Genomic DNA, 72,089 nt, shown 5'->3' on the forward strand with positions numbered 1-72,089 from the left:
CCAGGGATGAGGTTCACCCCAACTGGTACTCCAAATAAATGATTTGGGCTCAATTGGATGGGTTGAATTCGTGGGCTTCACTAGAGGAAAAAACATCATAAGTTGCCAATAATAAGGGCATCATATGGGGGGTTCACTTTTGTGAAATTATCAAAAGTTGCCCTTAACAAGGGCATACAAGGGAAACTTATAAGCTTCACATAAGTTGCTCTTGTTGCAAACAAGGGCAACTTTTGAGTTCTTTTTAAAAAAAAATAAAAAAAATATACAATATAATTCCTGATATTTTGCAATATAAAATTGTGCATTATGATTTATAGAATACTGTTTCACCAAACATCATCTTGACATTCCTCAAAAATGATATAAATCTCAAATTTCCAATAATTACCGAATGAATTCAAATGTAATTAATTAAATCGATAAATAACAAAATAATGTAAGAGTCACGGATAACTACAAGCCTGCTCTATTTATTACATTGAGGGTAGTTCACAATCGTTGAAGTAAGTAGCCCACTTGTCTCGAAATTCATTCAACTCCTCTTTGGTAAAGGGCCCCTCCCTTGGAGTTGTGAAAACCTTTAAAAGAACAACGTACATGAAAACCAATAAATTAAATTTTCATAGAAAACAGAAATTATATTGGTCGCGAAAACAACTTTCTGAGTGTACTCAGATTCATTTCAAGTTCTTTATGCACATCTAAGGCTCACTTAGCTCGATATAGATCATATTTGGCCAAAAATGGCATTTTCGATCCCAAATATCAACAAATGAATCTAAGTACACTTTCTAAATCTTTTTCATGATTCATATGATTAGTTATATGTTTATAAGACTCATTTCAAGTTCGTTATGCACGCTTATGGGTAATTTTGGTCGATATAGGTCATTTATGGCCAAAAATGGCATTTTCGATCCCAACTACCAACAAACGAACCTATTTCCACATTCTAACCCTTTTTCATGATTCATATGATCAGTTATATGTTTATGAAACTCATTTCAAGTTCGTTATGCAAGCCTAAGGGTCATTTGGGTCGATATAGGCCATTTATGGCCAAAAATGTCATTTTCGATACCAACTACCAACAAACAAACCTATTTTCACATTCTAACCCTTTGTCATGATTCATATGATTAGTTATATGTTTATGAAACTCATTTCAAGTTCGTTATGCAAGCCTAAGGGTCATTTGGGTCGATATAGGTCATATATGGCCAAAAATGGCATTTTCGATCCCAATTACCAACAAACGAACCTATTTCCATATTCTAAACGTTTTCATGATTCATATGATTAGTTATATGATTATAAGACTCATTTCTTGTTCGTTATGCACGCCTATGGGTCATTTGGGTAGATATAGGTCATTTATGGCCAAAAATGGCATTTTCGATCCCAACTACCAACAAACGAACTTATATCCACATTCTAAACCTTTTTCATGATTTATATGATTAGTTATATGATTATATGACTCATAAGCTACACATAAGATACACATACTTCAATTTATATGAAACTCAATGCGCGGAAAAAAATGAAGAAAAACTCAAAACCAGTTGGAGGGAAAAAACTATAGGATTAACAGCGGGATAGCAATAAATCACTTATGAATATAATACCTGTGCGCTAATTTCATCCTGGCCATTTCTTATATTACGAACAGGGTGATTTCCTCCATGATGATCAAACTTCATTTTATAAGTTTTACCACCCAATGCTTGACCCGGCAGTTGGTACAGCTGACGGATCTCCAATCTCGGGCCTGTCCAATTAAGGAGTTTAATATACTTATTTTTATGTTTGTAAGACTCTATCACACCTATTGTGGTATAGTTATCTACATTTAGGGGTCATTCAATCATTATAGGTCATATTTTGTCTAAAATAGGTTATTGCGTTCCTAACTTTGAAAAAATGAACCTAAAAGATGAACTTTTAAACCTATTCACGTTATATTCTTATTTTTATGATTGTAAGACGCAATCTCAACTACTTTTGTCTAGTTATGCATATTTAGGGCTCATTCGATCTATATAGGTCATATCTTGTCTAAAATACTTCCTCTGTCCCAGATTAGTTGTTACACTTTCCTTTTTCGTCTGTCACAGATTAGTTGTTACACTTCTAAATTAGGAATGACCCCACAATTATTATATTGTCTCTTTCTTCTCACTATATTCTTTTTTGTCCCCACACCCTCTCTCATTCAATTAAAAAAATATCCCGCTAACTCCTATCACATCTACTTTTTCAATAAAATAACAATTGATAACCAAACAACCACTTATCACCTAAAACTTTGTGCAAAGGTAAGTGTAACAACTAATTTGGGACGGAGGGAGTATGTTATTTCGCTCATAACTTTGGAAAAATGAATCTAAATAATGAACTTAAAACCTATTCATGTTTTATATTCTTATTTTTATGATATTACGACTCCATCTCACCTAGTTTGGTCTAGTTTTGGACATTAAGGGTTCGTTCATCATTATAGCTCATATCTTGTATAACATGGGTTAACACCTACAATCCTTCAAACCAAACAAAATCCAGCATACAAGCTAAACAAAAAAAAATAAAAACCAGAAAGTCAATTGTGGTCAACTCTGACCATAAATTACCACCTGGTTGCACGAAGAAGCAAAACATAAGCATATCAGAACAAAAACACAGGATCATAATAGAAGAAGTAGAACAAAAGAAGATCAGAAACAGAAGATCAAGTCAAAAGTATGCAGATCAGGTCAAACAAAAGAAGCATATCATAATCAAAGCAGGTATAGCAGAATAGCAGTAGGCAGAATCACATCGCAGCAGGCAAAGCAACAAACACAAACGAGCTCAGCTAAGGACATAATGAATAGATATTGATTATAGCTATATATACACCAACATAGAACTTCTTTATTGATTAGACTTTAGCTACTGCATTAACTGATAAAAGAATAAGCAGCATACACGTTTCCCTTAATGTGTGAATGAAAGTAAAAGAGAGGAAGCAGAAGAGCTCACTGGGTGAACTAATTTGTTTGAATACTTTGAACCGGCAGTGTGTATGTTCTTCCTGTCCAATAATAAAGTGTGCCAGAGATGTTATAAGAAACCAGAACACAAGGATCCTGTAATTACTACTAGTATAAAAAAAATTACTAAAACAATGAAAGTGAAAAAATAATTACCTAGAATCTGATTACTACTAGTATATACAAAAATGTATTTAAAATAAAAGAAAATGAAAAAATAATCACCTTGGATCTGATGAATCTACAACAACTACAATCATGTCTAATTTCTGGATAGGCTGGTCTCCCACATTAGATGCACCAGAACTACTACTCTAATACTCTCCATGGATCCAGTGATATCACCCCCTTCTTGGAGACCAAAAATTGTAAGATTTTAGAGAACCTGAATCCCATCAGCAAGGTGAACCTAAGAACCATCACAAAGAAGGTAACACAAGTTATAGCAAATAGTAGGAGGAAATCAGCAAATGGGACACAAATAGACTCAAGAAAACCATCATATGGGAAATCATGGGAAATTGGAATAAACAAATTTTTTAAACACTGCAGCCTTAGGACAATAATACTCTATCTTAAACTTCATAAGGCAAACCTGAATGTAAAAGTAATTCTTAACCGCTATAAATTACCTTCTTTACAAAAGAAACTCTATACTAGAGTAAGAAGTAAGAAGACGCTAGACAAGTATATGGTAATTAAGCCACCTCGGCATAACAAAAAACAAATAAAGATGTAGTAGAATGACATTGCCGAAGGAGTTGAGTAACTAGGTTCAACAACTTAACTAATGCAATTTATAATACACATGAGCATGCACAAGAAAATAAACTATTAAAAAAAATGTTATAGGGGCCTGATCTGAAATCCGACATATTTATATTGGATAAACACGATCCTCGTTTTCCTGCCCCGACCCTCCAGATTAACCTAAAGGCCTCATCTAACACAACAGCAACAAAGAAGAGCAAGTCATCCAGCCCAGCAAAGTGCAGCCAAAAGCAAACTTCTCACAACAACAGCTGCTACCAGAGAAGAAAACAACATCTTCACTCCAGTAACTGCACTAGCAACATCTAGGCTACAGTAGCCAGCAGCAACAAAACAGAAAGCCCATAATAAACTAAAGAGTGTAGCAACGATGACCTGCAAATCATGGACTAGAACCCTTGAAGATAAGAATACAAATCTACGCTTGAAGAAGAAATAAGACGAAGTCTTAAAGTACTAATAAAGAATGATCTTCCAAAGGCAAGACTTGCAATAGTCTGATAGACAACGACACTTAGCTTTTTACTATATCTGATCTCTACAATTTCTATTTCCGCTATCATGATCACTTATTCCGTTTATATTATGAACTCGTTCAAAGAAGATTTACAGTTTCTGGTTATAGTTTCTAGAGTGCAACTTAGAACACTAACACCAAGCTTTAAATCTTGGTAAGAAGAACCACGCTAAACTAAATCGTAATCATAACTCCTATAGTCCACGGAGCATCGTCAATCACATATCCAATCTCATCACTTATCATATAGGTAAACTAAGAATAATGAAATAGAGCAGGGCATAACATCCAGCAAATCAAAATATTCGAAGTCCCCAAGTTCAACAAAAAACAACACTTATAATTTGTAATCAAACAATTATAACACCACATTGCAACATCCAAAGAACAATCCACACCAAACAAAGATTAAGAACAAGAGAATTATACCAGAATTCGGTAGAAATTTAATTCTGGAAATCTCAAGAACAATGTCCAGTTGCTTGGAAAAACCTCCATTGACTCCAAGAGTATGAACCAAAACCACCAAACTCATCTGCGATATTCTACCATTACCAGGTGCAAGAAATCGAAGAACAATCTTCAAGAACCCTAAAATTTAGGGAAAAAACTCAAGAATAGAAAACCGTTTGATTCAAGGTTTTAAAGAAAGTGGGCGTGCTCGCCGGTGGAGAAGGAGGAGGGAGATGAGAGCTCGCCGGTACGAGAAAGAGGAGGGAGATGAGAGCTCGCCGGTGGAGAAGGAGGAGGGAGATGACAATGGGGCGCCTGATTGAGCTGAACACGGATAAAATGAGAGTTTGTGTTTAATTACCTTAAAGGATGCGCTTTTGAAACTTTAGGAAAATTTTCGTTTAATAAAATAGAAGAAATTAATTTTTTCTCAAAAGTTGCTCTTGTTGTATAAGGGCAACCTTTGATGAGCCACCTATAAGGTTTTTTCCTCTAGTGCTTGATGGGGGTAGAAGGGGGTCAAACTCTTCCAAGTTTGGAAAGACAATTCTATCCAAAGGGGTAATGTTGATGTTTGGGCTTGGCTCATCCATGTCAGATGGGTAACTTGAGTGGAGGAGATCAAGTTAATGTTGGGTAATTTGCCATTTTTGGGTTGGGTGTGGGGTTGGAAGGGGATTTGTGTGGTAAAATGGTAGAAATGGGTTGTTTAAATAAAATGGGAAGTGAGAAAGTGGTTGGGGGTAGTAAACTGGGAAGTGAGAAAGTGGTTAGGGGTTGTCCTATGGATATCGACGGGCGAAGCACCCAAAAGTTTGAGTTCCTGTTTGAGAAGATATCCGTAAAGATCTCCTCTTGGAAATTCCTTTGCTTATCTCAGGTTGGGAAGTTAATCCTTATTAATAGTATAATCGTCGCTTTGGCCTCACATGTTATGGCTCTTTACCTAATCCCAAAAACAGTGCTGAAAGAAATCTCGAGTTTGTTCACCAAGTTCTGGTGGGCGACATCTTTGGAAAGGAAACCTATTTACTGGAGGGCACGGTCTCTCCTAGAGAAACATACTACGGAAGGGGGTTTATACATGAAAAATATCGAGAAACTCAACATCGCACTTATGGGGAAACAAGCATGGCGTATCCACTACAACCCTCAGATTTTGGTAAGCAAGGTAGTTACAGGAAAGTACGGTGCCTCACCTATTGCGAAAAGCCGTGCTCAAAGTCAGCTGGGCCGTGTTTCTTGGAGCTTCAGGAGCATGGTTAGAGCTTCGTCGAATTTGGGGGAAGGGGTAGGAATGCGAGTAGGGGATGGGAAATTTATTGATATAGAAAGAGATGCATGGGTGCAAGGAGCTAAGGTAAAGAAGAAGGAAGGAGCAGATCCTCACCTACGGTGGGTGGCTGATCTCCTCACAAGTGAGGGTCAATGGAACCCCCCGAAGGTTTGGGATAGTTTTGATGGCCATACCGCGAGAAGGATTCTAGCTATTCATGTCACCAAGGAGTGTAAGGAGGATGAGTTAGAGTGGATAGGCTCAACAAATGGTATCTACTCGGTGAAGTCGGGGTATGCTTTCCTTCTAGGAAAAAACCTTGAAAGAAGGGTAAATCCCTCTTTTTGGAAGACTTTCTGGAAAATGAAGATTATGCCCACTTGGAAATAATTCTTGTGGAAATTGATAAATAGGGTTGTTCCCTCTTGTACCAACCTCCGTTCGAGAGGAGTGGTGTTAGATGTTTGCTGTAAAAATTGTAAAAGTGAAGAGGAGTCACTTGAACACCTTTTTAGGATTGCGAGATGATTAAAAGGGTTTGGAGCATAGCCCATTGAGGCTACGGGTGGAGGGTTGTGAAATTCCAATCTCGCAATGGGTGAGAAATTACCTGAATTACTTCCCAAAATGTGAGGAAAGTAGGGAGGAAAAACTCATTCGCTTCGTGGCTTCCTTGTTGAGTATTTGGGTCAATAGGAATAAGATAGTCTTTAGAGGGTCTTCCCCTAACCCGAACTGGATTCTTTCGAGCATAGAGGAAAATTATGGTAGATGTTGGAAGTTCGAAGAGAGGAAGGAGGGAGGCATAACTTTAGCGAGGCTTAATGCTAATGGTTTAGGGAAATCAGGGTTTTGGTCGACGAGCATCAGTGGAGGTTCTTCACCAACATGTATTCAGATTGACGGCGCATGGAAAAAACAAATAAAAAAGGGAGACGTAGAGTGGACAACAGGTACGGGATGGTGGAGTAATCATGAAGGCATAGTCGTTTTGGGAAATCAACATGTTTTGGCTGCTTCTCCTTTACAAGCCAAAGCTCTGGCTTTGTGGTATGACATTCTAGCACTGCTACCTACGACAAAGAGGATTGAAGTTTATACAGATTGCGTGGAGCTGGTTCGATCTTTTGAAATCCCGAAAAACACAAAGTCTGAAATTAGGAGTATTTTAATTGATATTATGTTACTTGTAACTGGTTTTGAGTATTTTTTGTATTTTTAAGGTTCCTAGAACCCAAGTAGCTAAAGCCCATGATCTAGCCATCAAAGCTAGAAAAGGGGAATAGCTGTTTTACCTTGTTTGTCCTTCTGCCAAAAAAACAAAAAAATCAATCAAGAAATTGAAATGAGTAGAAAGTTTCCCCATGACGGGATGCCCAAATGTTTCACAAGTCTGTGAAAATTGCTCTTATAATCTCGTTGATTTGTTGTTTCATTCCGCTCTTACTTGCTCTACTTTGGTAATAAATTCTAAATATTACTCGTACGTGAGTGAAGTCTTCATTATAAAATATCTGGTCATCTCTAATGACATACCCCTTGTAACACCTTAATAATTTCTAACTTTTACAAAATCATTTTCTCAAATAAATAAAATAAAAATACTGGAGTATTACTGGCTTACCGCTACTATGATAAATGTTTGATACAAGTATCAAAATAATGTAGCGAAACTAACAAACTAACAAACTAACTAGGTTTCAAATAATTATACTCCCCATAAATCACGGCCCCCTCTAGTGAGAGAAAATGAAGAGAGAGAGTCTCTCTCAGAAACACAAGCCCCCAGATCGGTCCGTTAACTCAACTCTGTTCACTCCATTTTTCAGTAAAAATCCATGGATTTTTCCAAATCAAAGACAACACCTCATGAAATTGTACAAGAAATACCACCTGTTAGGTTATGATACATATGAATAAACATAAATCATGCGGAAAAACCATAAAGCCAGGAAACATATTATTAACACATAATCATTTAGCATAATTCAGATGCATACACTTTGTATCGTGCCCTCCCTAGCTGCGCCCGAACCGAACAAGAACAAGTCTTTAGGATTCCAATTGTCGTCCCTCCGTAGATAGTCCACAGCACGTCCGTATCCGCCTTAAGCTTGACCAACTAGAATCGCCCTTAAGGTAGTATGAAATTCGGCTATTATGGGGCAAGAGAGTGACTGATTTTTCTTGAAAATCTTACCTTTGAATATTTCAATTCTCAATGTAAATATGTGACCCTAGACACCTATTTATAGAGTTATGGAAAAGGTCTTGTAATCCTACTAGGATACGAATTAATTAACTTAGAATCCTAGTAGAACTCTAAATCAATTAATTTATCCTTTTAGGTTTAGGATTTAATCATATGTAGAATCCCGATAGCTTTAGGATTCACAAACACTCACGCACGCACGAGCCGCACGCCCATGCGCAAGCCTCGCGGCCCACGCACGGCGCACAGCCCCGCAGCCCATTATGCGCGCGCGCCAAGGCTTGGCTGGGCCTGGCCTTGCGCTGGGCCTGGTCGAGCTTGGCGTGTGTTTGTTGCGTGTTTGCTTGCTGGGCGATGGCCCGGCTTCGTGCTGGGCCTTCGTCTGGCAGGCCTCGTCCGATGCTAATCCGTACGATACGCTTCCGATTAAATTCTCGATTCCGGAATTTATTTCCGATACGAACAATATTTAATATTTCCGATTTCGGAATTAATTTCCGTTTCGAACAAATATTTAACATTTCCGTTTCTGGAATTATTTTCCGATTTCGATAATATTTCCGATTCTGACAATATTTCCGTTTCCGGCAATATTTCCGATTCCGGCAATATTTCCATTTCCAATAATATTTTCCGATACGTACCATGTTTCCGTTTCCGGCAACATCTACGACTTGGATAATATTTATATTTCCGATACGATCCATATTTCTGTTTCCGGAGTATTCATTTCTTGTTTATGACGATCTCAGCTCCCACTGAAACCAAGACCCGTCGATTCCGAATATCCATAGATGGAGTATTTAATGCCATTAAATACTTGATCCGTTTACGTACTATTTGTGTGACCCTACGGGTTCAGTCAAGAGTAAGCTGTGGATTAATGTCATTAATTCCACTTGAACTGAAGCGGCCTCTAGCTAGGCATTCAGCTCACTTGATCTCACTGAATTATTAACTTGTTAATTAATACTGAACCGCATTTATTAGACTTAACATTATATGCATACTTGGACCAAGGGCATTATTTCCTTCAGTCTCCCACTTGTCCTTAGGGACAAGTGTGAATTTCCTAATTCCTTTGTCGCTCGATGCTTGCTCTTGAACATAAGGTAAGAGTTGTCATCCTTATTACGTCCAGAGGTGTTTCTCGGTTTCAGAGTTCAACTGATCAAATAAACAGATAATGATAGCCTATAATTCATCCGAGCACGGCCATGCATTTTACAGTTTCTAGCTCTCCGCGTGGCCTTGTACAACTTTTAAGCATCTCATCCCGATTTATGGGAGGACAATCCCAATCTTGCGATCTTGAGATCAGACTTCGTTTGATAGGTGATTACCTGAGCGTTGCCTTTATAGCCTCCTTTTACGGTGCGACGGTTGGTCAACGTCAAAGTAACCAGTTCTCAAACAAGTAATCTCAAATCACTCAGGTATTGAGGATTTAGTGTCTAATAATTTTAATGAAATTTACTTATGACAGATTTTCATCTCTTACAGTAAAATTTCATAGGTCTTTCCGATACTAGTCTTCCCAAAGTAAGTATCTATGCAAATGATTATGACATTGCCATGTCCACATAGTTCAAGAAACAGAACTACTAGTCATCTTGCATTCTAGTCGTCTAACGTTTTCTATGCGTCCATCTTTATTAGAAAACTCCGACCAGGGACCATTTTCAACTTTTGACATTCAAGTTCACTTGATAGACATTTCTTAGTCACAGGATTGGTCCTGACAGTCTATCTTGAATATATCGTCAAATTTAAGGGACTCATCATTTAATACTAAACCAAGATTAAATGAAATATGAAAATACATTTCATATATGATAAATGTTCAACCCCATTGTTTTACAACCATGGGCCTCAAACCCATCTTTAAAACAGTTTATGAAATTCAAAGCTATGCTTGATTTCCAGTGCTACAACGTGAGTGTTGCTTCTCACTTGTTGCATAGGTTTAGTTATCATGCTTTGCCAATCTTAATATGCTTTTCATCGAATGTTCTTCGAGATATGATGATAAGATCTTTTGAGTTTGTTTATTATGTGATTTAGTCTTTCTTGCTACAATAGTGGTTCTACGCATTTTGCAATGAAGAACCATCAAGCCAACAGACATGTGATCTACCCAAGTTCAGTGAAGAACACTTTAACATAAACAACCCTGTTTTATTGCTTCTTAGGCAATAAGTACTTTTACTTCAACTGTATAGGTTGCTAGTGATGGTTTGTTTGGATTTGCTTATCCAAGCAGTTCACGGATATGTGGAAGAATTTCTAGCTGTATCTTAGAACATAGAAATTAATTTTTAATTTCCCACGCAACAACTCATGGTCTCCAATCCATGTTGCCATTTCAAACCACGATGCATATAGCTCGTTCTTTGCCAATGGTTAACTCCAAAGGAATCTTGCTTGATCCTTTGCCAGTGTTTATGCGTGTAGCATCAACTATTTAGTATATCTTTATTTCCTTGAATCAAGAACTATTCCTATGTACCTTTTCAAATACCATAAGTTTTTCTTGATCTCAATCTAGTTGATCTTCACTTAGATCAATAGAGATTGGTATATGTTCGTCATGCCTAAAGTCATACGATACGTTTTTGGCGATCCTCATATTATATCATACATGATAAATTCTTTTGCAGAATAATTCCCAATTGAATTCTATTCATGTAACTTTAGCTCATTCTAGTAGATACTAAATCCAGCTAAATTCTTTGACATATAATATAGGTTAAGAATCTCACTTAGATCCTTTGATGTTTAACTTAGTAAATGCTTATACATAGTTCAAACATCCTTTACTTAGATTTATTCACATGGGTCGAATATCTCCAATGGAGTCTTTCGTGTTTGATTTAGTAAATGCCATTACTTAATCTAAAACAAGATCTTTGTAAATAGATCTTAATACCCACTATGTACTAAGTTTCGCCATGGTCCATCATGGATGAATAATTTCAAATCTAAGTCATTAGCATTTGAATGTTATTTCACAATAGAGAGATATGTGTGTGATACACATAGGACCAATTAATTTTATGTACTCCCACTAAACTTCTTATATATCTATAAGAATTATGTACATTTTATGAAACTAAAATACTTATTAGCTTCACTAAAATACAATTCCAATTCCCAATTGCTTGCTTAAATCTATACTTAGATTTCATAAGCTAGCATTCATTATTTCAAGCATTATTTGGATCCACAAATCCTATGACATGCCATGTACATAGTTTTCTTCCAACATTTGATCGAGGAATGCGTTTTGTCATCCAATTGCCATATGTACCAATATGCAATCATTGCTTGAATTATAGACTTGAGCATTACGATTATGCATGAGATTTCAACACAATCCATGCCATGAATTTGCTTGTATCCTTTAGCAACTAATCTAGCTTTGTGTTGTGAACACAATTCCATGTTTTATGGTTTTTATCCTTAAAACCAACTTGCAACCAATAGGTGTGAAACTATTCTTGCAAATCAACAAAATGTCAATTTTGTCATCAAAACATTGATTATGTTTTATGGCCTTGAACCATCTAAAACATTTGAGTCTATATATGGCCTCTAACCATTTTGGGGAATCTAGGTTTCGTCATAGCTTTCTTATAAGTCACAAACTCATTAGTCTACATGATAATAGTTTGACGGCAAGTTGTAGGTTTCTTCACTATCTAGTAGAAGAATTGCATAGTGACCTGAACTCCATGTTTCTTCACTATCTAATAGAAGAATCTCATAGTTTCAGTGACTTGAACTCTATGCCTACTTGGGTATAGAACATCAAACAATAGAATATCAATAGCCACTTGGAAGTCCTTTGAATATTCCGTTCTCCTTGAAGCACTTGTAAAGTCTTCTAAGAGATGTCTATTCTTTAAAGCCACTTCTAAAGTCCTTAATTAATAAGTGTTCGGATTTTCTGAAGAACTTCGAAAAGCCTCCGGAATGTCCATTTATGTTTGTTGTTCGCCTAGAAGACTTTCGAGGTCTATTTTCTCCCACTTGTCATTTTGGAAACGAATCTCCAAAAGGACATTATTTCGAGCAAACAAACATTATGTTCTCAAAAATTCGTGGTAGAAACAATACCCTTGTGTCTCATTTGAATAAATCACAATGAAACATATATCTATACTTGGGCCTTAGTTTGTCGAATAACAAACACTAAGCTCCCACTGAGTTTAACAACTCTTTAGATATATATTATGAAAAGATATTCTGAAATTACTTTTCAATAGCTTTGACGAATTTGGTTTAGTTTGGTGGTAGTTGAGCATTTTGCTTTAGAAATTATAGGAAAAGTCTTTATGATCCATCATTGATCGAATCAAGTACTAATCGACTTCGATCATTCCAACTTAGATATGTCATATCTTATGGAGCTAGATTGTGAATTTTACTACACACAATCATTGATGATCATTCTTGACTTAAGTAATCATGAACATGATCTAACCTAGATCTTTATGATTTCTTGCCAAGTGGGATTTATACTTCTGAATCTTTAAACTAGCCAAAAAGATTCAAAGTTATATCACATTGAGTAAATAAACCTATATTCACTCAAATCTGTGTGAAATAATAAAGTCATAAAACATTTCTTTAGCTTTGAACTCTATCGTCTAGGCGTTCTAACAATAGTTCATATCTTTTGTTACTTTCAACAAGTAAGACTAACTTACCTTGAATGATCTAGAAATCAATCAACTTTCAAAAGTCCATCAAAATAGAGCTTTAGAACGTTAACTTGTTGACATGGTCTAAGCAACAATGCCAAAGGTTAGTGGAACTCAAATCAAGGGGTTGATTTGAACCTAGTAAAGTTTTTATTGTTAAAGAGTTGTTTGTTTTAATCAAGCATATTGACTCAACCCGTAAATGACCATTTCATTCAAATAAACAAACAAACATTGTTTTTGTTTTTCTTGAATGTGAGTCTTTTTGTGTTCGAAGCAGAAATTCATGTATGCTGATTATGGAACGAAATAGCCATTAAGTTCCAGCCTTGAAAGGACTTAAAACAAACTAGATGACCCTAAAACTAATGTAGCATTGCCATGCTTCATTTCCCACTTGTAGGTCATTAGTGTATCCTAGATTCCATTGTTTGAGTTATTACCGAAGTAAAAACCTCAAGCGGTATATGATACCAAGGAAGTTTGATTGCTAGGTCACTTCTCTTTAAACATAAACTTATAGGTAGAAACGGAATCGTAAATTTCTTTCATTTATTCCTTGTTTTCCTATTTCTTGTACCCTCTCTAATAGCCTTAAGAATTGAATTCTCTAGTGTTGACTTTTATACTTTGTTTAGACATGTCCAATGTCACTTCAACAAAGTTCTTACCATTTATGTTGAATATTCTGTTTCAACTAGATGATCTTACCAGAAGCTTCTAAAGTTCTCTAAGCATCGATCTATTCGAATGTCTAGGGACTAGACTCATTCGAGAATTAAATGGAAAAAGATTTTAGGTTGTTAACCATTGGTAAAGCTGAGTGTTTATGATCTCAAAACTTAAATTGTATTTTGAGTTCACAAGCACCAATCGGTTCGCCATTCGAATTTGATACTCGAAAACAACCATAAAAGTCGCTAAAAGAAACGTACATTTTAAATTGCTCATTTTCTCTCATTTCCGTGAATCGTTCTTGGATTCACTACCAATCGAGGAAATTTACTGTTACCTTTCTAAAAGGATTTATTGCAGTGCAAGATATAATTATAAACAATAATTAAAACATACATTGAAGCATGCAAAGTTTAAACATTTATCATGAGTAGTAACTTGAAAATTAAAGCATTCATGCAATTTAAACAAGTTATTAGCATTTTATTCGAATTTATTGTTCCGGCAGGTGTTAATAAAATGATTCCAATCTTCCGATAAAATCATTGAAGAATTAAGCACATTATGTATTTTGACTCAATTCTAAAATATTTTAGGTAAGCAAAAGCCTTTTGCTAATAGTCTAGAAACTACTCTTGGTTGATAGGTACGTCTAAGAACTTATTAGAAAAACCTATCGAATTTGCCACGACATAAAAGGACTCCTTACTTATATCGTTAAGTTTCACCAAAACTAACATGTACTCACAATTATTTGTGTACCTTACCCCTTTAGGATCAATAAGTAACACCTTGCTGAGCGTAAAACTATTAATTGAAGCATACAAAGTCTAAACATTTATCATGATTAATAACTTGAAAATTAAAGGAATCATGCAATTTAAACAAGTTATTGGCATTTTATTCGATTTTATTGTTCCGACAGGTGTGAATAAAATGAATCCAAGATCCTTAAATCATTGAAGAATTAAGCACATTATGTATTTAGACTCAATTCTAAAATATTTTAGGTAAGCAAATCCTTTGCTAATAGTCAAGGAACTACTCTTGGTTGATAGGTACGTCTAAGAACTTATTAGGTAAACCTATCTCATTTTCCACGACATAAAAGGACTAGCTCCTTACTTATATCGTTGAGTTTCACCAAAACTAACATGTACTCACAACTATTTGTGTACCTTACCCCTTTAGGATCAATAAGTAACACCTCGCTATGGCAGAAAACTATTACTAAGATTGATGTAAAGGTTATCCAAGTAAGTGTTACTTTGGCATGGCACCTTTTAACTCTTTTTTTAAAAAAAAGTTTGGAACTTAAGGATTTTACTATGTTGGTTAGATTTTAAGTGAACTAAAATCCTTAATCATGCAACATAATCAAGCCACAATCTCATGCATAATTAAGACATATTTAAAACAATAAATAACTTAAAGCATGCATAAGATATAAATGTGATCTAGTATGGCCCGACTTCATCTTGAAGCTTCAACTTCAAACTCCGTCTTGAAAATGGATTGGAAACTCCGTCTTGAATTTCACCGTGGGAGGCGCCATTTTCTTCAAATAGGATCAGCTATAATTAAACTAATTACAACTATTTGATGGTACGCAGACCATATTTGAATTGAAAAACAAACTTTGGTGCATTAGACCAATTACATTCAAATTAATGGTACGCAGACCATATTTTCTATCCTATTTGGGCCATACAGTCACTTCATAACCTGCAAAACAGTACATATACAATATATACCATTCACCCATTCATTATCATGAATGGCCCACATAGATGGTTAGTAAAACACATTGTATGCATCACATAAATATTTGCAGCAATTAATCAAGGGCACCAATAATCTACCAATTATTCAGTCCTTATTAATTCTAATCAAGTTGTTTAACCTTAAAGGATTTGTAGACCTAATCAAGAGTTTATGACTAAAATTACTCCCACTTAAACCAATAAATTCATATGCTTTACTAATTTTAAACATAAAAATGTATTTCTAGTCTAACTGGAAACATACAAATTTAATTAAAATTTAAAGCTCATATAAATTTATAATTGAATCCATTAATTTAATTTATTTTTCAGTTGAATTAAATGAATTTACATTAATTCAAAGTTTAATTTTAGTAAAATAATTAGTATAATAAAATTTATAATAATTATAATATTCAAAATTAAAATCCGAGAAAAGAATTTAAATTATCAATTTTAAAATTAATTAAAATTATTTCCGAACTGAAAATCTCAAATTAAAATTCAAAACGATTCAATCGTAACACGACGAGCACTTGAGCTTGCGCCCAAGTCCCATCGTGTGCAGGACTGGTCGCTGCACAAGGCACACATAGCTCCACGCAACACGCAGCCACAGGCCACACGCACACGCAACCATCGCTGGCTACGCTGCGCGCAGCCTCTCTGCTGTGTTGCGCCGGCTGCTGCTTTCCCTCGCGAGGCATCGCTCACTGCACGCGAGCCATCTGGCGCGAGCCTTCGCTCGCTGGCGCGAGGCAGTGCACGCTGTGGCGCAGCTCGCTTGCTGCCCACACGCGACTGCTCGCTTTGCCCTGCCCCTCGCCCACGCCCATCGCATAGCAAACACGACCAGCACCTTTGCTTCGCGCGCGCGCCATGCTATGCTGCTCGCTGCATTCGTACCGCACGGGCGACGAGCTCCCTTGCTCGTCGTCGCGTGCCCGCACTATACAACACCCCTTAAGGGTAACACGTAGCTTCCTTTGCTTTGTGCGTGCAACATTTATGAGCGTTTTCAGAAAAATTTAAAATTTTTAATTTAAAATTAACGATAAATTAATAAATCATTTTAATTTCATAATTAGGGCGAAAGATCGAAAATTTATTAATCAATTAATTTCCGATTAACATGGATTCAAATCTAGGTCATATAAATTTAAAATTTAACATAAATTAACAATTTTTATGGTGGATTTTAATCATGGATACCTAATTAAATTATTAATTAATTATGAAAAACAAATCAATTCTAAATTATTCGAATTTCAACAAATTAATCATAATTACAAATTAGGTTGTATAATTAACAAGTCTAGGCATTCATAATTGTTAAACATATACTGTAGGTCAATCAAAAACTCAAGATTTATCAACAAGAATCGCAAATATTCAATTTAACATATTAAATTTACAAACTTTTGTGTTCGAAAAACTTAAACCTCCAAAAAGTCATAGTTAGGCTTCGAATTTGGGAATTCTGGGTTCGGCCGAAAAATAGAAATTTTGTCAAAATTTTAGAATGCCTTTTACATGCGAAATTGACACAAAAATCACTCGATTTGGTTGAGTAACGAATATTCTGCCGAAAAACTGCGTACATATAATTAAATAAACCCAATTTGCAATTAATTACGAAAACTAATCACCCCTTTAATTCCTTGCAAATTTGTAAAATTTAACCATGTTCATGCAATTTAGATTATGAAAATAATAAGAGGCTCGTGATACCACTGTTAGGTTATGATACATATGAGTAAACATAAATCATGCGGAAAAACCATAAAGCCGGGAAACATATAATCATTTAGCATAATTCAGATGCATACACTTTGTAGCGTGCCCTCCCTAGCTGCGCCCGAACCGAACAAGAACAAGTCTTTAGGACTCCAAGTGTCGTCCCTCCGTAGATAGTCCACAGCACGTCCGGATCCGCCTTAAGCTTGACCAACTAGAATCGCCCTTAAGGTAGTATGAAATTCGGTTATTATGGGGCAAGAGAGTGACTGATTTTTCTTGAAAATCTTACCTTTGAATACTTCATTTCTCAATGTAAATATGTGACCCTAGACACCTATTTATAGAGTTATGGAAAAGGTCTTGAATCCTACTAGGATACAAATTAATTAACTTAGAATCCTAGTAGAACTCTAAATCAATTAATTTATCCTTTTAGGTTTAGGATTTAATCATATGTAGAATCCCGATAGCTTTAGGATTCACAAACACTCACGCACGCACGAGCCGCACGCCCATGCGCAAGCCTCGCGGCCCACGCACGGCGCACAGCCCCGCAGCCTATTATGCGCGCGCGCCAAGGCTTGGCTGGGCCTGGTCGAGCTTGGCGTGTGTTTGTTGCGTGTTTGCTTGCTGGGCGATGGCCCGGCTTCGTGTTGGGCCTTCGTCTGGAAGGCCTCGTCCGATGCTAATTCGTACGATACGCTTCCGATTAAATTCTCGATTCCGGAATTTATTTCCGATACGAACAATATTTAATATTTCCGATTTCGGAATTAATTTCCGTTTCGAAAAAATATTTAATATTTCCGTTTCCGGAACTATTTTCCGATTTCGATAATATTTCCGATTCTGACAATATTTCCGATTCTGACAATATTTCCGTTTCCGGCAATATTTCCGATTCCGGCAATATTTCCATTTCCAATAATATTTTCCGATACGTACCATGTTTCCATTTCCGGCAACATCTACGACTTGGATAATATTTATATTTCCGATACGATCCATATTTCCGTTTCCGGAGTATTCATTTCTTGCTTATGACGATCTCATCTCCCACCGAAACCAAGATCCGTCGATTCCGAATATCCATAGATAGATGGAGTATTTAATGCCATTAAATACTTGATCCATTTACGTATTATTTGTGTGACCCTACGGGTTCAGTCAAGAGTAAGCTGTGGATTAATGTCATTAATTCCACTTGAACTGAAGCGACCTCTAGCTAGGCATTCAGCTCACTTGATCTCACTGAATTATTAACTTGTTAATTAATACTGAACCGCATTTATTAGACTTAACATTATATGCATACTTGGACCAAGGGCATTATTTCCTTTACCACCTACTGTTGATTATTACCCAATGAAAAAGCATGTAAGGAAGATATGCATGAGGAGTGTATTAGTGAGAATACTACATCTTCTGCTGATAGCTTATGCAAAAATCAAATTTACTCCAAATTCACTCATCCAGTCCCGTTTTTATGCTGATTGCATCTCAAAAATTGGGCAGCCGTTTTCGATCCAAACCCACTCATCTCCCCCATCTCTCAATTATTCTGCAAATCTGAAAAAATCTCCATTGAGTAATTTATATTATCGGATAAAACCATGCTCATCCTTTATGTCAAATACTAATTTATGGAATACCCCTCTTCCCCCAAATCTGGGTTTTAGAGATTTGAAGTTAATTACATCAAAAATGTGTGGCTCGCATGCACACATCCAAAATAGTCGGAGAATCCCTAAAAATGAACCGCTGACATCAATGGATGTATATCACCAGTTTTCAGATTGATCCTCCACCGTGGACAGCTGGATGCTCTATTATCAGGCAGATCAAGATTTGACTCCCCATTTGGAGGTACCCTCTTCTTTGCTATATTTTTTAATTGAATATTTTGCTTACATACCCCACGTGGCTCCCTCCCCTCATTGAAATATTATCTACATCATTTGGTGGATACTTCAAATGAAGTTCCAGTATAATTTTATTGGTGGTATAATTTATTATGTGTTTATAAATAATCTTATATCCCATGACTATTTCTTTTACTGGCTTATTGGGCCTAATTCCAATTACAATGCATTTCGTTGGGTTCTAAATTCTTATGTTCTGTATGCTTTGGACTTCCCTAGAAACAACATTTATGTCAACTTACACGCTCTTACTATATACTTATTAGTCCCCCCTAAAATGAATCCCTTAGTTATTACCAACTTAAATAACTTTTCTGACCCTTATAAAAATAGACCACACGTGGCCTCTTATTCTCATGGCTCACCCATTAACATATTTAGGTGTCAAAAGAGGAATTATTGCAATACTAATTCGTGTCAACAAAATGAAATTATCCTAGTGTTTATTTACATTGATATCAGTTATTTTTCTACCCTCAAAAGACATTCCCTATATTTTAATTTGGCGCCTAACTTTGTTACTAATATAAATAATACCAGTCCCCTCTACTCCAGGACCACTCACCCTCATTCAGTTCCTTACATAGAATATATATGCTTTACTCAGTCACAAATGACCAATATATCACCTCGCCCTAGCTATGCAGCTTTGGTCTCAGCCTTTCTAAATTTTCATTCCCTCTCTGGGACCCAACCTAGTTCTGAGGGAATTGACACTCACATTGGTAATGGAATTTCAGGCCCTCCCGCACCCCCATCAGTCCAACTGCTTAAATATCAGAATCAACCTATTTATGCCACTTCCCCTACTACAAGAGATGATCCACATGAAAAGTATATGCGTAACACTTCCTCTACCCCCTTGAACCCTAAAGTTAAGACCATTATCACTCCCGCCCCTAATGACGATGTTACTCGTGAAATGCTTACAACTTGTCTGGTAGGTAAAGTGTTTGGTGATCCTGTCCCCAAAAGAGTAATTGAAGGGAAAATGCGTAGAAACTGGATGTTAAAAGGGGATATTAATATGTTACCTATGGGGAATTAATGGTATCTAATTCAGTTTTTTAATGAAGAGAATAAGTATTTAGTTTGGGAGGGGAGGCCTTGGTTTGTTCAGGGTTTAAACTTTGTTCTTCTTAATTGGTTTCCCTCGTTTTGCCCTTACACAACTCCTGTTGATAGAATTGACCAATGGGTCAAGCTCCACCTTCTCCCTGTCCATTACTGGTCCGACTCTTGCTTAAAAGAACTTATATCCTCTGTTGGTAATTATGTAAAAATGGACGACTATACCAAATATCGGAGAAAGGTCAGGTTTGCTAAAGCTCTAGTTAATATCTCTGTGACCAATCCCATTCCTGGTTCCCTATGTATTAATCTGAAATCTGAAGTAAAAACATCCATTTGAATTATGAAGGTATGGTTGAAGTCTGTCCTCTGTGTGGTCTTGACACTCATAATTTAGATGCATGTCCAAATAAATTTCAATCTCATATGCATATGTTAGTGGAAAAACTTAACATAAACCCTGACCAGACTCAGGAAAACAACTCATCTCCCCTTGACCCTAATGTTCCTATTCCTGGAAAATGGATCAAAGTTACCCCCCATTAAGAAGTATGCTCCTAGAACAAGAAAACCAGTGCTTAAACCTGATCAAGGGGGTCTAATTCACCTTACACCACAAAATCAAGTATCCCAAATCCATGTCTCAACCCCTAAGCACCAAACTCCAGCTGTCAACCAAATTCAGCTACACTCAAATATGTATGATCCACTATTAGCTACTGAAAACTTCGAAGATATGCTGAGGGAAGCCTCTGATCACGAAGCTCTTCTCCTGGAGAATACCATGTCTGCAATGAGCTTGTCCAAGGCTTCAGATTTCTCTTCTCCACTTTTTGAGTATGTCTCCAATCTTCCTTTAGGCACCGGACTATCCCCTGAAGAAGAAAGAGAATTTTTTGATGCCATGGGAATAGACCAGCCTCTATCATCTGATTCAGGTAAAAGAAGAAGAACTGAGGATGCTGAAGACTCAGCAAACTCGAAGTCCTCAAAAAAATGAATACACACCTGATGGTTGCTGCCCTTATGCTATATAATGCTAATGATTCCTAATATCAATACACATTGTTTGTATTGATGCATATAAGGTTTTCAATATATAATGATGCATATATATGTAGAATATATGATAGAACTAGGTGATTGTGTTACCCTTGTAGAATATATAATGAAGCATATATATGATCAATATGTACTGCTATGGCCACAAATAATCTTGATTAATAAAAGTATAATTATTAGTAACTTACTTGCCCATATGTTTATTGATTTACATTGTCTTAGTGTATTTAAATCATACGTAATAGATAATACAAAGTCTCTTTCGTTGTGCACATTCCCATGGATGACACTCCATTTCTTTACTTATGTTGCTATCCCTTATCAATTTTTTCATCCGGTTACTCATACACCCAGCAAACAATTCCTTAGAATAATCTCTTCTTTTGTTCTTGGACATAAACCTTTCCCATATTGCATACTATTAGGCAGAAGCTCCTTTGATAATATACACCTTGATGCTTACAATTTGAAATACATCAATATATTGAAACTTCTAATTTGCCTATCTCTACTCATAAAAACGAAGTATATAGTATATTCTTGACTCGTCGTACGATACTAGTCTTGTCGCCTCTATGGCAAAAACTTGTACTGTATTTCTTTAATCTGAATAATATTCTCAATTGGTCATGTTATGTATCGTTTTCCTTGACCCTTTGCATTTTTCTAAATTGTTCTAATTATTTTTGTATACAAAATGAAGCAAAGAATACAATTGTAGAAAAAAACTAAAGGAAATAATGCCCTTGGTCCAAGTATGCATTTAATGGTAAGTCTAATAAATGCGGTTCAGTATTAATTATACAAGTTAATAATTCAGTGTGATCAAGTGAACTGTATGCCTAGCTAGAGGCCACTTCAGTTCAAGTGGATTAATGATATTAATCCACAGCTTACTCTTGACTGAACCCGTAGGGTCACACAAATAGTACATAAACGGATCAAGTATTTAATGGCATTAAATACTCCATCTATGGATATTCGGAATCGACGGATATTGGTTTCAGTGGGAGTTGAGATCATCAAAGGCAAAGAAATGAATTCCGGAATCGGAAAATTAATCGGAAGCGCGTCGTACGAATTAGCATTGGACGAGCTTGCTAGACGAAGGCCCAGCACGAAGCTAGGCCCACGTCCAGCAAGAAGCTAGGCCCACGTCCAGCAAGAAGCTAGGCCCACGTCCAGCAAGCAAGGCACGCCACACAAACAGCCCAAGGCTGCGCCAGGCCCACCGCATGGCAGGCCCAACGCGCGCCTAGGCTGCAGCGTGCTCGCGTGGGCTTCGTGGCTCCGTGGGCTTTGCGCGGGCATGGCATGCGCATGCGGGCCATGCTCGTGTGAGTGTTTGTGCTTCCGTACGAAACCTAAATCATGTAGGATTCGTTTAATGATCAAATTCCTATTCCTAATGGATAAATTAATTAATAGAGTTTTAATTAGATTCTAGTTAATTAATTCGTTTCCTAGTAGGATTCCAACACCTTTTCCATAGCCTATAAATATGTGGTTAATGCTCACAATGTATAACGAGTTTTATGTATTAAAAAAGAGAGAATATTTAAGCAAAAATCCAGTCACCTATTTTTCTTAAAATCAGCCGAAAATTATAGTACCTTAAGGGCGAGTCTAGTTAGTCAAGCTTAAGGCGGATCCGGACGTGCTGTGGACTTTCTACGGAGAGACGACACTTAGAGTCCTAAAGTCTTGTTCTTGTTCGGTTCGGGCGCAGCAAGGGAGGAAACGCTACAAAGAGTATGCATCCTAATTATGCTAATTGTTATGTGGAAATTAATTTGGATTCCTGGCTTTAATGGTTTTTCCGCATGATTTATATTCAGTTATATGTATCATAACCTAACAAAAACTGGTGCTGGAAGATTTATTGCTCAGATTGTTATGTACTGATATTTTTCAATCTCCAAAATCTATACAGTACAATCCTTCTTCGGCAGTGGTGGAAGTACTTCACATCTATTTCGGTTACATGGATAAACAATCTTGTAAGGCAATTTTTTTTTTTTTATATTTGGATAGTTGATATTATTGATCCTATACGACATTGTGGTGGAATGTGGGTTTGCTGGAACCAGGTTAATATTGATATTCAAATTGTTTCCCTTCATCATAGAACTGCCCACCTCATTGTTGTAGATAAGGCTAAATGTTTTACTTTCGCCCTCTTTGGTCTCTACGCTCCAGCTCAAGAAAGTGAGAAGATGTTGTTTTGGAACTCTTTTGCTGAATTGATCCAATCATGTACAATTCCTTGGTGTATTATCGGTGATTTTAACGAACTTTTAAGCTTAGCAGATAAAAAAGGTGGGATACCACTCACTTTACGACGATGTTTAAAACTACAACGCTTCGCTCAACTTACTAATGCCAATGACATTCCACCCATAGGTTCCTCTTTCTCTTGGAAGAAATTAATTCACAATCATCTTATATATGAACGATTAGATAGAAGCTTAACAAGCAATGCTTGGTTACAACTATATCCTCACGCAGCTTTGTCATACGAACATTTCTCATGCTCAGATCATAGTCTAATCTATCTTTACTTAGACAATTCAGGTCCTCAAAAATTATCGTCATTCAGGTTCCAAGACGCTTGGACTTTAGACACAGAAGCAAAAGCTCTTGTCACTAAAAATTGGAAACAAAAACAGCAAGGATCAAGGTTATTCAGGATCATGCAGAAGTTATATCGCTTAAAATTAGACCTTAAACAATGGAATTTTCGGAAATATGGAAATATTCAAAATAAACTAGCGCTTAATCAAGATAAATTACAAAATGTAGAACAACAAATGAAAATCCACCCAGATAATTACCACATTAAGCAGCACCTCAACAGACTCCAAAAACAACGTGAACGATTACTTTCTTTTTGGAAAAAAGTTGTGGGGTAAATATGCTCGAAAGAATTGGTTAACTCAAGGGGATCAAAACTCTCATTTTTTTCACGAGAAGATGAAAATTAGAAAAAGAAAATCCAGAATTTTCCGACTGCAAAATGATACAAATCAATGGGTGGATTCACCTACTGAAATTGCGCAACTGTTTTTTAAGAAATTCTCTACAAGATTTAAATCGGCATATTCACACAATCGTAATAAAAATATTCCTTGGATACAACCTATTGGTACTGCTAAAGATAACGTAGCTCTAACCAAGCCTTTTTTGATATGTCACCTTATAAAGCACCAGGATCTGATGGTTTTGGACCTAAATTTTTCAATACTAGTGGCCCACTATAGGCACTAAGATATGTAATGCAATTAGGGGTTTCTTTCATAGTGGAATTTTATTACGACAACTTAATCACACGATTATCACGTTAATTCCAAAAGTGGATCACCCAAATAAAGCACATCAATTCCGACCCATTAGTTTATGTAGTACCATTTACAAAGCTATTTCCAAAATATTGGTTAATCGACTTAAACCTTACCTAAAGAAAATGATTGGCCCTTATCAAAATGCCTTTGCTCCTGATCGAGCGATTCAGGACAATATCTTATTAGTACAAGAGATACTCAATATGTACAAATAAATCAAAGAACAAAACCGGGTGGATAGCTTTAAAATTAGATATGGAAAAGCTTATGATCGAGTTGAATGGGACTTTCTTTGGACTACCCTTCAAGCGTTTGGTTTTAACGATACTTAGATTAAGTGGATTAAAGCATGTGTCACAACGATTTCCTATTCCCCGACAATAAACAATAACTCTACGTCATTAATTATGCCCACTAGAAGGTTACGTCAAGGAGATCCCCTGTCCCTTGTCCCCGCATCTATTTGTTATATGCATGGAAGTTTTATCTCGAAAATTACTTATGCACTCTCAAATAAAAAAGAATGGAATTGGGATTAAAATTACCCCTTATGCCCCTACAATTCCAGAATTATTCTTTGCAGATGACAGTTTATTATTTTGCAAAGCTAAATCTTTAGCCTGATCTACTCTACGAGACATTCTCTCAGAATTTTCATCCATGTCAGGACAATTGATAAACTTTCAAAAGTCCTCGATTGTATTCTCTAAACATGTTAACAATCCCAGAAAATGACAGTTGGCAAGATTTTTTTAGTATGACACCTAAGTCATATTTGGGTCGTTACTTAGGTGTCCTCTTTACCTCTACGTCATTTGCCAAACAGAATTTCCAACATCTAGTAGTAAAAGTAGAACAAAAAATGAATAGTTGGTCTTCTAATTTGTTTTCTAAAGCTGGAAAAACAGTATTAATTCAAAGCCACTTGGAGGCTCTTCCATCTTATGCTATGACTACTGCTCGTCTTCCCAAAACAATTTGTAAACCTCTAGATCAAATTAACCAAACCTTCTTCTGGAAACAATCCCCAGAAAAGCAAGGTATTCCTATGATATCATGGGATAAAATATGTCAACCAAAGAACCAAGGAGGATTAGGCTTGCGTAAAACATTAGCAGTTAACTCGGCGTTCTTGGCTAAGTTAGGATGGAAAGTCATTACTAATCACAATAATCTCTGGGTACAGGCAATACATGCCAAGTACCTGCATCACCATACATTTTTTGCATGTAAGCCTCATAAGAAGGACTCCTGGATTTGGAAAAAAATCCTCCAAGTCCGACCACTATTTTTCGGCCGAACTCAGAATTCCCAAATTCGAAGCCTAACTATGACTTTTCGGAGGTTTTAGTTTTTCGAATGCAAAGTTTGTAATTTTAAGATGTTAAATTTAAATATTTGCGATTCTTGTTGTTAAATCTTGAATTTTTGATTGACCTACTGTATATGTTTAGCAAATTTGAATGCCTAAGCTTGTTAATTATACAACCTAATTTGTAATTGTAATTAATTTGTTGAATTTCGAATAATTTAGAATTGATTTGATTTTCATAATTAATTGACGATTTAATTAGGTATCCATGATTAAAAACCACCATAAAAATTGTTAATTTATGATAAATTTTAAATTTTTATGACCTAGATTTGAATCCATGATAATCGAAAATTAATTAATTAATAAATTTTCTATTTTTCGCCCTAAAATTATGAAATTAATATGATTTATTAATTTGTCATTAATTTTGAATTAAAAAGTTTTAATTTTTATGAAATACGCGCATGATTGTTGCACGCACAAAGCAAAGGATGCTACGTGTTACCCTTAAGGGGTGTTGTATAGTGCGGGCACGCGACGACGAGCAAGGGAGCTCGTCGCCCGTGCGGTACGAATGCAACGAGCAACAAGCAAAGGGCGCGCAAGCAAAGCAAGGGAGCTGGTCGTGTGTGGCTCGATGGGCGATGGGGCGAGGGGCAAGACAAGTGCAGCGAGCAAGGAAAGCACGCGTGGGCAGCGATGGATGCTGCGCCACAACGTGCGTTGCCTCGCCCAGCAAGCACGCCAAGGCAAGTAGCCAAGGCAACAACAAGCCCAGCAACGTGCCAATGCGATGGGCGAGTGGGCTGCGCGCAAGCGTGGCTCGCTGGGCCTGCTACATTGGTGCGTTGGTGCTTGGGCTTTGCGGTACGATCAGTCGAGTGACAAGGGGTTTGTTGCTTGTTGGACTTGACGAGGCATGGGCGCAAGCCCATGGCCTTGTCTTGACCCGATTGGTTCGTTTTAATTTTAATTTTGAATTTTCAGTTCGGAAACGATTTTAATTAATTTTAAAATTCGTAATTTAAATTGTTTTCTCGGAATTTAATTTTGAATAATCTAATTATTATAAATTCTAATTTATACTAATTATTTTACTAAAATTAAAACCTTGAATTAATTTAAATTCATTCATTTAATTCAACTGAAAATAAATTAAAAGGATTCAATTATAAATTTATATAATAGAACATGAAAAGCTATAATAGAAAGGGATTCACTGTGCGACGCATGGTATATAGCCGGCTTTCTTTGGATGAGTGGCGAAGCGCACTTTCTGGAATTGGATCTTGTATAAGGTGGGTAGTTCCTTGGTGGGGAATTGCTGCTATGAGACATGCCCCAGGTTCTACTGCTTTAAGGGTGCCAAGCCTCATGATGCTGGTCTTCTACACGCCTGCTAGAGTGATGAGACAGTATGGCTTGAAACAAGAAGTCCTGGATTGTGCTGAAGAGAACCCGAAACCTGTTGCGCTGAATGAAAATCGACTTGAAGTTTGGAGGCGGTATTGGGTCGCCAAACCATTCTTGAGTGTTCAATACCCGCCCGAGCTAAAACTCTGTCTGCAGGGTACATTGTATGGATGAATGGCCCAAGCCAGAGGGACATTTCTTTCTCCGGACCAGCTAGAGTCCGCGGTTCTAGAGCTAGATGCCCTGTATCAACTGATTATGAGGAAGGTGACGGGAGTGTAGCGCGTCCGGTGCTTGACCGTTCGGAGTCCAAAGGAGGTTCATCATCCTCCCGTCTTGGAAGGCTAGCAAGTTCCTTCTCCCGCCGCTTGGGCAAGGGGAAGATTGCTGATTGATTGCAGGAAGATCCAGGGGATAGTACTCAAGGTGCCAAGACTCAAGAGCATAGTCGCCCGACCCTAGATCTTTGTAGGCTAATGTGTTTGAAGTTGTATTGGAAGGAATTGTGTTTTAAGAATGTGTTTGGAAAATGTGTTTAGAAAGTATGTTTAGGAAGTGAAAAGGCTTTTGAACTTTGCTTCACTTGATCCTGACCTTGTATTAGCTTTGAAGGCTTTAGAGCCAAATAAATGGTTATTGTGTTAAATTCCACTTGAACATGCTTTGCTTTGAATTGGCACGTTTGGATTAAAGACAACAACAATTGAATTTTGAATTTGATTTGATTTGATTTTTAGGATGCCCTTAATTGAGGAAATTGTGAATTTTTTTGTATTAAAGTGGCCGGGCCTCGAAATGAGGTTTCCTACTTGTCCTGTTAAGGAATCAGGCCGGACGTAGTTCTAACCCTTACCAGACTTTGAATTGGATTCTTGAATTTGAATATAGAACTTAGACATAGAACTTCTTGAGTTGATCGAGGTTTGTGAGAGATCGGAATTCTGTTCCATCGATGTCTGTTAGTTCGACTGCTCCCCCGGAGAGGATTTTCTTGACAATATATGGGCATGCCCAGTTGGGTTTGAATTTTCCCCTTGGGTCCATGATGCTTTTGCGAAGGGCTTTCAGGACAAGCTCGCCTTCCTTGATGTTTCGGGTTTTGACCCTTTTGTTGAAATGTCTGGCCACTCGGCACTGATAGACTTTTACATGGTGAGCGGCTTGAAGCTGATGCTCCTCAAGCATGATTAGCTCATCATACCTTGCTTGTACCCATACAGCTTCTGGGATTTTGCTTTTGAGGACTATCTTTAGAGAAGGTATCTCCAGCTCGATAGGTTGTACTTCCTCCATTCCATAGACCAATGAGAATGGGGTTGCACCAGTTGAAGTGCGAATTGAAGTTCGATACCCCCACAATGCGAAGTGCAGCTTCTGGGGCCAGTCTTTGTAATCGGTTGTCATTTTTATGATGATGGCTTTGATATTCTTGTTGGCTGCTTCGACTGCCCCATTGGTTTGTGGACGGTAAGGCGAAGAGAGATGATGTTGAATTTTGTACTCGGTGAATAGTGTTAGGTTATGATACATATGACAATTCATAAATCATGCGGAAAAACCATTTAGCCAGGAATACATATTATTTTCACATAATCATATAGCATAGTTTAGATGCATACTCTTTGTTGCGTGCCTTCCCTAGCTGCGCCCGAACCGAACAAGAACAAGTCTTTAGGACTCCAAGTGTCGTCCCTCCGTAGATAGTCCACAGCACGTCCGGATCCGCCTTAAGATTGACCAACTAGAATCGCCCTTAAGTTACTAAAGATTTTCGGCACTCTTAGATAAGAAATGTGTCTGAATTTTCTCTCAAAAACTCACTTTGAATACTTGAATAATCTGTTAAAATATGTGACCCTAGGCACGTATTTATAGAGTTATGGAAAGGGTTGGAATCCTATTAGGATACTAATTTATTTAATTATAACCCTACTAGGACTGTAATTAAATAATCATTATCTAATAGTTTTAGGATTTAATCACACTTCGAATCGTGATTGCTTCAGGATTCCCGCACAAGCAATGCACGAGCACCGTACACCCGCGCAAGCCTTGCGGCCCACGCTAGGCGCACAGCGTTCGGCCCATTGCTGCGCTCCGCGCGCGCGCGCCCAAGGCCTTGGCTGGGCCTGGCCTTGCGCTGGGCCTGGTCGAGGCTTGGCGTGCGCTGGTGTGCGTTGGCTCGCTGGGCGACGGCCTGGCTTCGTGCTGGGCCTTCGTCTAGCGGGCCTCGTCCGATGCTAATTCGTACGATACGCTTCGAATTATTTTCCGATTCCGATAATATTTCCGATTCTGACAATATTTCCGTTTCCGGCAATATTTCCGATTCTGGCAATATTTCCATTTTCCGATAATATTTTCCGATACGTACCATGTTTCCGTTTCCGGCAACATCTACGACTTGGATAATATTTATATTTCCGATACGATCCATATTTCCGTTTCCGGCAATATCATCGTTTCCGGAGTATTCATTTCTTGCCTGTGACGATCTCAGCTCCCACTGAAACCAAGATCCGTCGATTCCGAATATCCATAGATGGAGTATCTAATGCCATTAAATACTTGATCCGTTTACGTACTATTTGTGTGACCCTACGGGTTCAGTCAAGAGTAAGATGTGGATTAATATCATTAATTCCACTTGAACTGAAGCGGCCTCTAGCTAGGCATTCAGCTCACTTGATCTCACTGAATTATTAACTTGTTAATTAATACTGAACCGCATTTATTAGACTTAACATAGAATGCATACTTGGACCAAGGGCATTATTTCCTTCAGTCTCCCACTTGTCCTTAGGGACAAGTGTGCATTTCCTAATTCCTTTGTCGCTCGATGCTTGCTCTTGAACATAAGGTAAGAGTTGTCATCCTTATTATGTCCAAAGATGTTCCTCGGTTTCAGAGTTCAACTGATCAAATAAACAGATAATCATAGCCTATGATTCATCCGAGCACGGCCATGCATTTCACAGTTTCTAGCTCTCCGAGTGGCCTTGTACAACTTTTAAGCATCTCATCCCGATTTATGGGAGGACAATCCCAATCTTGCGATCTTGAGATTAGACTTCGTTTGATAGGTGATTACCTGAGCGTTGCCTTTATAGCCTCCTTTTACGGTGCGACGGTTGGTCAACGTCAAAGCAACCAGTTCTCAAACAAGTAATCTCAAATCACTCAGGTATTGAGGATTTAGTGTCTAATAATTTTAATGAAATTTACTTATGACAGATTTTCATCTCTTACAGTAAAGTTTCATAGGTCTTGTTCGATACTAGTCTTCCCAAAGTAAGTATCTATGCAAATGATTATGACATTGCCATGTCCACATAGTTCAAGAAACAGAACTACTGGTCATCTTGCATTCTAATCGTCTAACGTTTTCTATGCGTCCAATTTTATAGAAAACTCCGACAAGGGACCATTTTCAACCTTTGACATTCAAGTTCACTTGATAGACATTTCTTAGTCACAGGACTGGTCCTGACAGTCTATCTTGAATATATCGTCAAATTGAAGGGACTCATCATTTAATAAACCACAAATTAAATGGAAAAAATGAATTCTTTTCATTTATTGTGAATGATTAACCAATAATGTTTTACAAAGATTTAAACTCTAAAACTTTAAAACATTAAACAGAGACATCAAAGCCATTCTCCAATATGCTTGATTCCCATAGATGTAGTGTGCGAGTTGTGCTTCGCCTGCGGCAGAGGTTTAGTCAATGGATCTGATATGTTGTCATCAGTTCCAATTTTGCTTATCTCGACTTCTTTTCTTTCAACGAACTCTCGTAGAAGGTGAAATCTACGAAGTACATGCTTGACTCTCTGGTGGTGTCTAGGCTCCTTTGCCTGTGCAATAGCTCCGTTATTGTCACAATACAGGGCTATTGGTCCTTTAATGGAGGGGACTACACCAAGTTCACCTATGAACTTCCTTAGCCATATAGCTTCCTTTGCTGCTTCATGTGCAGCAATGTACTCCGCTTCAGTTGTAGAATCCGCAATGGTGCTTTGCTTAGCACTTTTCCAGCTTACTGCTCCTCCGTTGAGGCAGAAGACAAACCCAGACTGTGATCTGAAATCATCTTTGTCGGTTTGGAAACTTGCGTCCGTATAGCCTTTAACAATTAATTCATCATCTCCACCATAGACCAGGAAGTCATCTTTGTGCCTTTTCAGGTACTTCATAATATTCTTGGCAGCACTCCAATGCGCCTCTCCTGGGTCTGACTGGTATCTGCTCGTAGCACTGAGTGCGTATGCAACATCCGGGCGTGTACATATCATAGCATACATTATTGAACCAATCAATGATGCATATGGAATCCCATTCATTCGTCTACACTCATCAAGTGTTTTTGGGCACTGAGTCTTGCTTAGAGTCATTCCATGAGACATGGGTAGGTAGCCTCGCTTGGAGTCTGCCATCTTGAACCTATCAAGCACCTTATTGATATAAGTGCTTTGACTAAGTCCAATCATCCTTTTAGATCTATCTCTGTAAATCTTGATGCCCAATATGTACTGTGCTTCTCCTAGATCTTTCATCGAAAAACATTTCCCAAGCCAAATCTTGACAGAGTTCAACATAGGAATGTCATTTCCGATAAGTAATATGTCGTCGACATATAATACTAGGAAAGCAATTTTGCTCCCACTGACTTTCTTGTATACACAAGATTCATCTGCGTTCTTGATGAAACCAAAGTCACTGACTGCTTCATCAAAACGTATATTCCAGCTCCTGGATGCCTGCTTCAATCCGTAGATTGACTTCTTTAGCTTGCATACCTTTTTAGCATTCTTTGGATCCTCAAAACCTTCAGGCTGTGTCATAAACACAGTTTCTGTTAAAACGCCGTTTAAGAAAGCAGTTTTGACATCCATCTGCCATATTTCGTAATCGTAATATGCAGCGATTGCTAACATTATCCGAATAGACTTTAGCATTGCAACTGGTGAAAAGGTTTCATCGTAATCCACACCGTGGACTTGCCTGTAACCTTTTGCAACCAATCTAGCTTTGAAAACTTCAAGTTTCCCATCCTTGTCCTTTTTCAGTTTGAAAACCCATTTGCTTCCAATGGCTTGGTAGCCATCTGGCAAATCGACCAAATCCCATACTTGGTTTTCAGACATGGAGTCTAATTCAGATTGCATGGCTTCTTGCCATTGCTTGGAGCTAGGGCTCGTCATAGCTTGTTTGTAAGTCGCAGGTTCATCACTTTCAAGTAATAGAACGTCATAGCTCTCGTTCGTCAAAATACCTAAGTACCTTTCCGGTTGAGATCTATATCTTTGCGATCTACGCGGGGTAACATTTCTAGTTTGACCATGATTCTCACCAGATTCTTCTAAAGATATCTGAGTTTCATCCTGAATGTCATCTTGAGCATTCTCTAGAGTTTGTTGTTCGACTCGAATTTCTTCGAGGTCTACTTTTCTCCCACTTGTCATTTTGGAAATGTGATCTTTCTCCAAAAGACACCATCTCGAGCAACAAACACCTTGTTCTCAGATGTATTGTAGAAGTAATACCCCTTTGTTTCCTTTGGATAGCCCACAAGGATACATTTGTCAGATTTTGGATGAAGTTTGTCTGAAATTAATCGTTTGACGTATACTTCACATCCTCAAATCTTAAGAAAAGACACATTTGGAGGCTTTCCAAACCATAATTCGTATGGAGTCTTTTCGACAGCTTTAGACGGAGCTCTATTTATAGTGAGTGCAGCTGTATTTAGTGCATGTCCCCAAAATTCTAATGGAAGTTCGGCCTGACCCATCATTGACCTGACCATGTCTAGCAAGGTTCTGTTCCTCCGTTCTGACACACCGTTCCATTGTGGTGTTCCAGGAGGAGTCAATTCTGATAGAATTCCACATTCTTTCAGATGGTCATCAAATTCATAGCTCAGATATTCACCGCCTCTATCAGACCGCAGTGCCTTAATCTTCTTGCCTAATTGATTCTCTACTTCACTCTGAAATTCCTTGAATTTGTCAAAGGATTCAGACTTATGCTTCATTAGGTAGACATAACCATACCTACTGAAGTCATCAGTAAAAGTGATGAAGTAGCTGAAACCACCTCTAGCATTTGTACTCATTGGTCTACATACATCTGTATGGATTAAACCCAATAGTTCATTTGCTCTTTCTCCAACTTTAGAGAAAGGTTGCTTTGTCATTTTGCCAAGTAAACATGATTCGCATTTACCATAATCCTCTAAGTCAAATGGTTCTAGAATTCCTTCCTTTTGAAGTCTTTCTAAGCGTTTCAAGTTTATATGGCCTAATCGACAATGCCACAGATAGGTGAGATCTGAATCATCCTTTTTGGCCTTTTTGGTATTTATGTTATATACTTGTTTGTCGTGATCTAATAAATAAAGTCCATTGACTAATCTAGCAGATCCATAAAACATCTCTTTAAAATAAAACGAACAACTATTGTCTTTTATTAAAAAGGAAAATCCCTTAGCATCTAAGCAAGAAACTGAAATGATGTTTTTAGTAAGACTTGGAACATGGAAACATTCTTCCAGTTCCAAAACTAGCCCGGAGGGCAACGACAAATAGTAAGTTCCTACAGCTAATGCAGCAATCCGTGCTCCATTTCCCACTCGTAGGTCGACTTCACCCTTGCTTAACTTTCTACTTCTTCTTAGTCCCTGTGGGTTGGAACATAAGTGTGAGCCACAACCTGTATCTAATACCCAAGAAGTTGAATTAGCAAGTATACAGTCTATAACGAAAATACCTGAAGATGGAACGACTGTTCCGTTCTTCTAATCTTCCTTTAGCTTCAAGCAATCTCTCTTCCAATGCCCCTTCTTCTTGCAGTAGAAGCATTCGGATTCAGAAGTGGGTTGCCTGACCTTCCTCTTTACAGATTTGGCGCCAGTTTGCTTAGTTGGGCTGGCCTTGTTGCCACCTTTCTTAGCATTCCTCTTATTTCCAGATTTCTTGAACTTGCCCCCACGCACCATAAGCACATCCTGCTTATCACTTTTGAGCGTCTTTTCAGCGGTTTTCAGCATACCGTGAAGCTCAGTGAGCGTTTTGTCCAGACTATTCATACTGTAGTTCAGTTTGAACTGATCATACCCGCTATGAAGAGAATGGAGGATGGTGTCTATAGCCATTTCCTGAGAAAATTGCTGATCCAGCCGACTCATATTCTCAATGAGTCCAATCATTTTGAGAACATGTGGACTTACGGGCTCGCCTTTCTTAAGCTTGGTCTCAAGAATTTGCCTATGAGTCTCGAATCTTTCGACTCGAGCCAGATCTTGGAACATATTCTTCAACTCACTGATGATTGTGAAAGCATCTGAGTTGATGAACGTTTTCTGCAGATCCGCACTCATGGTGGCGAGCATTAGACATTTCACATCCTTGTTGGCATCAATCCAACGATTGAGGGCTGCCTGAGTGACCCCGTCGCCTGCGGCTTCGGGCATCGCCTCATCTAGGACATACTCCTTTTCTTCCTGCATAAGAACTATTTGCAAGTTCCTTTGCCAGTCAAGGAAGTTTTTCCCGTTCAACTTCTCCTTTTCGAGAATTGATCGAATGTTGAATGAATTGTTGTTTGCCATATTAAAAACTACAATTGAAAAGAATAAACAAATAAATAACCATTCACAGTTTCTCTTAATAAACTTAAATCCTAGCATACATGCATAATTCAATGTTTATTAAGCATTTTATTCAAGTTATTTGTTCCGGCAGGTGTGAATAAAATGATTCCAAGATCCTAAAATCATTGAAGAACTAAGCACAGTTTGTCGACTTAATCCTAGAACATCTTAGGTAAGCAAAAGCCTTTTGCTAATAGTCTAGAAACTATTCTTGGTTGATAGGTACGTCTAAGAACTTATTAGGTAAACCTATCGATTTTTCCACGACATAAAAGGACTCCTTACTTATATCGTTGAGTTTCACCAAAACTAACATGTACTCACAATTATTTATGTACCTTGCCCCTTTAGGACCAATAAGTAACACCTCGCTGAGCGAAAACTATTACTAGATTGATGTAAAGGATATCCAAGCAAGTGTATATTTTGGCATGGCACTTTTTAACTCAATTTTTAAGTTTGGAACTTAAGGCTCTTACTATGTTGGTTAGATTTTAAGTGAACTAAAATCCTTAATCATGCAACATAATCAAGCCATAATCTTATGCATAATTAAGACATATTTAAAGCAATAAATAACTTAAAGCATGCATAAGATAAAAGTGATCTAGTATGGCCCGACTTCATCTTGAAGCTTTGACTTCAAAGTCCGTCTTGAAAATCTCCGTGGGAGGCACCATTTTCTTCAAATAGGTATAATTAAAACTAATTACAACTATTTGATGGTACGCAGACCATATTTGAATTGAAAAACAACTTTGGCACTTTAGACCAATTACATTCAAATTAATGGTACGCAGACCATATTTTCTATCCTATTTGGGCCATACTAGTCACTTCATAACCTGCAAAACAGTACATATACAATATATACCATTCACCCATTCATTATCATGAATGGCCCACATAGCTGGTTAGTAAAACACATTATGCATCACTTAAACATTTGCAGCAATTAATCAAGGGCACCAATAATCTACCAATTATTCAGTCCTTATTAATTCTAATAAAGTTGTTTTAACCTTAAGGATTCGTAGACCTAATCAAGAGTTTATGACTAAAAAGCGCTCCCACTTAAACCAATAAATTTATATGCTTTACTAATTTTAAACATAAAAATGTATTTCTAGTCTAACCGGAAACATACAAATTTAATTAAAATTTAAAACTCATATGAATTTATAATTGAATCCAAAAAGTTTAATTTAATTTCAGTCGTATTTAAATTAATTCATGATTTTAATTTTAGTAAAATAATTAGAATAAATAAAATTTATTATAATTACAATATTCAAAATTAAAATCCAAGAAAATAATTTAAATTATTAATTTTAAAATTAATTAAAATTACGTAAACTGAAAAATTTCAAATTAAACATTCAAAACGATCTAATCGCAACGCAAACACCCTACGCATCGCACGCCCATGGGCCACACGCACACAACCATCGCTGGCCATGTGCGCGCAGCCCATGCGCTCGTCGCATAGCTGCTGCATCTTCCATCGCAAGCCATCGCACAAGTGGTGCTCGCTGCGCGCGCGCCAGCGCTCGATGCACGCGAGCCATCGCTCGCTGTGCGCGCTCGCCAGCGCTCGCTGCGCGCGCTCCAGCCCTCGATGCACGCGAGCCATCGCTCGCTGTGCGCGAGCCATCGCTCGCTGTGCGCGAGCCATCGCTCGCTGTGCGCGAGCAATTACTCGCTGCGCGCGATCGACGCTGGGCGCAGCGCTCGTGGCACGCGAGCTTGCGCTCGCTGCGCGCGAGGCTGCGCTCGCTTGCGCGAGGCAATGCGCGTTGTGGCGCAGCTCGCTTGCTGCCCACACGCGACTGCCGTGCCTTGCCTTCGCCCATGCCCATTCGTCCATAACTCGTGGCCCACGACACAAGGCAGGGCTACTGCGTTGTGCTCGTGCACCATGCCCCTGCTCATTGCATTCGTGCCGCACGGGCGACGAGCTCCCTTGCTCGTCGTCGCATGCCCGCACTATACAACACCCCTTAAGGGTAACACGAAGCGTCCATTGCTTTGTGCGTGCAAGTTATATGAACGAATCGCATAAAAAATTTAAAATTTATATTTAAAATTAATGACAAATTAATAAATAATATTAATTTCATAATTTTAGGGCGAAAAAATCGAAAATTTATTATTCAATTGATTTCCGATTATTATGGATTCAAGCCTAGGTCATAAAAATTTAAAATTTATCATAAATTTACAATTTTTATGGTGGTTTTTAATCATAGGTTTCTAATTAAATTATAATTAATTATGAAAATCAAATTAATTCTAAATTATTCTAATTTTCAACAAATTAATCATAATTACAAATTAGATTGCATAATTAACAAGGCTAGGCATTCAAACTTGTTAAACATATACAGTAGGTCAATCAAAAATTCAAGATTTATCAACAAGAATCGCAAATATTTAATTTAACATCTTAAATTTACGAAATTTTGCATTCGAAAAACTAAAACCTTCGAAAAGTCATAGTTAGGCTTCGAATTTGAGAATTCTGGGTTCGGCAGAAAAATACTATTTTTGTCAAAATTTTAGAATGCCTTATATGCGGAATTAACACAAAAATCACTCGATTTGGATGAGTAACGAAGAAACTGCCGAAAAACTGCGTACGTATAATTAAATAAACGCAATTTGCAATTAATTAACAATTACGAAAATTAATCACCCCTTTTAATTCATGCAAATTTGTAATATTTAACCATGTTCATGCAATTTAGATTATGAAAATAATAAGGGGCTCGTGATACCACTGTAAGGTTATGATACATATGACAATTCATAAATCATGCGGAAAAACCATTTAGCCAGGAATACATATTATTTACACATAATCATATAGCATAGTTTAGATGCATACTCTTTGTTGCGTGCCTTCCCTAGCTGCGCCCGAACCGAACAAGAACAAGTCTTTAGGACTCCAAGTGTCGTCCCTCCGTAGATAGTCCACAGCATGTCCGGATCCGCCTTAAGATTGACCAACTAGAATCGCCCTTAAGGTACTAAAGATTTTCGGCACTCTTAGGTAAGAAATGTGTCTGAATTTTCTCTCAAAAACTCACTTTGAATACTTGAATAATCTGTTAAAATATGTGACCCTAGGCACGTATTTATAGACTTATGGAAAGGGTTTTGGAATCCTATTAGGATACTAATTTATTTAATTACAACCCTACTAGGACTCTAATTAAATAATCATTATCTAATAGTTTTAGGATTTAATCACACTTCGAATCCTGATTGCTTCAGGATTCCCGCACAAGCAATGCACGAGCACCGTACACCCGCGCAAGCCTTGCGGCCCACGCTAGGCGCACAACGCTCGGCCCATTGCTGCGCTCCGCGCGCGCGCCCAAGGCCTTGGCTGGGCCTGGCCTTGCGCTGGGCCTGGTCGAGGCTTGGCGTGCGCTGGTGTGCGTTGGCTCGCTGGGCGACGGCCTGGCTTCGTGCTGGGCCTTCGTCTAGCGGGCCTCGTCCGATGCTAATTCGTACGATACGCTTCCGATTAAATTCCCCATTCCGGAATTCATTTCCGATACGAACAATATTTAATATTTCTGATTCCGTAATCAATTTCCGTTTCGAACAAATATTTAGTATTTCCGTTTCCGGAATTATTTTCCGATTCCGATAATATTTCCGATTCTGACAATATTTCCGTTTCCGGCAATATTTCCGATTCTGGCAATATTTCCATTTTCCGATAATATTTTCCGATACGTACCATGTTTCCGTTTCCGGCAACATCTACGACTTGGATAATATTTATATTTCCGATACGATCCATATTTCCGTTTCCGGCAATATCATCGTTTCCGGAGTATTCATTTCTTGCCTGTGACGATCTCAGCTCCCACTGAAACCAAGATCCGTCGATTCCGAATATCCATAGATGGAGTATCTAATGCCATTAAATACTTGATCCGTTTACGTACTATTTGTGTGACCCTACGGGTTCAGTCAAGAGTAAGCTGTGGATTAATATCATTAATTCCACTTGAACTGAAGCGGCCTCTAGCTAGGCATTCAGCTCACTTGATCTCACTGAATTATTAACTTGTTAATTAATACTGAACCGCATTTATTAGACTTAACATAGAATGCATACTTGGACCAAGGGCATTATTTCCTTCAGTAATATATGAGGCCTTGTGTTTTGAAAATTCCGGCATTATGCCGCCACGGAATTGAAGCATTTGACTTGGAACTTTGACTTTGAAAAAAAAGGATTTGAATGGGGATTTGAAGGTTGAAAGTCCGGCATTATGCTGCCGTGGACTTGGAGTTTTGAAGTGTTTGAAAACGAAATTGAAAGAGAAATTTTGGCATACGCCATCATGGATTTGAAATTGGAAGCTTCGAATATAGGACTTGAAATTGAATTTAGAACTTCGAACTTGAGGTTTGAAATACGGAATGGAAAAGTCAGCATTACGACAGCATGGATTTGGAACTTGACACTTGTAGTATAGGACTTGAAGTTTTGAAAGATTGAATTGAAAAATCGGCATTACACCGGTCATGAGTTTGGACATTTGAATTTGAGGTTTTGAGATTGAAATTGGTGATTTGAGTTTGAGGTTTGAAGAATGTTTGAACTAGAAAGTCCTCCATGACGCCGTTTGGACTTGGGTTTTGAATTTGGAATTTGAGATTTGAATTGGAAGATCCGGCATTATGTCGCCGTTGGATTTGGACTTGGACTTGAAGTTCGAAATTTGAATTGGAAAATCTGGCATTATGTCGCCGTTGGATTTGGACTAGAACTTGAAGTTCGAAATTTGAATGGGAAAATCCGGCATTATGTCGCCGTTGGATTTGGACTTGAACTTGAAGTTTGAAATTTGAATTGGAAAATCCGGCATTATGTCGCCGTTGGATTTGGACTTGGACTTGAAGTTTGAAATTTGAATTGGAAAATCCGGCATTATGTCGCCGTTGGATTTGAATTTTGAAATTGAAACTCGAAATTTGGACTAGAAAATTCGGCATTATGACGCCGTTGGATTGAATTTGAATTTGAAACTTGGTATTTGGACTAGAAAATCCGGCATTATGACGCCATTGGATTGAATTTGAATTTGAAACTTGGAATTTGGACTAGAAAATCTGGCATTATGACGCCGTTGGATTGAATTTGAATTTGATACTTGGAATTTGGACTAGAAAATCCGGCATTATGACGCCGTTGGATTGAATTTGAAATTTGGCATTTGTGCGTGAGGCGTGTTTGAGGGTTTTGAATCAAATGGAGTGGCACTCCTAAAAGACCTTAAATCGGCGATTTTAGATGCATGAGGTTTGAATGATGCTCCTAGGGGTTTGGTTTCCTAGTTGGAGGCTAATGGGTTTTGGCAAGCTAGAACTCGAGGTTAGCCATTCACGCGTGCAAAGACGCCCACACAATACACAAGTAGCACGTTGTCACACTAATCATGAATATGAATGCGATATGCAAAGTTCTCAACCTAAGGTCGGTCTAAGTTTTGTATGATGCAAGTGGTCGGCTTTGGGTGTCAAAAGGTACTTGACTAAGAGACAGATCGGCGACAACTTGCACATCCGCCTAAGGGACGTGTGTGTCAGCAGTCGGCCTCCATACTTGACATTAGGAATGTCAAGTAAATGCCAAGTTTCGGTAGGCGCGGAAATGGTCACACACTTTGGTCGGGAACCGTATGGAGAGTCACCATTTCGTTGCCCCCGAGGCTAGCCCGAATGTAGAACACATCCGTTTGGGCAAGGTAGAAATTCGTTCTGCACAAATATGGTTTTCGAAAAATGCATGAAATGCCTAGAAAGTGAAAATTGAAATCGTACTTGAATATTGTATTTGAAAAGCTCGTTTTTCGACATTCGCTCTCGAGGTTTGGGAGCGTCCTTCAAGATTCAAAAATACACTAACTCCCAACTCGAAAATTTGAGCAAAAGTGGGCAACAGGCAACTGTGAGCCACTGTCCTGGATGCAGGCAGCGGCGTTTGGCGTAGGTGGCTGCGCCTGGCGCCAGTGCTGGCATCCAATACTTAAGCAGATCAATGGCTTGCTGCTCGAAATCTGCTCGCATTTTCGAAATTGAAATTAGAAATTCCCTAGCGGAGTCGCTAGAATTGTAGGGGGTATTTTTGCTCGAATTGCTTTTTTCCCTACAAGGGGCGGTTTTTAGAAACCTTTGAATTTTTGGATCTTGAAGGAGTCGCCACCAAACATTATTTTAGGGTCCCGTTTGGAAAGACCAAGAGTGACTCGATTTGGATAAGGCTTTGAATCTTCGAAACGGATGGGTGAGATCCAGGCACGGGAACGAGATGCTTATTCCGCGAGCTTTAGAAATTATTCAAGTACGTGGCACAAAATTTTCGAAAATACCCTAGTTTAGACTATGTGGGTTTGAGTTTAGACCAAATTGAATTTCTACTTTGTATTGTGGTCACTTTGCTTTAAAGTTAATTTAAGGGAACCTAAGATCGGTTTGTCCAAGAAATTATCTTTGTTAAGCGTGATGTAACCTTGCATTTTATTGTATTTAGCATGTGCGGTGATGAAAGCAATAAAGCAAATAAAGTAACATCACAATAGTAAATAAATGCGGAATTAGTTAATACAAGACCCCCTAGAAATGGACTAGGGAGTAGGTCCACATTGCCTAGAAGGACTAGGCAAGTAAAGTTGCATAATTGAAAGTGCGGAATTGAAAGGTGCGGAATTGAAATTGCAATATTGAAATTTGAACATGGACACATGAAATCCGAACGCCAAACGGATACTTAAAAATAAGTGCGTCCGACACGAATTCAAAGCCAAAAATCTCAACTTGGGAGAAGTTGCTCACCCCAAAGTATCCTAGATTTTGCATATGGAACTTGAACTTGAAATATTGAACTTGAAATACTTGAACTTGAACTTGAAATATTGAACTTGAACTTGAAATATTGAAATTAAGAGACTTGAATCTCAAAGATCGGGCCTTTTAATGTTGAAAAGGTTAGATCTTTGATGTGCTCTTACTTTGAAAGAATCCTAGTTTAGGGAAGTAGTCATGAGCAACCCTAAACATTGTTGGATCTTGAAATTTGAAAACTTGAACTTGTATATTTAAAAATGGAGTCTTGAATCTCAAAGACCAAACCTTTAAAAGTTGGAAAGGCATCATCTTTGATTACTCCATGTTTGAAAATGATTCTAGTTCAAAGAAGTTATTACAAACAACTTTGAACATCCTTGAATCTTGAAAGTTTGCATTTTTGTATTTTGAAAAGTTTGGATTTTGAAGAAATGTATGATTGTTGCCAGTGACATTTTTAAGAGTAAAAATGCTAACTTACTAATCATTTTTAAATAGAAAATCAAAGCAACATTGAATAGATTAGGTTTGGGATTCGGAATTACCTAGTTAGGTTTAGGCAAGCTTTCCGATTAGAACTCCCAATTGCTTAAAGCTTGAAGATTGTATGGTGTTTTTGGAGGATTTTGTATTGATTTTTGTATTGAATTTCGTATTACGACGTTGTATGTCGATTTTGCCTCTCTAAACTGCTCAGAATAAGGGGTATTTATAGGGGAGTTTGCTGCTAAACGCCAGCCATTGCCAGCGCTGTGAGCAGCTGGCAGCGCCCAACGCTGGTGACGTGGCGTGTATGCTGCCAAAAAGGACGGAAAGATGCCGTCCTTGCTTTTGGATTGTATTGCTGTACCATTGTACGACTTGTACGACCTTGGCACGTAGTGATTGTTTGGGGATTAAGGCTTAGTTTTCGTCTAAAAACAAGATCGATTTTACGGGACGAGGCCCGACTTGCTCGGTTTTTTGGGTCGGCGCCCGAATTTAACTTGCCTTATATGATTTTGAGTGGAAAAGGCCTTGTAAAACCAATGGGATAGTCCATTGGGTGAGATTGTACTTGGATTTTGAACTTGATTTTCAAAATTTGTATTTTGTATCGAGTTCCGGAAGGGGAACGACCTTGGGGATTGGATTTTGGCTCTTAGATTTTGGACATTCTTTTAGCAATTGGAATTCCCGCACGGAGTTGCTCCAACTACCTAACAAGGATAATGGTATCGTCATCATCCCAATGGGGAGACACAAATTAGGTGTCTACAGGTTGCTCTTGCGGAGCGAGTCTATTATGATAAATATTAGGCAAACAAATTTGCGGATCGAGTCTATTATGATAAATATTAGGAAATTTTTTTAAAAAGGACCTTTTACAACTTAAATTTTGCGAGAAAGGACCTTAAATAATATTTTTGTGAAATCGCACCTTAATGTAAAATTTATTTGCGAGTAAGGACCTTATATAATTTTTTTTTTGTGAAATCACATCTTAATGTAATTTTTTTTTTGCGAAAGACAACCAAAAGTAAATTTTCGGCTTTGCATAGGTTTTTTCGGCCATTGACTTGTACGTGAGAAGCAGGTGTGACTTTATTTTGCTAACTACGCCCAATTTTCCTCCAAAATTCTAAGCTTTAAAATCTAAAGTTGAAAAAAAAATCGAAATAAAATCAAGTTGTAAAATTCAAGACTCGGGAAAATCAATGTCTTTAGCCAAGTTAAGCCACACGTGCTCCTCACGCGCAAGTCAATGGCCGAAAAAACTCAATCAATGCCGGAAACTTATCTTAGGTCCTTTCTCGCCAAAAAAAATTACATTAAGGTGTGATTTCACAAAAAAATTATATAAGGTCCTTTCTCGCAAAATTTGTGTTATAAAAGGTCCTTTTTGGCAAATTTGTCTAAATATTATGCTAAGTCAGTGATAGATGTTGTTCTGAACAATTGCACGAAGTTTATTCAGACCACTATATTTTTTGCTCCAAGCAATACAACCACGTTAAGGTGCGTTCTTATCATCTAAATTGAAAATAAAATTAGGTTTAATAGATTCCTATAAGTTGCAATTAAGTTTTATCAAGCCAATAGTTTATATCATCTCCTAATAAGTTTACTCTCTCAAGTTTATTTTATTGTAATCAGGTCTGATTGGTTCAAATACGTTTCAATTAAGTTAAATCAAATCTAATAAAGTCAAATATGTTTAATTCAAATAAGTCCATGTTTCATTCAGTAAGAACATAATCATAGTAAATATTACAATACGTTATAACTTACTACTTCTGTTCCATAATGATGTTCCAATTTCTTTTTCCATGCTTGTCATTGCACTTTTTGTATCGTTTTTATCTTTATTTACACAATATTGAAAATTATAATTTTTTGATATTCTTAAAGTGTTCATTAAGATGATTCAAATAAGACCCCACATGAATATTTTTTTGTTATATATTGGAATTAATTTAAAAAATTCTCTTCCGTTGTAAATAGTGTCACATAAACTTTCCTGTCAGGCGGACTGATGGATACGCGCCTGTCAGACCTACTATTTTGCCCACACGCGCGTGGTCTCACGCGCATTATAAAAGGGTATTTTTTCTCTCTCCTCCACAATTTCATTTCCCCTCTCCTTCGTTCCGCGAAACCCAGGAAAAACATCTCCTTTCGCGAACCCAAACTCACGAGCTTTCTCTCTAGCTTTATCTCTCCTAAAAGCCTTTGCATGTCGTCACCACAGTCACCTCCGTTGCCTCACCTCCTCGCCGCAGTCACCTTTGTTGCCTCACCTCCTCGCCGTTCTTGTACTCGTCGTCGTCCCCTCCAAAATTCTAGAAACACTCATTCACTCTTTCTCCTTCCTCAATCGATCTCCGGCCACCTCAGTCATTCCATTTAATTTGTTGAGTTTCAATCTTCGCCGTATTTATTTTTAAGTTTTTCTCCTTAATTTGTTGATTTTACAATTTAGGTTTTTGATTAATTTTGTTGGTTGTTTCAAATTTCAATTTCATGACAGGAGGTGGCGATGGTGGAGGTGCGGCTGCATGCTGCTAGGGAAGGCGGTGGTGGAGGTGTGGCTGGGTCAAATGACATGAGTTCTACTTTGGAGGTGCGAGAGGCTGATCTGCGACAGTTGGAACGGCGGTGCCGATGTAGGGTTGCTGACAATGGTAATCTTAGTTGCGATTAGTTAATGATTTCTCATATTTATTTATGTTTCTGTGGTGTTTAGTTTCAGTATGAATTAGGTAATTATTTCTCATATTTAGTTAGGTGTTGTGGTGTTTAGTTTTCATATTTAAATTAGCTTGTATTATCGTTGTCAGCTTAGTAAATCTTGGTAGAGCAGAGTAGTGTGTAGGCCTGATTTTGGAGTGAAGCATATTATAGTGGAAATGTTTCTATATGCTAATTGACAACATCTAAAGTACAGGTTGGTGCTCACCAATCTTCTAGGTGTCAATGTCTCTGACTACAAATATTGTAAGCTTAACAAGCTCCCTCAGTGATGTGAATCTGAGTTTGTATCATTCAGGTTTCCAGTTTGTATCATTACTATGAATTTCTTTCCGAATAAACTCCTTGCTTTTACTGTAAGCTTCAATGATTCAGCCATTTGAAAATAATTTTTTGTGTATTACCAAGTACAATTTTGGTCTGCATGATCAGAAAACAGGGCCCAACATTTCGGTATTACCAAGTATAATTTTGGTTTGCATGATCAGAAAACAGGGCCCAACATTTCTATCAGAAGTTTGTCTGATATCAAAAACTTCTTATAGATATGTACTTTCTAATGTCCAGATTATTTGGTTATTAACACTAAGTTTGATGTTGCTAGGAAGTACTGTATCCGTATATGTTAATATACTTTGTAGAATGAAATAATAATTAGTGTGATTCATCTAAGATTATACTTCAGTAAAACAAATTATCAAAATAATTTTGGAGACTGTATAATGAATTAGATATAAGTCATGACTTGGGCTCTTTTTTTTTTTGGCAAATAAAAATTTTATTAACCAAAAGGAAAGAGCAACAGCTCAAAGTTTACAAGCACCAAAACAAAGGCACACTAGTTCCCCAACAAGAACAAACAAAACCACCTAACACTAGAGCCTGACAGCAACATGCCTAATACAGCAACAAAACTATGTCTGAATCTCTACATCTGCAGGCAACCTTAAACACAATTTCTTTAACAATTTGCTCAGCTGATTGTATATGACTAGCAAAGACTCTTTGATTCCTTTGAATCCACAAGCTATAAACTGCTTCAGCAAAACCAGCAAGGAGAAGTTTGCTCACAACAGTACATTTCTTACTCATTCTAATAGCAAATTGAAGCTCCTGGTCAAAAGCTTGGCTACTCCTGTTGATGTTCAGAATCTGCAGGAATTTCTGTCATACTTGTCTAGGTTAAGAACACTGAAAGAACATATGCTGCACTGATTCTGGATCAACACCACATAAACTACAAACACCATCAGTAACTATACCCCACTGCATGAGTCTGTCTTTGGTAGGAAGCCTCCCATGCACAGCAAGCCACAAAATGAAAAGACTTTTAGGACTAGCAAAGTTATTACATACCACTCTCCTCCACTGAACTTTAGGAAACTGACCCAACAAACACAGGTACATCTTCCTGATAGAGTAACCACCAGTAGCAAAGAAAATTTGCTTGCACATAGGATCCCTGTCCAGCAAATCTCTACACCCCCAAATCTTCTTAAGAACCCAGGAAGCAGAACCTGGCAGAGCCATGGTGAACAAATCCTTGCCCTTGATATAGTATGCATTGACCCACTTAACCCATAGAGCATCAGGTTTGAAAGCCAAAGCCCACAAAAGCTTCAGAATAGCAGCTTTGTTCTAAAGATGGAAATTTTTAACATTTTGCCCACCAGCAACTCTAGGTTTACACACTGAATCCCAAGCAATGGGAGCTTTGCTAGAGGTTTTGGTGTCACCAGTCCACAAATAGGTCCTACAAATTCTTTCTATCTCTCTGATAACCTTTTTTGGGAGCATAAATATTTGGCTCCAGTAGGTTTGAAGGCTAAACAAGATCACCTTAACCAACTGTAACCTTCCTGCATAGGACAATTTCTTAGCAACCCAAGAAGAAACTCTAGAATAGCACTTATCAATGAGAGGTTTACACTGGTTAATGGTTAGTTTGGAACTAGAAAGTGGAACTCCTAAGTATTTAAAAGGAAGACTGCCTTTAGAAATACCAAGAGATACCATAATTACATCTTGTTCCCACTGAGGCACACCAGAAAAATAGATCTCAGTCTTCTCCATATTAGCTTCCAACCTAGAAGCTTGAGAGAAATAGGAAAAAGCTTTAAACATAAGATGCAGGGAGATAATGTCACCTCTAGCAAAAAGCAACAAATCATCTGCAAACATGAGATGAGTGAGCTTGACCTTCTCACATTTAGGATGATAGTTGAAATCAGGATTGGTAGCCAAGTTCTTCATACATCTACTTAGATACTCCATGCATATGGAAAATAAGAAAGGAGAGAGAGGGTCCCCTTGTCGAAGGCCCTTCTTTGCAGGAAAAGGCAACATAGGTTTGCCATTAACAAGAATGGAATAGCTCACAGAAGTAACACAGGAGTGCACCCACTGAATAAACTGACCAGGGAAGCCAAGCTCCTGTAACACCATGAAGAGAAAAGGCCATTAAACAGAATCATATGCCTTTCTCAAATCTACCTTAACCATACACCTAGGGGACATGTGAGCCCTATTATACCCCCTTATCATCTCAGTTGCAACAATAATGTTATCAGAAATGTTCTTGCCTGGCACAAAACCTGCTTGATATTCAGAAACCACTTCAGACACCACCCTTTGAAGCCTAGCAGTCAAGATTTTAGAAATAATCTTGTACATGGTAGAGCAACAAGCAATGGGCCTAAACTGAGCAACTGAAGTAGGACAAGGGACCTTAGGGACCAAAGTCACTGCAGTACAGTTAAACTTGCCATACAGAAAACCAGAATCAAAGAAATCCATCACTGCTCTATACATATCATGTTTTATAATAGGCCAACTTTTCTTAAAAAAGAAAGAGTTAATCCCATCCATACCTGGGGCTTTGGAAGAGTCAATGCTAGCCAATGCATCATCAATTTCACCTACAGTAACAGGCACGCATAGCAAAGCTCTAGAATCAGAAGATAAGACATTTCCATTTCTGATAGTAGGCACATCCAAACCAGGCAGAGAAGAAGCAGCTGACCCCAGGAGCTGTTTATAGAACTCAATGATCTTGGACTGAATCTCAGCAAGCTCAGTGATCTCCACTCCCCCATCTCCATGAAGCAGATGCACTTTATTAATACAGAATCTCTCTTTCATAGCAGAGTAAAAGAACTGGTGGTCAGAATCTCCCACTTTAACCCACTGAACCCTAGACTTCTGCTTAAGAGCTTGTTCTTCAATAGCCAACCACTTTCTGAGATTGCAGATGAGCTCTTTTTCAGTAATAAGCAAGTGAGGACTGTTATCACTCCTCATCTGAGTCTGCAAATTGTCTAACTCACTTCTGTAATACTCAATTTTCTCAACTGTGTGAGAAAACTCCTCCTTATGTAATGCCTTTAGCTTGTGCTTAACTCTATTCAGCTTAAGCCAGATTTGAGCCATTGGTCTACCCCTATCCTCTCTATTCCAACACTCACCCACAATACTCTCAAAAGAGGAGTGATCTTCCAAATAGTTCATAAATTTGAAAGGTCTCCCACCAGAAGAAGAGTTTGTAATGCAAGGAATGATAATAGGAGAATGATCAGATAAGGAAGGATTCAAGTATTTAGTAGACAACTTAGAAAAAGAGTCTATCCACTTCATGTTTCCAAATGCCCTGTCAATCTTGCTCCACACTCTAGGATCATCTGTACCCTTGCTAGACCAAGAAAAAAACCAACCAGTGCTATGCAGTTCATTTAGGTCACAATCTGAAATACATTGAAGAAAATCCCTAGTTTCTGCATTATTCACAACATTACCATTAATTCTATCCCCAGAATAAAGAATAGAATTGAAGTCACCAGCAACCAGCCATGGACTAGCTGAACTGCTAATACTAAGGTGGTTCAACTCATCCCACAAAGCTTGCCTATGCCCTGCACTATGCAAGCCATAAACAGCAGTAAAGAAAGAAGAAAATCTATGGTCCTTAGTGTGAATCCAACAATGAACATTTTGAGAGGAACTACTAAGAATCTGTAGGTCCACATCAGCAGTCTTCCAACCAACCCAAATTCTACCTTTTGGAGAGTGAGGATTATTGCAGAACCAAGTCCAAGCCCCCCCAAATCTCTTTTGAACCTTCTCCTTATTTCCAAGCCTTACTCTTGTTTCTAATAAAGCTACTACATGAATACTATGATTATTAAGGAACCTCCTAACTTCATTAGCTTTAAGAGGCTCATTAAGCCCTCTTATGTTCCAAGTACAGATATTCATGAATTAGGAGGATCTTTACCAGAACCAACTACCCCACTCCCATCATTCTCATCTCCCTCACAATCAGATAAGTCCTCATCAGACTCTTGTTCCAACACAGCAAAGGAGTTCTCTACTCCCACAGCTGTACCACCTCCCTTGCTCAGAGTCTTCCTGGTAACAACCTTCCATCCAGTGTTTGAGTCTGGAGTAGGAAGACCTTGATTACAAGGAGTGACAACTTGAGCAGCAGCAATAACAGGGTTCACTGGTTGAACCTTCTTTGGCACCCAAACTCTCTTTGGTTTCACAACCTGCTTAGGTTTCACAGGAGCTGTCTTAGCACAATCATGACCCACCTTGTTGCAAGACTTACAAAAGGGGGGAGTCCAATCATAAACAACCTGATGTTTCATCATTTTACCTAGCTCATCTTCTATCCAGACACAATTAGGCAATGCCAAAGTGACATCCATTCGATTAATACCCTAGAAAAAGAGATTATGTCCTGTCTAGTTGTGCAAGCATCAGCAAATAAAGGAACACCCAAGCTGCTACCTATCCTACTCAAAGAGTCAGAACTCCAACAATTGAGTGGAAGATTAGGAAACTTCACCCAAATGGGAATCACCCTAAGAATTTCTTCACAGAAATCAAAGTTAGCCTTCCATGGCTTAATAATCATGGCCTTGCCAAAGAAAAGGTGAGGTCCATCTGCTAACACTACATTCTTATCATCCATAGACATGAATTTCACAACAAAATATCCATCATCATGAAGGAAAATCTTAGGCATGCTCACATAGGACCAATTTGCAGCAACATACTTAGACAAAGAAGCTATAGTAGGAGTATATCCTACAACATACAACACAATAGATTGCTGCCATTTCTCATTCAATTTATCCAGTTCTGAGGGTTGCAACTTAATCACTTTCTTTCCATCCTTAATAACAGGAGCAATAAAAGAGAGAGGAACTCCTTTACCTGCAAGTTTCGACCCTGCAACAACAGAGGACCACGACGGAGACTTCTCATGTTGTTCCATCTCCAATCTCCGATTAACCGGAGCATGCTGACCAGAAGCCCTTTGATACTCCGCAATCACCTCAAGCAACTCACGAGTGACAGGTCCAGTACTAGGACGAGGAAGGAATTTTGGATCTATAGTAGAGGTATCAACAATCTCCTCCCCTCTAGATTGATTCTCAAGACGACGTTCAAGAGAAAGAGATACTCTCCTTAAGCGAGCCGCTGTCGTCTCCTGCAACATCTCCATAGAAGAAGCAGCTTGAAACCCCGTTGAAGGGGGAAACCCAGAATTCAACCCAGAGGTCGAGTTCAGACCCCCAACCCCTCTCATGGCATTATTCGACCGATTTTGATTACCAGAAGAAGATGGAAAACCTTCCTGATTAGTTTTATTAGTGTGAAGCTTCTTCCTCCCTCCCATTAATGGCGAACGGTTCACGTTAGCTGAACACCCTGAACGTGCGTCGAGAGCATTTCTTGAGAGAGAAGAAAGCTTTTTTAATGACTTGGGCTCTTTAGTTATGCTTTTCTTGTTTTTAGCGTAAAGTTATGAATAATATAAACAATATATTTCATGCGGAAAAACCATAAAGCCAGGAATCCAAATTAATTGCCACATAGTCAATTAGCATAATTTAGGTTACATACAATGTGATGCGTGCCTTCCCTAGATGCTCCCGAACCGAACAAGAATAAGTCTTTAGAGCTCCAAGTGTCTCCCCTCCGTAGATAGTCCACATCACGTTCGGATCCGCCTTAGGTTCAACCAACTAGGATATTCACTAAGGTTTTTATTCGCTTGGGTTAGGCTATTGATTATGTTCTACCTTGAACACAATCTATGTAAAGTATATATTATATGCGTTGTATAAATTGTGAACACTAATCACCTATTTATAGAGTAGGAAATAAGGAATTAGTATTCTACGAGGATTCAATTAACTAATCCTATTAGGACTCTAGTTAATTAGTAGTATTATAATTCTAGGATTAATTAAACACCAAGTGTTTCAAATATATCCAAAATATCTAATTTGAGTAAAAGTAGGAAAACAGATTTCTTAAGGCCCAAGTTACTTGCCACCGAAGAAATCGCACAAGCCTTGGTGCATAAGGACTCGCCACCAATGCAGCTTTGCAGGCCCACGCTAGCGCACTCCTTGACTTGGCCCAAGCAAGGCTCGCTGCTGGCCGTGGCCCATTGCTTGTTGTTGCTTAGTCGTGGCCCATCGCACAACACGCCAGCATCATTGCTGGGATCTAGGCCTAGCGTTGGCGCTGGGCCTCGTACTTGGCGTCGGCGCTTGGCCTTGTTCCTTGCGATGTGCATGCGGGATTTGCTTTTCGAGTGATGAGCCGGCTCACTTGCGGGCTTGTCGCTCGTCGAGCTTCCGATTCGTTTTCCGATTCCGGAATTTATTTCCGTTTCGAACAACATTTACGTTTCTGTTAATATTTCCGATTCCGGTAATAATTTCCTATTCCGAAAATATTTCCGATTCCGGTAATATTTCCGTTTCCAGAAAATTTTCAATTCCAGCAATATTTCTATTTCCGTTAATATTTTCCGATACGAACCATGTTTCCGTTTCCGGCAACATCTACGACTTGGATAATATTTATTTTTCCGTAATGAACCATATTTTCGTTTCCGGCAATATCTACAATTCCGGAATATTCTTTACTTTTCCTTTTGACGATTTCAGCTGCCACTAGAACCGAGATCCGTCATTTCCAAATGATCATAAATGGAGTACTTTAATTAATAATATATTCACTTAAATACTTGATCTGTTCACGTACTATTTGTGTGACCCTACGGGTTCAGTCAAGAGTAAGTTGTGGATTAATACGTCAAAGTAACCAATTCTCAAACAAGTAATCTCAAATCACTCAAGTATTGAGGATTAGTGTCTAATAATGTAATGGAATTTACTTATGACATATTTTCATCTCTTACAGTAAAGTTTCATAGGTCTGTCCGATACTAATCTTATTGAGTAAGTATCTATGCAAATGATTGTGACATTGCCATGCCCACATAGTTCAAGAAACAGAACTACTAGTCATCTTGCATTCTAGTCGTCTAGCGTTTTCTATGCATCCACCTTTATAGAAAACTTCCGACCAGGGACCATTTTCAACTTTTGACATTCAAGTTCACTTGATAGACATTTCTTAGTCACAGGACTGGTCCTGACAGTCTATCTTGAATATATTGCCAAATTAAAAGGAATCATCATTTAATACTAAACCAAGATTAAATGGAATATGAAAATACATTTCATATATGATTAATGTTCAATCCCATTGTTTTACAACCATGGGTCTTTAACCTTTCCTTAAAAAATTTAATGGAATTCAAAGCTATGCTTGATTTCCAGTGCCACAATGTGAGTGTTGCTTCTCACTTGTTGCATAGGTTTAGTTATCATGCTTTGCCAATCTTAATATCCTTTTGATCAAATTCCTTTTGAGATAGGATGATAAGATATTTTGAATATGTTTATCCCGTGATCTAGTCTTTTCCTTCTTTAATAGTGGTTTTACGCATTTCGCAATGAAGAACTATCAAGTCAGCAGACATGTTATCCACCCAATTTCAATGAAGAACTCTTTAACGTAAACAACTCTATTTCATTGCTTCTTAGGCAATATGCACTTTTACTTCAACTGTATAGGTTGCTAGTGATGCTTTGTTTGGATTTTACTTATCCAAGAAGTTCACAGATATGTGGATGACTTTCTATCTGTATCTTAGAACATAGAAATCAATATTTTAATTTCCCACGCAAGAACTCATGGTCTCGAATCCATGTTTCCATTTCAAAACACGATGCTCTTTGGCTCGTCCTTGCCAATGGTTAACTCCAAAAGGATCTTGCTTGATCCTTTGCCAGTGTTTATGCGTGTAGCATCCATATTAGCATATATTCATTTCCTTGAATCAAGAACTATTCTTATTTACCTTTTCAAATATCATAGAATTTTCTTGATCTCAATCTAGTTGATCTTAACTTAGATCAATAGAGATTGGTATATGTTCGTTATGCCTAAAGATATACGATACATTTTTTGCGATCCTTATATTATATCATACATGAAAAATTCTTTTGCAGAATAATTCCTAACTGAATTCTATTCATGTAACTTAATTTAGATCATTCAGTTTCAGTAGATACTGAATCCAACTAAATTCTTTGACATATAATATAGGTTATGACTCTGATTTAGACTCTTTGATGTTTAACTTAGTAAATTCTTATACATAGTTCAAACATTCTTTACTTAGATTTATTCACATGGGCGAATATCTCCAATGGAATCTTTCGTGTTTGATTTAGTAAATGCCATTACTTAATCTAAAACAATATTATAAGATCTTTGTAAATAGATCTTAATACCAGTATGTACTAAGTTTCGCCTTGGTCCATCATTGATGAATAATTTCAAATCTAAGTCATTAGGATTTGAATGTTATTTCACAATACAGAGATATGTGTGTGATACACATAAGACCAATTAAGTTTTACTCCCACTAAACTTCTTATATATCTATAAGAATCATGTACATTTTATGAAACTAAAATACTTATTAGCTTCACTAAAATACAGTTCTAATTCCTAATTGCTTGCTTAAATCTGTATTAGATTTCATAAGCTAGCTTTACTTTTCAAGTATTTATTTGGATCCACAAATCCTATGGCATGCAATGTACATAGTTTCTTCCAATATTTGATTGAGGAACACGTTTTATCATCCAATTCCCATATGTACCAATATGCAATCATTGCTTGATTTATAGACTGGAGCATTACGATTTTGAATGAGGTTTCAACACAATCCTCGCAATGAATTTTCTTGTAACCTTTAGCAAATAATCTATCTTTTTGTGTGAACACAATTCCATGTTTGATGGTTTTTATCCTTAAAACCAATTTGCAACCAATAGATGTAAACCATTCTTTTAAATCAACAAAATTTCAATTTTGTTATCAAAATATTGAGTATGTTTTATGGCCTCTAACCATTTAAAACATTGAGTCTATATATGGCCTCTAACCATTTTAGGGAATCTGGGTTTCTTCATAGCTTTATTACAAGTCACAAACTCATTAATATACATGATAATAGTTTGACTGCAAGTTGTAGGTTTCTTCACTATCTAATATAAGAATCTCAAAGTTTCAGTGACCTGAACTCTAAGCGTACTTGGGTATAGAACATCAAACAATAGAATATCAACAGACACTTGAAAGTCCTTTGAATATTCTGTTCTCCTTGAAGTACTTGTAAAGTCTTCTAAGAGATGTCTATTCTTTAAAGCCACTTCTAAAGTCCTTAAAGAATAAGTGTTCGAATTTTCTGAAGAACTTTTAAAAGCCTCTGGAATATCCGTTTGTGTTTGTTGCTCGCCTCGAAGACTTTCGAGGTTTATTTTCTCCCACTTGTCATTTTGTAAACGAATCTCCAAAAGGACATTATTTCAAGCAAACAAACATTATGTTCTCAAAAATTCGTGGTAGAAACAATACCCTTGTGTCTCATTAGAATAAATCACAATGAAACATATATCTATACTTGGGCCTTAGTTTGTCGAATAACAAACACTAAGCTCCCACTGAGTTTAGGAACTCTTTAGATGTATATATATAATTGAAAAGATGTTCTTCTATTACTTTTCAATAGCTTTGATGAATTTGGTTTAGTTCGGTGGTAGTTGAGCATTTTGTTTAGAAATTATAGGAAAAATCTTTATGATTCATCATTGATCAAATCAAGTACTAATTGACTTCGATCACTCCAGTTTAGATAAACCGTATCTTATGGAGCTAGATTGTGAAATTACAACACACAATCATTGATGATCAAGCATATTGAGTCAACCCGTAAATGAACATTTCATTCAAATAAACAAACAAACATTGTTTTTGTTTTTCTTGAATGTGAGTCTTTCTGTGTTTGAAAACAGAAATTTAGGTATGCTTATTATGGAACAAAATAGCCATTAAGTTCCAGCCTTGAAAGCACTTAAAACAAACTAGATGACCCTACAACTAATGTAGTAATGCTATGCTTCATTTCCCACTTGTAGGTCATTAGTGTAGCCTAGCTTCCATTGTTTGAGTTATTACCAAAGTAAGAACCTCAAGCGGTATATGATACCAATGAAGTTTGATTGCTAGGTCACTTCTCTTTAAACACAAACTTATAGGTAGAAACGGAATCGTAAATTCCTTTCATTTGTTCCTTGTTTTCTTATTTCTTGTACCATTTCTTATAGTCTTAAGAATTGACTTCTCTAGTGCTGACTTTTAGACTTTGTTAGACATGCCCAATGTCACTCCAACAATGTTCTTACCATTTTATTTATATTGAATATTTTGCTTCAACTAGATGGTCTTACCAGAAGCTTCTAAAGTTTTCTAAGCGTCGATATATTCGAATGTCTAGTATCTAGACTCATTCGAGAATTAAATGGATAAAAGATATTAGGTTGTTAACCATTGGTTAAGCTGAGTGTTAAACTCAATGCTATATGATCTCAAAACTACACTGTATTTTGAATTCACAAGCACCAATCCATTTGCCATTCGACTTTGATACTCGAAAACAACCATAAAAGTCGCTATAAGAAACGTACATTTAAATTGCTCATTTTCTCTCATTTCCGTGAATCGTTCTTGGATTCACTACCAATCGAGGAAATTTGTTGTTACCCTTCTGAAAGGATTTATTGAAGTAAAAGATATTTAATTATAAACAATAATTAAACCATACATTCAAGCATGCAAAGTCTAAACATTTATCATGCGTAATAACTTGAAAATTAATGCAATCATGCAATTTAAACAAGTCATTGGCATTTTATTCGAAATATTTAGTTCCGGCAGGAGTGAATAAAATGAATCCAAGATCCTCAAAATCATTGAAGAATTAAGCACATTGTGTATTTTGACTCAATTCTAAAATATTTTAGGTAAGTAAATCCTGTGCTAATAGTCTAGAAACTCCTCTTTGTTGAAAGGTACGTCTAAGAACTTATTAGGTAAACCTATCCCATTTGCCACGATATAAAAGGAATCCTTACTTATATCGTTGAGTTTTACCAAACTTAACATGTAGTCACAACTATTGTGTACCTTACCCCTTTAGAATCAATAAGTAACACCTCGCTATGGCAGAAAACTATTACTAGATTGATGTAAAGGTTATCCAAGTAAGTGTTATTTTGGAATGACACATTTTAACTCAATTTTAAAGTTTGGAACTTAGGGATCTTACTATCTTGGTTAGATTTTAGGTGAACTAAAATCCTTAATCATACAACATAATCAAGCCACTATCTCATGCATAATATTAAGACATATTTAAAGCAATAAATAACTTAAAACATGCATAAGATTTAAATGTTATCTAGTATGGCCCGAGTTCATCTTGAAGCTTCAACTTCAAACTCCGTCTTGAAAATTGATTGGAAAGTCCGGCTTGAATTTCACCATGGGCGTCATTTTCTTCAAATAGGATATGCTATAATTAAACTAATTACAACTAATTGATGGTACACAGACCATATTTAAATAAAAACTTTGGCGCATAAGACCAATTTTACATTCAAATTAATGGTACGCAGACCAATTTACTATCCTATTTGGTCCATACTAGTCACTTTCCACAACCTGAAAACAGTACAATAACAATATATCATTCATCAATTCATTTATCAATGAATGGCCCACTTAGAAAGTTAGTAAAAGAAATATGCATCACATAAACATTTGCAGAAACTAATAAAAGGTTCATACAATCTACAAATTATTCAACTTTATTAATTCTAATCGAGTTGTTTTACCTTAAAGGAATAAAGACCTAATCAAGAGTTTAATGACTAAAAGCTCCAACTAAAACCAAGAATTTACATGCTTTACTAATTTTAAACATAAAATTGTATTTCCTAGTCCAACCGAAAACTTACAAATTTAATTAAAATTTAAAGCTCACATAAAATAATTTTAAATCCCTTTATTATTTTCCAGTTGATTAAATTAATTAATTATAATTTTACTAAGGTTTTAATTTTATTAAAATAATTAGTGTTGTGGGATCTTTTGTGGTGATGACGTGTCATGCTTTCCTCGGAGGTATCAAGTATGCACTGGCACGATCTTCCTGCAACCTGCAAAACAAGAATATTCCCATAGGAATATTCCCTCCGATGCCTAAGTAAGTATAGGCTAGGGAGAGAATTAATTTATAGAGAGAGCAAAGATAGTTTAAGGTGGGTGGGAATCAATTAAATGCCCCTTTACCTTGGGATTTGAACTATATATATAGGGCAAGGGTTTTTGGGAAGTGTTCCAAAAACCCTAGCCAAATTATTGGCTGACCTTTAGAGATGAAGACATGTGCCCTTATCTGGTACGTTTTGAAATAAAAGGGCTTTAGGGTGCCTTTTTACGACTGGGCCTGTCAAACAAGTTGGGCCTTTGTGTCTACACAACAAGTAGAGATACATTCGAGCATCTTGCATATCTGTTGGGGAAAGTTTGGAGATGCCACGTGTCATTATGTGAGAGGTCCACGGTGGATTCCAACAAAGCCACGCTGTTTTGGCATTTATGGAGGATATGTGTCAAGCTATCATTGGGACACGATGTCCAACTATTTTTTGCCACATCAATTAGTATAAAATAAATTATAATAATTAAACTAATCAAAATTAAATTCCAAGAAAAATCAAAATTACGAAATTAAATTAATTAAAATCGTTGTTCAACCGAAAATTAAAACGAAAAAAGTCATTAGGGCAAGGCAAGGCTCATGGGCGCAAGGCCCATGCCTCGCCAAGGCTGCAGCGTCGCAAGGAGCTGACTGCATGCATGGCCGAAGCCATCGCACAGCCAAGCTCCTCGCCAGCACTCGTTGGCTCGACACCATCGCTCGATGCCGCTGCTGCTTGCCTGGTATGAGCGCATGGCACGAGGGCATCACTCAATGCCTCGTCGCCATCGCTCGCTGGGCACGACACGGGGCTGGCAGATGCGCATGGCTCGAGGGCCATCGCTCGCTGTCTCGATGCCAGCGCTCGTTGGGAGTTTGCAAGTCCTGATGATAGTTTGCAAGTCCTGATGAGGAGCTTACAAGTCCTGATGAGGTGCTTGCAAGTCCTGATTGGAAGCTTGCAAGTCCTGCTGGGAGCTTGCATGTCCTGATGGGGAGCATGGAAGTCCTGATGGGAAGCTTGCAAGTCCTGATGGGAGCTTGCAAGTCCTGACGAGGAGTCCTGATGGTTCTTTTTGTAGGGTTTGCCCTTATATTTGTAGGCGTTTAGTAAGCCGTTGGGTTTTATAGGTGATCAGCCTATGTAATTTTTCCTAATCTGGGCGATGGCACGATCTTCCTGCAACCTGCAAAACAAAATAGTGCTGACCGGGAGCTTGCAAGTCCTGACGAGGATCTAGGAGTCCTGACTGGGAGCTAGTAGTCCTGATATGAAGCTATCAATCCTGACTGGTAGCTTGCAGTCCTGACTGGGAGCTAGGAGTCCTGACTGAGAGCTAGGAGTCCTGGGAGCTTGCTGACGCGCCGAACGGCACTCCGGCTTCTTTCCTTAGAGAGGATGTCTCTATATTGGTGGTAGGCCGTCTTCCTCCCGCGTCTTCCTGCAAAACAAGAATAGTGCTGGCCGGGAGCTAGGAGTCCCGACTGGGAGCTAGAAGTCCTGACAGGGAGCTAGGAGTCCTGACTGGGAGCGAGGTGTTAGGTTATGAATGATATAAACAATATAATTCATGCGGAAAAAACATAAATCCAGGAATCCAAATTAATTTCCACATAGTCAATTCCCATAATTTTGTATACATACTATGTGATGCGTGCGTTCCTTAGTTGCTCTCGAATCGAACAAGAACAAGTACAGGACTCCAAATGTCGCCCCTTCGTAGATAGTCCACAGGACGTTCGGATCCACCTTAGATTCAACCAACTAGAATATTCTCTATGGTTTTATGTGCACTCGGGAAACTCACAACAGTGATACGCAAGTATTAAATTCTCCCTTGAATTTAATGTGTTGGAATGGGTTAATAAATTGTGATCATGAATCACATATTTATATGGTGCAAATAAGGAATTACAATCCTACTAGGAATCAATTAACTAAATCTATTAGGACTCTAGTTAATTAATAATATTAGAATTCTAGGGACAATCAAATACTAAGTATTTCAGATTTACCCTTAATGTCTAATTTTAGTAGAATTGGGAAAACTATAACTTGTGGCCCAAACTACTTGCCACGCAAGTAGCTTGGCGTACAAGCTTGCTTAGCGTGCAAGCAACCGGCCGGCCAAGGGCCTTGCAGCGTGTGGCTTAAGCCCACGTTGTTGCGCAATGCTTGGCATCAAGCCACATCACGTGGCCCAAGAGCTGGGTGCTGCTGCACTTGTTCGGCCCAAGCGTACGTGCTCGCTCTACGCGGGCTTGCTTGGCGCTGGGCATGGCGCTTGTGCTGGGCCTAGCGTCTCGCAAGCTCGTTCATCGAGCATTCGCACGTCGCGCTTCCGATTCCGGAATTTATTTCCGATTCAACAATATTTACGTTTCCGTTAATATTTCCGATTCCGACAATATTTTCCAATTCCGGTAATATTTCCGTTTCCGGCAATATTTTCAATTCCGATAATATTTCCAATTCTGGTAATATTTTCGTTTCCGGTAATATTTTCCGATACGAACCATATTTCCGTTTCCGGAAATATTTTCAGCTTGGATAATATTTATATTTTTGTTATTCTGCCTTTTGACGATTTCAGCTCCCACTTGAACTGAGATCCGCCGTTTCTGAATGTTCATAAATGGGGTACTTAATGAATAATATATTCACTTAAATACTTGATCCGTTCACGTACTATTTGTGTGACCCTACGGGTTCAGGCAAGAGTAAGTTGTGGATTAATATTATTAATTCCACTTGAACTGAAGCGGCCTCTTGCTAGGCATTCAGTTCACTTGATCTCACTGAATTTATTAACTTGTTCATAAATACTAAATCGCATTTATTAGACTTAGCATTGAATGCATACTTGGACCAAGGGCATTATTTCCTTCAGTCTCCCACTTGTCCTTATTGACAAGTGTGCATTTCCTAATTCCTTTGTCGCTTGATGTCTGCTCATGAACATAAGGTAAGAGTAGTCATCCTTATTTTGTCCAGAGCTATTTCTCGGTTTCGGAGTTCAACTGATCAAATAAACAGATAATCATAGCCTATGATTCATCTGAGCACGGCCATGCATTTTTCAGTTTCTAGCTCTCCGAGTGGCCTTGTACAACTTTCAGCATCTCATCCCGATTTATGGGAGGACAATCCCAATCTTGTGATCTTCGGGTTAGACTTCATTTGATAGGTGATTACCTGAGCGTTGTCGTTATAGTCTCCTTTTACGGTGCGACGCATGACAAAGTCAAGGTAACCAGTTCTCAAACAAGTAATCTCAAATCACTCAGGTATTGAGGATTAGTGTCTAATAATGTAATGAAATTTACTTATGAAAGATTTTCATCTCTTACAGTAAAGTTTCATAGGTCTGTCCGATACTAATCTTCTCAAGTAATTATATATGTAAATGCGACATTGCTATGTCCACATAGTTCAAGAAACAGAACTACTAGTCATCTTGCATTCTAGTCGTCTAGCGTTTTCTATGCGTCCACCTTTATAGAAAACTTCCGACCAGGGATCATTTTCAACTTTTTACATTCAAGTTTGCTTGATAGACATTTCTTAGTCACAGGACTGGTCCTGACAATCTATCTTGAATATATCGTCAAATTGAAAGGACTCATCATTTAATAAACCACAAAATTAAATGGAAAAATGAATTCTATTCATTTTTATGAATGGTTAACCAAAACGTTTTATAAAGTATTAAACTCTAAAACTTTAAAACATTTATTAAGGACATCAAAGCCATTCTCCAACATGCTTGATTCCCATAGCTGCAGTGTGCGAGTTGTGCTTCGCTTGCGGCAGAGGTTTAGTTATTGGATCTGAGATGTTGTCATCAGTTCCAATCTTGCTTATCTCAACTTCTTTTCTTTCAACGAACTCTCGTAGAAGGTGAAATCTACGAAGTACATGCTTGACTCTCTGGTGGTGTCTAGGCTCCTTTGCCTGTGCAATAGCTCCATTATTGTCACAATATAGAGCCATTGGTCCTTTAATGGAGGGGACTACACCTAGTTCACCTATGAACTTTCTTAGCCAAATAGCTTTATTTGCTTCTTCATGTGCAGCAATTTACTCCGCTTCAGTTGTAGAATCCGCAATGGTGCTCTGTTTAGCACTTTTCCAGCTTACTATACTTCCGTTGAGGAAAAAGACAAACCCAGACTGTGATTTGAAATCATCTTTGTCGGTTTGGAAACTTGTGTCCGTATAGCCTTTAACAATTAATTCATCATCTCCACCATAGACTAGGAAATCATCTTTGTGCCTTTTCAGGTACTTCAGAATATTCTTGGCAACAGTCCAATGCGCCTCTCCTGGGTCTGCCTGGTATCTGCTCATAGCACTGAGTGCGTACGCAACATCGGGGCGTGTATATATCATAGCATACATTATTGAAGCAATCAATGATGCATATGTAATCCCACTCATTCATCTACGCTCATCCAGTGTTTTTGGGCACTGAGTCTTGCTTAGAGTCATTCAATGATACATGGGTAGGTAGCCTCGCTTGGAGTCTGCCATCTTGAACCTTTCAAGCACCTTATTGATATAAGTGCTTTGACTAAGTCCAATCATCCTCTTAGATCTATCTCTGTAGATCTTGATGTCTAGTATGTACTATGCTTCTCCTAGATCCTTCATCGAAAAACATTTCCCAAGCCAAATCTTGACTGAGTTCAACATAGGAATGTCATTTTCGATAAGTAATATGTCTTCGACATATAATACTAGAAAAGCAGTTTTGCTCCCACTGACTTTCTTGTATACACAAGATTCGTATGCGTTCTTGACGAAGCCAAAGTCACTGAATGCTTCATAAAAACGTATATTCCAACTCCTTGATGCTTGCTTTAATCCATAAATGGATTTCTTAAGCTTTCATACCTTTTTAGCATTCTTTGGATCCTCAAACCCTCAGGTAGTGTCATAAACACAGTTTCTAGTAAAACGTCGTTTAAGAAAGCGGTTTTGACATCCATCTACCATATTTCGTAAGCGTAATATGCAGCGATTGCTAAAATTATCTGAATAGACTTTAGCATTGCAACTAGTGAAAAGGTTTCATCGTAATCCACACTGTGGACTTGCCTGTATCCTTTTGCAACCAATCTAGCTTTGAAAACTTCTAGTTTTCCATCCTTGTCCTTTTTCAGTTTGAAAACCCATTTGCTTCCTATGGCTTGGTAGCCATCTGTCAAATCGACCAAATCCCAAACTTGGTTTTCAGACATGCAGTCTAATTCATATTGCATGACTTCTTGCCATTGCTTGGAGCAAGGGCTCGTCATAGCTTGTTTGTAAGTCGGAGGTTCATCGCTTTCCAGCAATAGAATTTCATGGCTCCCGTTCGTCAAAATAACTATGTATCTTTCCGGTTGAGATCTATATCTCTGTGATCTACGCGGGGTTACATTTCTAGTTGGTTCTTAATTCTCACCAGATACTTCTAAAGATCTCTGAGTTTGAACCTGAATTTCATCTTGAGCATTCTCTAGAGTTTGTTATTCGACTCGAATTTCTTCGAGGTCTACTTTTCTCCCCCTTGTCATTTTGGAAATGTGATCTTTTTCCAAAAAGATACCCTCTCGAGCAACAAACACTCTGTTCTCAGATGTATTGTAGAAGTGATACCCCTTTGTTTCCTTTGGGTAGCCCACAAGGATACATTTGTCAGATTTTGGTTAAAATTGTCTGAAATTAATCGTTTGACGTATACTTCACAACCCCAAATCTTAAGAAAATACACATTTGGAGGCTTTCCAAACCATAACTCATATGGAGTCTTTTCAACAGCTTTAGACATAGCTCTATTTAGTGTGAGTGCAGCTGTGTTTAGTGCATGTCCCCAAAATTCTATTGGAAGTTTGGCCTAACCCATCATTGATCGAACTATGTCTAACAAGGTCCTGTTCCTGCGTTCTGACACACCGTTCCATTGAGGTGTTCCGGGAGGAGTCGATTCTGATAAGATTCCACATTCTTTCAGATGGTCATCAAATTCATAGCTCAGATATTCACCGCCTCTATCAGACCGCAGTGCCTTAATCTTCTTGCCTAATTGATTCTCTACTTCTCTATGAAATTCCTTGAATTTGTCAAAGGATTCAGACTTATGCTTCATTAGGTAGACATAACCATATCTACTGAAGTCATTAGTGAAAGTGATAAAGTAGTTGAAACCACCTCTAGCATTTGAACTCATTGGTCCACACACATCTTTATGGATTAAACCCAATAGATCAGTTGCTCGTTCTCTAACTTTATAGATAGGTTGCTTTGTCATTTTGCCAAGTAAGCATGATTCGCATTTACCATAATCCTCTGAGTCAAATGGTTCTTGAATTCCTTCCCTTTGAAGTCTTTCTATGCGTTTCATGTTAATATGGCCTAATCGACAATGCCATAGATAGGTGAGATCTGAATCATTCTTTTTGGCCTTTTTGGTATTTATTTTATAAACTTGTTTGTCGTGATCTAGCACATAAAGTCCATTGACTAATCTAGCAGATCCATAAAACATCTCTTTAAAATAAAACGAGCAACTATTGTCTTTTATTAAAAAGCTAAATCCCTTAGCATCTAAGCAAGAAACAGAATGATGTTTTTAGTAAGACTTGGAACATGAAAACACTCTTCCAGTTCCAAAACTAACCCAGAGGGCAACGACAAATAATAAGTTCCTACAGCTAATGCAACAATCCTTGCTCCATTTCCCACTCGTAGGTCGACTTCACCCTTGCTTAACCTTCTATTTCTTCTTAGTCCCTGTGAATTGGAACATAAGTGTGAGCCACAACCTGTATCTAATACCCAAGAAGTTGAATTTGCAAGTATACAATCTATAACGAAAATACCTGAAGATGAAACGACAGTTCCGTTTTTCTAATCTTCCTTATATTTGGGACATTCTCTCTTGTAATGGCCAATTCCATCACAATAAAGACAGCTTGATGTGGACTTATCCTGCTTTGTCTTCTTTCTAGGAACTGACTCAGCATTGCCCTTGGACTTTCCATCTTTCTTGAAGGGTCTCCCTTTAGCCTTGAATAAATCTTTGGCATCACAGTCGAGTACTATTTCAGCATTATTGACTAGCCGAATAAACTCACTGATTGTCTCTTCTCTTGGTTCATTCATGTAGTACTGCCTGAAGCGTCTAAATCCTTTAAGAAGTGAATTGAGTAAGACGGAGACAACCATCCTTTCGCTTATTGGTGAACAATGATAACATGTAGTTCACATGATCCCTAAGTGGTTTACCAACTCTTTGTTTAGTGCGAAGGACTAGAGCATGTGTTTCCTGGACTTCTTGCCTGAAAGATCTGTTATGAAGATCAACCTTCAGCCCTTTCATTGATTCAATCAACTCATGGACATTCAGGTTTCTTTCTTCCGTGCTTCCACGACATATATCCTTTAGATGCCCGAGAAGCATATATGGTTCGTAAGCTACAAACCTTTTATGCTAATCGTCAGGGATGTTGCTCAGCATGAGACTCATGACCTTCTTGAGATCCGCTTCCCAAGGCGGCGTGTCTTTCAGGAGTCATGTCTCTTGCATAGTAGCTTGGCATGGGGTAGAACAGTGCATACTTGTTGACCCAAATGGTTTTGATGATGACAAGCAAACTTAACTAATAAATGTTTAAGTTTCTATGCTATGAAAATCAGGAGTTCCAGAGTAGGAACAAGAGAAGGCCAAAGCATGCAGACTTGGACAATCAGAGAAACTGACCAAGCAGGCATAAATAAGTTCCTGAGGGGGAACGTGGTTAGAGAAGTTCCAGAGGTGGAACAACCAACATGCGAAGCAGCATGGAACATGAAGACATGAAATAAGAGTTTATTTTCTAGGATTCATGTAAGTATGTAGCAGCGTGAAAGGTAATGGAACAAGGTGTCAAAAGGAACTCGTGGAACTTAGAGTCAAAAGCATCTAAGAGTCAGTGAATATGTTGCATATTATTAAAGTAATATGTAGGAATGTATTTAGAGTTTTGTTTCTTAATAAATCTCTACTTGGTTAAGTGTTTTAGATAAAATGCACTAGTTATTTTAGGATAAGATTTTGTTTTAAATAAAAGATAAGTTTTGAATTAAATCAACTTTAATTAGGATTCTAATTTTAATTGCATCATTTATTTATTTTTATCTTATCTGCTTTTGGAAAATAAAGAGTCAAAATTTAAAATACGTATAATGAGTTTGTGGGTGTTGGAACTTGTAAGCAAGTTCCTGCACGAACAGAAACTCATGTATTTATTTCACGTTTATGAAAAGGTTTTCAGTAAAATATTTTTGCATAAGAAAATAAATAAAAAGTGAGTTTTGGAAAAATATCTCTTGGATTATGATTTGATAAAACGTTGCTTTTTCTCCAAGTATTTATTTTCTTTTTGTTTCCTATTTTTACTCTAACTGTTTTACTGTAAACGTGGTATAAGTTGTTCCCAAGACTTTGACTGCTTTCTCCCCAAGCTTTTGCCCAACTACCTGATCATGGGTAAGTGCCTAGAAGTTAGGAACTTACTGTTAGTGGAGGAATAAGTGGGATTATAGCTAAGTCTTGTGCATGCTATAAATAGAGGCTTATATCTTCATTCTAAAAGTGTCTGACTTGTGTCTTTCCATAAGGGTTGGCTGTGGAATAACGTTATAGAAAAATATGTTTTTCATTCCACGTTTTTGAGTCAGTTCCTACGAGTTCCAAGTTCCTACGAGGGATACTAATCAATTATCAATCATCAATATTTTGAGAGTTGGTCAAGGGTTGAGTGAACTCTTGTAATGGGGAATTGGTCAAGGGTTTGAGTGAATTCTTGTATCAAGTTTTGGGCAGGAACTTGAGTGAGTTCCTGATATGTATTTGGGTAGGCTTTGAGTGAAGTCTATGAGAGAGAAGCAGAGAGGCTTTGAGTACTAGTGAGAACTTGAGTTCGTAGAGGAACACAAGTAATGGCCGAGTTCCGAATAGGTTTATAACAGAGTTGTTGCCCTATAGTGAAAAGAGTTTAAGTTGAAATCCTTAGTGGGTCGAGGTTTTCTTTCAAGTTGGGCCATGGAAAGTTTCCTCATAAAGTCTCTCTTGCATTGTTTCTCTACTTGCTTATGTTCTTTATAATTCCGCAAAATTTGGCTAGCAAGTTCCATATTACAATTCACCCCCCCTCTTGTAGTGTTCCATCCGAATAACAATTGGTATTAGAGTGGGTACTCAGTAACAAGCAGGAAACCCTGTTGAGCAAGTTCCTGGAAGAGATGGAAATTACAAGAAACTTGAAGAAAGGAACTCACCCTTTGTTCAGGAACAAGAGAAGAAAAATGAAGGCTAACTTTTTCTTGATGAATAAAAGTCACTCAAGGATATACTGCAATATATTTGAGGTACTTATCTCATCCTTGAGACCTTCTTTGTGTGCATATATTAATTTATTGTGTGTTCCTTGCATTGTTTCTAATGGAACTACTGTTTTGTTTTGATTTAAAATCGAATTTGAAAAATCTGAAATCTATTTTTATTAGATGATTTTTCAATTTATTTTTTCAAACTACAGTACATTAAAATTATTTCAAGGAAACGTCTTTTGAAAAATGCATACAAAATTCTGTGCAACTAGGAGTTTTTAATTTTTAGGCTACGAAATATCCTGCTTAATTTTTTTTTTTTTTGCCTAAGAAATATTATCTTATATACTTCATGAATATATTGAATATGATTTATATGAAGACATATTGTATCTTGGTAGTAGTTGTTGTGTTGATTATTTTCTTAACAGTTACCACTAACAAGAAGGGACCCAAATCATGTTGGATTCCCTTGACAAAGAAATTGGTACAAGAACAAACAAAAGTGCACATTAATATGTCAAAGTTCTTGTGAATTTAAGTTCCACATTGAAGAACTCGCTGGATCATTGTTGACCCAGGAGTTATACTTAGGAACTCACGAGGGTGCGTCATTATAAAGATACATTACATCAGTGCCCCACATGGGAACAAGGATCAAAATCCGTAGAGGAATTTCCGGATAAAGGAACTCATTCCAGCCCCATTCCAAGGAACATATAAAGGATGCAACTAGAAGATCCTTAATGATACATTTAAGGTAAACATCTAATTTTTGAGATCTTTATATGCATACGCTATTTATTTAAATCAAGTTCCTAACAACGTTTTATGAAAATTGTTCAAATGTATTTTAAATTTGTTTAATCGATTTTGGATTGTCTCAAATACGTTTTTGTGAGACAAAATTCAGATTTCAAAACTGATTTTACATTCATGCATTGTTTGTTTAATAAGAATGGTTCAAGGAACAAGACAAAGGATCAATGCATATATCCACTCTTGGAACTTGGTTTCCTTTATTCTTTGGGCTACATAACTTAATGTTATATCATTTATTGTCCAAAGAACGCTTTTTCCATGTATTATGAGTATATTAAATATTTATTATATGTATGCATGTTGAATCTTAGATCTAGCAGTTTAAAATAATCATTTTCTAAGATGTTACTGCTAAAAAGAAAGGAACTGAAATTATGTCAGGTTCCCAAGACCATGAATTGTTACAGGTCTGTTAGTATACAATTTTTGTATACTCTAATCTTCTAAATTATGCTACTTAAATATATTTACTACTAATGCATGATTTTGGAAGATAGTAGAAGCGAAATTATTTTTACAGGTTTATAACTCATGATTGAGTGTGTGTATGAAGTAAAGGAACAACATCAGAATTACACGAAGAAAAAATGAGTTGAAAATCCATTAGATTCGTTGGAACAGTGAAGAGGAACTCAAGCTCGAAACTTGGAACTTAAGATGTAAACTAGTTCCAGTTCCACCAACATGTAAGTTCCTTCTAAATATGATGGGTCATATCAACGAATCAACTCACATACACTATATAATTGGAAGTCACTTGAACATCTCAAAGGAACTCAGTCATGTGAAATGTTGGTAAGGTTGTTCCCTCATTTTACTTGTGTTAATTAATGTTGAGTATTTTTTGATAAACCTGTTTCTCTTAAATTGTTGTGCAAACTAACCTTATTTGTGTTATAGGTTTTGTTTTGGAATTTAATATTTAAACAATGCATGATAATAAGTTAAATTGATCAAAGGAACTCTTCCTAAGATCTGGGAGAACAATCAACGAACTCAAGGCTACAGTAACTTGATAAATGGTACATAAACTTTTTGATAGAAAATTTATGGTGTCTAAGTTTTTCATGTACAAGTTCTTGGTTCTTGTTAACCTAATTTCCATGGAACAAAATATATGTTTCATGTTTCTTTCGCTAAGTAAATTTTCCAGGAACATCATATTTAGGTATTATGTTTGAGTATATATTTATTTTAGACTAACCTGCTAATCATAACTTTGCACAAAAGTACTACACTTGAGTGTTATCTTTTCCCAGATTACTCATATTAAAATAAGGAAATTTTGTGGAACACTACCTTTAAGTTTGGTGGTTTTGTGAATTGCTACCTTATAAAAACTTTTTTTAATTTAACTACCTTATAAGTTTGGTTTGTTTGACTAACACTACCATTTGACGTTTTTCTTTAATGTTTTCCGTCGTGTATTTCTTCTATTCTTTTAAATATCTCTGTTCATTTGTCATTAATTTTGTGCATTTGCCATATTAAATAACCGTTGTAGTGGAGTCCAAAGACGTAAAACATTAACAAAAAACGGCAAATGGTAGTGTTAGTCAAACAAACCAAACTTATAAGGTAGTAAAATATAATTTCCTTTTTAAAAGGTAGCAATTCACAAAACCACCAAACTTAAAGGTAGTGTTTCACCAAATTTCCTTAAAATAACTCAAGATGGAGAATGGCCATGAAGACCATAGGAACATGTTCTAGCTTACTTGTAACATGAAAAATGAGGTGGCTACAACTAAGGGGGAACAACTCGTTATATCTCGACAACGATTGTTCTATGAAAGAAAATTCACTATTATCGTTAGGTTGCTACCTACAATGGAAAACTTATAACTTTTGACAATTAAGGTAAAATTGGTTCCAAATGAAAAGTTGGTAAGTCAAGTTCCCGTTTCATTGTGAATTTTTTTTGTCGAGTAATTAATGCACATTTGTTTAGAGTTTCCAAAATTATGTTTACTCTGGTTATTTTAAAAATAAATTACATCATCAGTAATAACTAGATATGTCATAGTTGAAGGGAATCAAAGAGGGAACACATACTTTGTGGATCACAATTTGGTTCCTAATAATAACTTGATATTTTTAAGGGTTATTGAAGATGATCCAGAGTTTACAACAAATATAAAAATGTGCGCTGAAATAAGTGAATATATTACTTGTGATTGAAACTAACATGTCTATTCCCAGCAAACAGGTTAAAGTTTATTTCAATATTGAACTCGCAAGTTCCTGTAGAATTAATCGAGTTTCAAATGATAAAATCAATATATAAATGACATCGATAAAGGAACTCAGAGAAGGTTGGTTCTTGAAAGGAACAACCAGTCAGAAAGGTATTGATTTTTAGGAGACTCTCTCTCCAGTAGCTTGTTTATAAGGTAATTATATATAATTTTATGTTGTTTCCCATATGGGACTTCTTTTTTTCTTATAAGGAACAATGTCAAGTCCCTTCTTGAAAACTGATTTTAAAATTAACATATTTTGTTTTCAAGAGAAACTGATTTTATAGTGATATATATACATAAATGTTGAACCGAACGAATTGTTTTCATTAGCATAAGTGTTTATATGAACATGATGAAAGAACACAACAACCACTCTCTTGATTTCTATAAAAATTAAATAGAGAGTGATATTTGTGATGATCAAATGACAAAAGCATGTCAAGGGACTTCTGAAGAATGATTGACAATATTCGAGTACAAATGAATGCTTCCATAAGATGTGAGGAAATCAAGATGGTGGAACAAACACTCTAGGAACTCAAACATAAATTCATCAAAATCAGTCCAGCACTTCAAAGAAGTCATATACATGGTGAAAATTTATATAAGGTACATTTTCCTTATTCATATCATAGCATGTTTTAATGCGTTATATTGTTAAATTATTAATTCAAGTGTACAAGTTTTGCAATGCATTAGTGAATATGCTTTCCTTATGATTGCATCTACTCATAGAATGTCTAGAGGATCAAGACTTAATGAAGCATGACATGAGCATCACATAGTCTTTACCAAGAGTTTTTTTGATTTGGAACACATATACATATTTAAATAAGGCACTTATGTATGCTTAAAGTAAATGTGTCACACTTATAGTTTGTGCTGTAAAAGGAAAGCACATTATAGCTTATCTTATATTTTTCCAAAGAATTGTTTTTCATACATCATGAATTTTCTTTAAAAATAATTCATAGGAATGCATGTTGTAATTTGGTTGTTGTACTTGTTTATCACTGATTATATATTCTTTGGTAAAACTAACAAATATTTGTGTAAGTACTTTGCTAAACTCATAAGGAAATATGAGCGTAAGAATGCAGAGACACATCACACTCCACAGGAACACGAGAAAGACTAGATGAAGGTTCCTAAGGGATGATTGTGAACCATACACAAAGCTTCAGAGGTATGATTGTTAAATTGTCTAGGTCTAAGCGAGAGGTTCCAATCCAATCCAATCTCCAAAAGTCGCATTTACCATTTAATAAAGCTCTTGATGAGAAGCACGAGAAAATGTGACTGGAACTCGGTATATTCAAGCTGAATATATTTTCCTTGAAGTTCCCCAAATATGGCAAAACTGTAAGTTTTTAGCTTTAAGTAAAATTAATCCCACACAATTCTTGTGTGTAAACATAGAACAGAATTGTACATTGTGAAGGACTCTCCTAATTTCACGTATGTTTAGTTTATAATTACTTGAGCTAACTGATGAAAAAGTAAAAAGAAGAGTCATAAGCCATGTTGTCTTCTGTGTTCCTATTACTAGTACAACAAGCAATTTTATATTTTTCTTTTGATTCAATTCTATCTCGTTCTTTTTTTTCTTTACAAATTCTTTCATATTTGCTTAATGAAAGAACTCCTTGCCGATCTCAATTTTCCTCAAGGATGTTCTATCTTTTGTTAAGTTACACCCAATTAAATAAATTTTTATCTTTTAATATTTCAATCTACCTTAAACACCTAAAACACTTGAAACCTCTTTCACGTCTCCTAAAAGACGTATACACCAATTAAGTTTTTGTTCCTCACAAAAATGTTTCCCAATATTCTCTTACCATATCAACGTATTAGAAATCACAAAAGCCAAATCAATACAACACGTTGCTTTATTTTTCCTCTTCAAAAACATTCTCAAAAATTCATCACTATACAAAAATCCTCCACAAAATATCCTTCTTTGTCACTAAATCGATGCCGCAACAATTGAGGAGGAACTAATTAGGAAGGTGATTAGTAGATCGTTCATGTATATTTTGAAAAAAAAAAAAAGAGATGAAAAAAAAAAAGGAGACAAAAGAAATCTGAAAAAAGAAAGAGGGGAATAAAAGGAGAGATATGTGAAAAGGAAAGAGAAGGAATCTTAAGT

Source organism: Spinacia oleracea, chromosome 2, assembly GCF_020520425.1.
Source record: "Spinacia oleracea cultivar Varoflay chromosome 2, BTI_SOV_V1, whole genome shotgun sequence".
Lineage (NCBI taxonomy): Eukaryota > Viridiplantae > Streptophyta > Magnoliopsida > Caryophyllales > Amaranthaceae > Spinacia > Spinacia oleracea.